This window comes from Labrus mixtus, chromosome 21 (assembly GCF_963584025.1).
Source record: "Labrus mixtus chromosome 21, fLabMix1.1, whole genome shotgun sequence".
NCBI classification, from domain to species: domain Eukaryota; kingdom Metazoa; phylum Chordata; class Actinopteri; order Labriformes; family Labridae; genus Labrus; species Labrus mixtus.
Window position 1 is genome coordinate 6,784,490 of NC_083632.1, and position 70,980 is coordinate 6,855,469.

The window sequence follows — 70,980 nt, forward strand, 5'->3', positions numbered from 1 at the left end:
TACAGTTAAGTCTCCTCAGTTTAACCTCACAGAAGTTGAATATTAGTAGGTAATACTTTGTTTTTTAGTTTGGTGTGGCTGCCATTGAGTACATGTGTTAATACATATCTGAGATGCGATGGAGACAGAAGTGCAGTTAATGCCAACTTTGTCAAATCAGCATTTTCAACATCATTCTTTTGAAAATTAAATCAGGTCAAAAAATGTTTTATACCCTACCCTTTCTTTCTCATTTTTTTTCTATTACATGATTGTGAGAATAATCTATGAATACTGATATTGAAAATACTGTATTGAGAAACATTTTTACTTTTAAAATTAAATCAAAAGAGTCCTTTTGCCAAGAACCTTTGGAGCAGGTCACTCAACCAATCCCTCTGAGAATCATCTCCATGCTCTCTATTTAGACACTGCTTCAGGCTCTTTTTTATTTATTTATGTTGATGTCAAAGGTAGCTAGTAGGAAAATGAAGAAATCCCACATTTACAGATTCAAAATGAGACGGGAATTAAACTGACACTGGACACTTTAGTACATTTAACATCAGGAAAGAAATCTTTGTCTTTACACCCATGTTGTAATGTTTTTTTTACAGGATGTGTAACGCAGCACGTTTCTAGCAACAGTGTTTCCTGTTTACAAATGTATTCATTCAGGCAATGTCAACACATGACAAATATTTTATCTTTTTGTATTCATTGAACACGTCTGCCTTGAAGTTCAGGTTGACCTTCTTCTCAGCTTTTCATTCGGGATGAATATGTGCAAAATGCAAAAATGTAAAAGATTACTTCCTGATAAAATGCTGCGGCTTCAGACACTGAGAAAAGGAAGCACGGGAGATGTAAAGTAAAATCTGTGCAAAAACACTGCTCCTAATGCAAATACTGACTGTTCATCCCAGCCCTTCTATCCTCTAGTGTGCTAAAAATACTTCATGTAAGTTCAGTCATCTGACACACTGCACATACAGTTTACAGATCAGTGGAGATACATTCAGTTTTTTTTTTTTTTTGCTCTTGCTCTCTGTCGTTTATTTTCTCATTCCTGGTGATATGAAGAACCAAAAAGAACCAAATCAAGTCGCAAATGTGTCATAACACCATAGTTCAATAATGTAAGCATGTGAGTGTGAGTTGTTGTTTGCACTGAGGAACCGGACTCAGTACTGTACTTTGTATTTCTCTTGATGCCATTCTTTGTTCTACTATCTCCTATTTGATCTACAGCTGGCCGTTCGCAAAATGACTAAACCGTTGTGTGAGAGAGTGTGGGTTCAGGATTTATATCATACACCATCTCACTACTGTATGTGTTCACGTCTTGTAAATTTCCAAACGCCATTGTTCTCCCCTTTTGTACGCTGCAATTCACTTTGAGAACTCCTACGACTGCTGCATCGTTGACTATGATTGTAACAACCGTTCTTTTCGTAATGTTGAGTTCAATCTTACACACGCCGTCATTTTTGTGTTAAATGACAGACTGCCGAACTGAAATCTAAGAACGTACTTCACTGATGAAAAAAAGGTTGTCAAGTCCCTCCGTTACTTATTTGTGGTTCAGTCCCTTTGATGAATGTACAAAATGTTTCTAAAAGCAAAAAGTCGGCTCAAATTTCGGCATTATGACAAAAAAAAAAGTAATTTATGTGTATCTATATAGAATTTAAATCTGCTTAAATGAAGTGATGTTTATGAAGTGATGGTTTCATGTTGATTTCTTTTCTTTGTTTGAAATGTTTGTGCTGTTATTTATTTTTATAAATAAATTTTTTTGCTATATTCTGCGCAACTGGTAGCCGTGTGTCCATGTTTTGCCTCTGTGGTCCTTACCTCGCCAATGCATTCGGCTTGGACAACAAACACTTGTGACTTGAAAATAAATGACTTAGCGGATTATTTCATAAATAAATGATGTATACATACGCACACATTATTACTCTCCTTCAAGGCAACAATCCTTCTGCTTGTGCGTTACTGTTATTTCTCTTCTTAAGAAACTGTCATGAGGTTCAGCGCAGTAATGATTGGGTTTGTTCAGCTCCTGATCCGCCATCTTTTCCATCAGTGTCGACTGTCCGGTATTTTCAGAAATCATTAGGTCAGTTTCCTGAATGAAGATCCATCCAGGACAGCAGATAACAGCTGGAACATCCTGATGCATTAGTGCACGTCATATCTGACCAACATGTCAGCAAGCAAACATGATGAACTATTATCCTCATGTTGGACCTGACCTCCGAGCAGAGCTTTATGGCGCCCCACGGTGGTCACAGTTGGCACTTTATTTGAAATGGGTCGAGGGCCTAAATAAGGGAGTGGGGGTGTAAAGAAATTTACATCCATTAAAGTCAACATTTTGTCACACTCTAAGATTCATATTCACTATGTGGTATTAAAGAGTTATATGTATTTTCACTCGTTCAGAATTTCTGAAAAGAAGCAGCAAAGAGGTTTCAGATATTTTGCTTAAGTTAAAGAAGCAATACTGAAATTTGAAAATAAGTTCTCGATGGACGATGTTCAAATGTCCCTGAAGTAGAGAGATCATACAATAAGAACATTTCACATGTACTCTATAGTTATAAAAAATGACAAATGTAACTGGATCTATTGGCTTATTATAAAGCAGCTGTTTTGTACATGTTTGTTTACATTTGAATGTTTTGGTTTACTATACTTACTGATCAGCTCATACATTTTGTGTTTGAGATCCTGACGGTAACAAAAGCTGGCAGAAAAATAAAAAGGCTTTAAACAACCATTTTTCATACAGCTGAAATGTGGGTATCAATATAAAGTAACATGACATGTGAATGACTACAAATAGGTTCAGTACTTGATAGATAAATTCTAGCAGAATGTGTGTGTGTGTGTGTTTGTGTGGGAGGTATTTTCATTATATTGTACTGAGGCTAAACAGGTAACCAAGGAACGTCTTCGGTAAGAAGAGAGATACACCAGAAAAGAAGAAAAGATAGCATGTTCAGAACAGAAAGGTTTGATTTCATGTGGATGAAATATTCTACTGCCTCTTTGTCAGTTTTCTTCAAAGTGTAGATTTGTTTGTTATTATCCGAGAGTCTTCTGATGATTTCGCCTTGCTTCTGTTTTCTTAGCGTTTTCCCTCTCACAGTGCATCAGATATGTCATGAACCTGTGTGGGGTCATGGTGTGTTAGCGGGCCTGAAGGCTCTGCAACACACGTGTGAACATGTGCAGCCATGCGATGTGCACAGAGGTGAAGGGCGGGAGCCACAGAAGAGTGTTACAGCGTCATCCGTGGTGTGTAATCATGCTGGTTGTGCCTCACATTGTGTGAAAGTAAATTCCACCGTTGTGTGTGTTCATGCATGTGTGTCTTTCTTTATGTGTGTCTTTCTTTTGTTAGAGGAGAAGCTGTGATTCTGCCTGTAAATACTGTCATAGAGTGCAAATAGATTTTTTTTTTTTTTAAATAGATAAGCCCTTCTCACAGTAAACAGACCAATGAATACACGTAAAACTAAACTACAAAATATAAAATAAATGAAATACTCTTTAGTAATAGTTTGTCATTCATCACCGGCTGACTGAAAGGCTTGTCATATCAACTACTATTGTACAAATCTCGTGCTTTTAAGCCATCTTCAAACAAAAATGATTGAGGAGTAAAGTTTAGAAGTGCTGAAATAAGTTTACATCAACCAAAAAAATCCAGGGCCTGAAAAAATGAAGCAAACACTGAAGTGCCAAAATCTGCTGTTCTACATGTTGCAAATTGAGACTGGAACTAAAAGTGAGTCAATGCCCATCAATAACCACATCAAAATGCCTTACTTCACAGTAAGGTAAACAAAAAGACAGTTTTTTTGTCTTCATAGGCGTGTGTTCACCAACACTGTGTTTTTTGAGCTGGCGCCGCCTTTTTTACATTCTGATCCAATGCAGTTCAGCGTCCTAAGCCAAAACGTTCTAAGTGTCAGCTCTCTCAGTTGAAAAAAGTTCCACGCTTGTAACACAGTCAGCTGCGCTCGTCAGCATCACTTCCCCCCTCGCTGGTCTGCACTCTTATCTGTTAACAACTTCCCTAAACGACTTTTTTAACGACGTTAACTATCTAATGAGCTGGCTAACAAATTAGCCTCAGGAATGACCCGGATAAACTCGCCCACGCTAACATCCACAAATGTCCAGCTCCGCCCCCTTAATGGAACATGATCACTTATGGCATCTGAAAAAAACAAGATGGCGACAACCATAACGCTGAATTCAGGGCTTCAAAAAGTAATAAAAAAATGGGTGAAGTCAATTTAGCCGTATCCACTACATAACACAAACCATGTCATTTCAACATCTGTAACTGAGTGTGCTGTCAATGTGGACTTACAGTTCCAGCTACTGATGAAGATATAAGACTTGATAGGTGATAGAAACAAGATTCTAACCCTGTTACACCTGAGCACAAACCCTTTTTATTTAGAGGTGCATGTGTGACTGATACTGACAAAAACAATAAGACATGGTTTAAGAAAAAAATACAAGTCTTTCACCGCCTATGTCACAATCTCTTGTTTTGCTTCACTTAACCTTAACAGCTGTGGTTTGCTGCTAATTGAATTACTTTGACACACACACACACGCACACACAGACAGAGGGCTGGACGCTTGGTGGGGTTGTTTCTAGGGCATCAACACTGAGTAATTTGTTGTTTCCTTCCCCGAGCAAAGACTGCGAGGCTGCAGAGCAGCTGACTTTTGTGCACAGAGGCTTATTACTGATAATAAGGTGCTAGAAGCAAGAAGTGATAGCACTATATGAGAGGGGGAAAGAGAGGGAGAAGCAGAGAGAGAGAATGTGTTGCAGTAAGAGGGGTCTATATTGGCCATGTGAATCGGCAGTGAAGCATTCTGGGGCTTCATGTTACTGGCCTTATAAGGGACCAGGGCCCCCGTGTCTCAGCTCACCTCAGCTATTCTTAGGCTGTGTGTCCCTCACCCTCAGCAACTCTGCAGGCAAGAAACTCTTCTCCTTTAACATTAACATCAAAGTTGACTTTTTAAAGTTTCTAATTCTCTAAACGTTTCGATTTCTGGGTAAGAACTTTTTTTTTTGTGGCTGTCCTCCTGCAGCAGCTGTGTCATTTCACTGAGTGTGTTCATCTATATGTGTGTGTGTATTTGTGTGTGTGTGTGTGTGTGTGTGTGTGTCACAGAGGTTCAACAGCACCTGACCCACCCACCCACCACCACCACCCACAACCACACGGTGTTTGTCCTGAACGCTGGGTGCAGACGGGGAGAGACGGTAAAGAGAACTCAGGGCTTACGGAGAAGAAGCAAGCACCGCGGCGCCGTCAGGGACAAAAAGGATAGCAGGAGGAGGACGAGGAGAACAAGGGCACACCGAGCAGGAGGAGAAGCCACAGCCAGCAGGAGTTGTCTAAAGGAGGAGTGTTGACATCTAACCGAAGATGAGTGCGTACACAGTGACTCTGAATGGCCCCGCTCCATGGGGCTTCAGACTACAGGGAGGAAAGGACTTCAACATGCCACTAACCATCTCTAGGGTAAGGACAGAGTCGCCCTGTAAAAGAGTGAGATTTGTTGTGACAAAGCAACTCATAAATAAAGCCAAAAGAAACAAGCAATGTGACATTGAAACTGATTATCCACTGTGACAAACAAAGCAGAGTAACATTGTGATGTATTATGACAAAATAACTCAGGATTCAAAACTCAAACTCCAGATGGTCCACGCAGACTGCAGTGCACTGATGAACTGTGACTTGATCTGCTCACAAATGAAAGAATTACATAATAATGTAAACACATTCCTGAGCAAATAATGGTGGTATGCAGGTAAAAATATGTGAAACTATCACAGCAGAAAAAAGTCGAAGGTCGAAGCGCTACGTTTTTTTTTTTTTAGATGTAAGGATTACACTTACTTATTTTCGGACATTTAAATGTCTGTAAGTGAAGCAGGTTTATTAAATAAGGATTATGCACTATACAAAATAACGTGGTGAAATTTACAGTTAACTATTTTCTAACCCCAAATTGAAACTACTTCTCAGTCTCTTCACCTAGATATCCCCTGGTTGGACACAAACATGGTGCATGTTCAGAATGATTCAAATGTACATTCAGATTGATTCTGTTTGTGCAAAAGTGTACGTGTTTCAGTGTCAGAGCAAAGGTTGTAGCCGTTATGTAATGTTGCTGTACTGTATGTGATGATGACAGGGGGGCTCAGATGATATCGCCGGAGAATAGAGCGACAGTGGAAAGACTGGAATAGTTTTACTGGAGTGGAGGCGCTGCTGTGTTAGTCAACTTTTAAAGCTTTTTTAAAAAGCCTGTTAAAAAAAAAAAACCTAACCTTTTGATTGCATCGAAGTGTAAAAGCATCTGGCTTCAGCTTGTCAGAATGTCGATGTATCATCAGCATAGTGGAGTAACATGTTAGTTTGTAGCAGTAAGATATTTGATTAAGGATGACTGATTCTGTCAATTAGACTCATTGTGTCAGTCACATATTTTGCATTTCAGATGTAATTTCAAAATTACCCTTCATGTCAACGCTGAAGACGATTTTCCAACCTTTGACAATGTGATTTAGTAAAGAAACTACATCACAACAAGGGCAGCAAATGAACAATTTTACAATCTTTAAAATCTCAACAATCGGTAGAGATAATCATTTGTCTAAAATAAGCCAAGTTTCAGGAGAAATGGAGTTTACAGAAAACCAAAACTTCAGCAGGAGAGATATGGGGTCACTCTCTCTCTTTGGCAGGACTGTTGGTGTATTTACAGCGTTTCCTTTAAATAGCACTCGAGGAGAGTTGGATGGAGATGGATGGAGAGGGCTTGGGCAGGGGAAGAGGGCAGGAAAGAAGCAAGGAGAGAGAGAGGAAGCTAATGGCGCTAGTGTCACCTTTAGTAAGCTTTCATTCCCCCGCTGATAGCTTTAATTTCATCTGTTGGAGCGTGATGTTGTAAAGGGATTCATTTGTTGGATTCAGAGGAAGACAGGTAGAACAACGCGAAACATGAATTCTGTCTCCCTACCTTCAGCTCCTCATTCGTCAGTCCAGATTGATGCTCAGTTGGTGATCAGCCTGTGTGTTTTATTGACCCACAGCTTCACACACGAGTTGCGAGACAGACAATAGACAATAGGGGGGCAGCTTTGATCCACGTCTCCTGTGACTGTGGATTTGTGTTCATCCTCTGGTCGCATCATAAAACACTTCGGCTTGACGTGACACCTCAGGTTGCCGTTACAGTTTGACGTAGCACCGCCAGGGTTTGGATTTCGACCTGCTCTTGCTAAGAACTAAGAACGGAAAGAGGAATGAGGATAAACATTTTCTTAAATCTTGTTAGCCAAGCTGAAGAACTGACCATTAAATATATGACACACCAAAGTTTTTTTAAACTCCCGTTTGGTCATTATGTATGAAATTAGTAGGGTTTGATTTAAAACTATGAAATAAGCCTGAAATAGTTGCCTCAAGATGTGTCATTCGAGACACTTAAGTTTATTTACATACATAATAAAAACAGCTCTTCTGTGATCAGCTGACTTGTTGAAGACAAACACTCAGAAATCCAACCAGTGTTGCTCTTTCATTAACATTCAATTATGAAGGCCTCAGCATTCATATCCACTTCCTGTTTGATGCTTATAAAAACATGCATGACCGAGTGGTCGGCGGTGTTGTGTGTCTACATGTGTGTTTGATTACACTAAGGAAGCCGTGCAGAAAACATGCCTGACTCTGCCTAATATCGTCCTGCATACTGAAGGCTCCTGGTACTCTGGTGGGCGTGATAAATGAAATACAAAGGGGTGGAAAACACAAAAGAGCAGGCGGAAAAGGAGAAAGGTGACAGGAGGGGACAGAAGCAGAAGGGGTGGAACGATGATGTGGACAAAAGTTGTGGATTTAAGAGGTTAATGCAAGAAGTAGGAGAGAATTGAGGAAGTCTTGTGTAACTGTCAGTAGCAGGTGTGTGGGAGGGGTATAGTGTGTGTGTCAGTGTGTGTCTGTTTGTGTGTGTGTGTGTGTGTGTGTGTGTGTGTGTGTGTGTGTGTGTGTTTGGGAGGGGCTGAACAGAGTCAATCACAGCGAAGCCAGGCCGGCATCAACAGCATTGCTTATTTTTAACTCTTTAACGAGTCGACTGTAAGCTTAGACCACAGATACTGTATGTCCCTGCAGGCCTCTGAGCTCATTTAAACCTCCTCTCTGTGGAGTTTAAGTCAGGCTTTGTGGCAGACTGAGCCACAGAGAATGAGGATTTATCTCAAGGTCAATAAATAGAATAGAATAGAATAGAATAGAATAGAATAGAATTACTTTGTTGATCCCAAACTGGGAAATTGTGGTAAATAGCTGACTATTGAACATGTGCTTCTTTGCAAATCAAACACAAAAAAAAAAATGTGAACGGAAAAAAAGGTTAATATTACCTGCAAAAGAAAAGCTAATTTTTATTGGTTTCAACCATTATAAAAAAAATGTTATTCAACTACTACTGGACTCATTCATTACAAAAACATAACTTTAAATTTCACACTTACTGTATCTAATAGAAGCAGACCAAGCCACCATGACGTCACACAAGGTTTCACGTCACTCTCCATTGAAGCCTGCATTTGGCATTGTGGCCATCGTCACCTGTTGTTTGTTTTCTTAAACCATAAGTGACAGTGTTTGAAATCCAGGGTGTCACGTCCCTTTCCTGATTGTCAGGTCACCCTTGTAGCATCAAATCAGGAATATCCTGTTTATTATCGGTTTGACTAGATAATCAATCATTTACTAAACATTAGGATGTATTGTATTAGCCTTGAAACTAGTAATAGAGACCTAAATCTAATTTCTCATCTGGTTTCTTATTGTCATTGCAGTGCCCCCTTGTGGCTGTTAGAAAGAATGCAGATTTAAGGCGCCTTAACTTAACTTTGGTAACCAGAGCCTAGTCCTGATTTTATATACAATCTATGGATACAACACTTCTGTCCTTAAAACAACAAAATCCTTCTACTTTTGTCTGTTTTTTCTATTTTAGCTGTATTTAAAGCTTATGAGGTTAAAATGCACTTCCACTCTATTGATAAAATAAAAACAGAAGTTTCTACTTTCTACTGGATCTCTTTATTTTGCTTTGTCAGCTTCTCTACTTTTAGGGCTTATTTACTGACCTGCTATGCACAACGCATTCATTCACATGTAATGTTATTCAGACCAGGGGAAAAATTAAAAGCTCTTTGTTTATTTTTTTCAACATCCACCCTGGGTGATAATTTATACGTCCAAAATATCCCTCCGATAAGTAACATGTAACTGCATATGTTTTGGACTTGCTGGTGTGTTTCCCTGTGGAATCTGTGTCAGTGGTCCCAGTATGACCTGCTCTTTTGACCCCTCCATAGATAACTCCGGGCAGCAAGGCAGTGGGAGGCAGCCTGGCCCAGGGAGACATCATCTCAGCCATCGATGGGGTCAGCACCGAGGGGATGACGCACCTGGAAGCCCAGAACAAGATCAAGTCTGCAGTCCACAAACTGTCACTCACCATGCAGAAGTAAACAACCAGCGGCACTCACATCAAAACACTCAAAAAAGTTAGATGAGGGAAATGCCAAAATACATTTTGGGAGTTTGGGAATAAGGTTATTTGTTGTTTTCTCTATAGATCAAGACGTCCTGCACTAGTTCAAACAACAACTGCAAGAATGGACTCACCCATGCAAATGATCCCCCACCAGAAGGTATGAACACACCCATACCAATAAAGGGCAAATCAATAGATGGAAAGAAAAAAACTACACGTGCAAACACAATAAGTAAATGTGCATACATACACATGTTTGTGTGATTGTTTGCATGTCTGTGTTTTGTAGTCTTGTCCTGTCTTAATGAGGTTTTCAACATTTACTGGGCTTGAAAGATACCAACAGACAGTGTTCTGCTGCCCCTTAGTGTCATATATTCACACTGCAGGGGGTGCTGTGCAGACGCCAGAAATCTGCAAACTACAAACTACAAACTAATTAAGACAAAACAGACTGAAAAGAAAAATCATTTTGAAATGCTGCTTCTCATTCCCTCAAACCATCGGCTGCATCTCCACCAAGCTGTCTGAGATATTAAACTAGTACAGGACAAGGCAGATCAAGTAAGGATCATTTTTTTGCAGCTAGTATCTGTCTTTAAACAACCTTCAGTTATGACACACATAGAGAAGGTTTTACCCCCCCCCCCCCCCCCCCCCCCCCCCACACACACACACACTTAGTAAACTTATAAAACAATCAATAACAATGATTTGCTCCCTGAAGGAATGAATCAAAATGCACACAAACCCCTCCCAATTTAACCTCACCATGATGAGAAAATATACTCAGAATGTTCCATCTCTATCAGAGCGTTCATTCCTCCCACACTGGCACTATATCGGGACGGTACACACAAACATACCTGGCTGGCCTCCAGGTAACAGAATAGCAGGAGATCAGAGTGCAGGGTCTTCTCAGGATTTTCATTACAGGCAGTTCTGAGACACTTAGCGAAAGGTCGAGCACTCAGTGCCCCATTCTGAACCCTCAGATGACATCTGAAAGTTTTCAAAATCAAACTTAAATATGATTCATGTGGACAGAAGATATTGTGAATGGGGCAGGTTCAAAAAAAGATGAAACCAGGGAAATGATGATGTAAAAAAACCTTATCAAACAATCTTTTTTTTTTTTTTTTTTTTTTTTGCTGCTTCAGCTCCCGGATTTCCCTCTTTGATGCTTTTTTCTTCAGGCAAATACAGCTCCTTCTTTTCCCTAATGCCGTGACGAATGCAAATCCTAAAGCAGAGTTTTAATCCTTTAATGCCCGGAAACTTGCTTGTTAAGCTTTTTTGGTGGTTTTAAATTTCTGGTGAGGTTTCAAGGAGGTCACAATTTGTTGCGCCTAAAACATGTGTTCCTAAAAACACATTGTGGGTTACCTTAGTTCTTCATCATTAAAAAGAAATATTTTAAATTCATTTCAGTTAGTTTTTTTTTCTTTTGAAGGTATATTTTTGGGACATTTCTTCCTTTATTGGATAGGACAGCTGAAGAGAGACAGGAAATGTTGGGAGGAGAGAGAGGGGGGGATGACATGCAGCAAAGGGCAAAGATCAGCTTCAGACCTATTTCCGCTGCAATGAGGACTTAGGCTAACCGGGGCCCCATTTAAGCACCAGTTCATCGATCGCATTGCATTTTGTGTCTTTTATATTTACAATTTCCTTAGTACAACATTGTGACAATCAGGTTTTGCCGATTTTTTTAAGATTTATTTTTGTGCCTTTGGGGACAAAAGGGGCAGGGCAGTGGATAGAGTCTGAAATCAGGGAAAGAGCGAGAGTGGGGTATAACATGCGGGAAAGGAGCCACATGTTGGATTCATTGCCCGCTTTGAGGCCTACAGCATCCGTACATTTGGCGTGCAAACTAACCACCTAGTTTTCACCAAGTCATTTTTAGAATACAGGTTTAAACATTTAGGCTTAGGTTGTATTTCTTGACTACATTGACAAGAGTTCGATTGTGGCCACATTGAGGGAAATCTCCTCAGCGAGTTGGCATGAGCTTGGGTGAAGCCTCAGCCATGGAATACTTTCAGAAGTTAATTAAGGTCACAATCTGCTTGGCCTCTGACATATCACATCCAGGTATCAGCCTCCACTAATGTGTTTCCCCTCTGGAGCCGAGCGGCTTTACAGCGACAGCTAACGGTAAGTCAGGAGGCGGCAAATGTGCGCCAGGCCGACGGCAGAGCGATGACGGCAGTATCATGCCAGCGGCCTCACCTCACCCAGTTCATGTAGACTCTGATTCCACTGGCTCTAACACAAGCCAACACACACACACACACACACACACACACACACACACACACACACACAGGAGAGAGCAGCTGTTGAACGTGGTCATGGAATGTTCCGCTCTGGTTACACGCCATCATACCGAATCCCCAAGATACCAAACCTGAGATAGCTCCCCCTCTCTGTGGGTATCACGTGTGAGGTCTCTTCCCAGCACGTTAGCATACTGTACCCTGAACGCATCACGTACTGTATGGACAAACCCACCGTCTGATTTATGTGTTGCAAATTCTCAAGCCGGTATCCCTCACCAGAACAAACTCAGACTGATACTGAAAAGGTAAATAGGTAAAAGGTAAATAGCAGTCTGACAGACCAAGGCAGTTTGAGTAAATGTTTCTACTATTTAATTTCAGGGTTATTTACAAAATGATACAACTGTAAAGTCTCAGAAATGGGCTTCAATCCAAAGCCAAATGATTGTTTCTGCAAACTCTTGTGGCGTTAAATCGAAAGCGTTTATGCTCTGGTATTTTTTTGTACAAAACATACACTATCATTTCTGTGAAACAATCACTAGAAAAAGTCACACATCAGCTATTTGGCATGTTTTCACCCAGTATCCGCTTCTCCTTTTGTGTCTAATAGAATCCTGCAGGTTTTATGTGGGGTTGACTGCAGTTTTAGAAGTTTTAGCCTTCGATCTATTTTAGGCTAGGTTTTTGTGTCAACACACCAAAAAAATACAAATTCATTGTCGTTTCTTAAAATCATTCAACTCCAATATTCATGGTCATAAAATAAGAAAAAAAGGAGCATCATTTAATAATAGATCTGCTACTCAAAAACACGTCAAAAGAATCAGTCCATACATTTTAATATTTTGACTTTTGTTTAGCGTTAGACTGTTTTTCTGGGTTTTTACTGCTTTTTTTTTCATAACCCGTCTCTGTTTGATTTGGACATGAGGGGATGCTTCCTGTTAATTCGGTGTACAGAACAAACGTTGTTAAGGGTGTAAAACATTCAAGGAATCCAAACAAAATACAAACCAAGCACCTAGAAATAAGCAATTGGCAGAGATTCAACTTGGGAAAAGAAAAAATCAACTTTTAGAGGCAGTCCTGTAAAAACAGATCGGGGTGTGAACGACTGATCAACACTCCTTATTGGTCCATGATCTTTGCTGGCAACAATAAATGGGCCAAAAATATTGAATACTAAAAAAAGCCTTTTTCTTTAATGAGCAGAGATGTCTAGTGTTTAGCTTTGTATTTCCCCCCCAAAGGCTCAGTTTATTGTTGGAGTGTCTGCTAACAGCACAGCTCTGAAAATGTTTCATGTCTGTTGAGCTCATAAAACTTGTGTTGAAGGTGTTGTTTTAAAAACCTTACATTTAAGCATTACGTATAGTTCTGTGGGATCTCAGTGAAACTCAACTACGCCGTCTCGTCTGTGACGCCTGGAGTCCTGACTCAAGTTGATCAGGTGTTGTGTTTGTGTCGCTGTGTGTATTCGTGGCTGTACTGTGCTAAATGTGTCCTGGTCCTGTGTCATGTGATTGAGACACTGCTGCTCTTGTCAGTCACTCCTAATGGTGCAGGGGAAGCTGGGAAATATCCCGGTGATGAGAATGGCTGCTATTCTGACCTGTACATGGGATTACAGTAAATCAGAGGATCTGGATAGTTTCCTACAAACACACGATGCCACTGTAACCACTCAAATATCTGTGTGGTGATTCATTATCATTCTCTTCTCCTCTTTGTGTCTCCGGTGTGTTTCAGGTCATTGCCAACACAGCTGCAAAGTCAGTACTGTCATGTTTTCCAGAGCTTCATGCATGAAGTGTGTTTCTGTAGAGACAGTGGTAGATAGTTTTGTCACTAGTGATTTTGGTGTGGAGTGAAGCTGTGTTCATTATGGATTTGTGTGCTGTGTGTTATTCATGTCTCAGTTAAAGACGTGTTTTTAACAAATCCCAGGAGCCCAGAAGTGGTATGTCAAAAAGAACAGCTACTAACATCCATTACCTCAGCACAGCTTAGAGATATCCCGACTTTTCAAGAGTTTACTATGTGACATGTTCTACTTTTTCTCCATTTGATTACATTTATTTTGCACCAATATAATAAAAAATGTACTGAACATACTTTGTGAAGACTTGTGAAGCCATGCTACTTAAGAATAAGAAGAATTATCAGGAATAGTTTGACTTTAACATATACAGGGTAACCTTCTCAGTTCCACTCTTCAACAAAATTAAAGTTATTTTTTTAATTCAGCATTTCATACTGAACTCGTATTACAATATCTCTTCTTGCTTTCCTCCGCTGCTAGTCCTCTTAAGCTTTCATTTACACTAAGTGACATTATAAAGATTAAATCATATCACTGTTTTATAATAATGCATGGGAAGTGACACTTTGTGTGTTTTTACATCCATGTATGTATCAGAGAGAAAAACACACCAGCATCATGTGTGAATATGTTTTGTTTAATTTTTTTAATTCTTTCAGTCCTGCAGGTGACAAGCTGTCCTAACTGATTTTCTTGAACATTAGCATGTTTGGTTTGCTCTGGCCTGGTGTGAAATGTTTACTCATCTAGCTTGTTATTTAGCTCTTAGTCATAATGGACAGTGCAGTGTTTCCTACTTTTATAGTAAATGAAAGCAGTTAGTAAACATAGGGTTAGTTTACTATATTTTCTTTTTCCTTAATTCTTTTGTTTCGTTTTGCACTAAAAAAAATAGTTTAAATTTAAACAATTTATTCATGTTGCCTTTTCTTGTGATTCTATTCCTTAATAATATATTTTGAGTTAATGAGATTTTTTTTTCACTCTGTGACTCAAACTGTACCTTATATGAAAATGCTTTAAATCAGAACATGGTTAGAACTGGCACACTACTTCATTAGGGTCAGAGTTGTATTTTCCTCCTTTCAATGTGGTGCCTTCCCTTAATTTCTTTCCTCTCTAATTTCCTCCCTCCTCACCCTGACTCTCGACCTCTCATCCTCACCCCTGCACCTGTCCCCCTCCCCCCGTGTCCCCACCTCTTCTTCGACCCGCTGACCTCTGACCCTGACAGTGTGGAGTACACTCCCAGCTTCAACCCCATAGCTCTGAAAGACTCTGCAATGTGCACCCACAAGCCCATTGAGGTGAAGGGTCCGGGAGGAAAGGCCACCATTGTTCACGCCCAGTACAACACACCAATCAGCATGTACTCACAGGACGCCATCATGGACGCCATTGCAGGGCAGTCGCAGGCCAAGGGACACGACGGGTGAGCAGACTCCTCCCCGCTGCAGTCTTTAATAAACTCCCTTCTCTCACACATTTGTCATCACATCACACCAAACAAACTGGCATTAGTATTAAGACATTAAAGGGTTGGTTCACCCAAATAAAAACAAAATGCACATCAGTTACTGCCAGCAGTATCATTAAGTTAAACATCAGACATTAAGTGTGTCATCTGAAAAGATGACACAACAGTCAAGTTGCTGGTTTACAAAAAATATTCTTCTGTGACAAATAACTCTTTGTCAACAGTTTGCTTTAAAGCTGAAAATTACAACAACTGTTATTCTTTAGGTGTTAAAGGCAAGTTTATGAATACAGCACATTTCAGCAGCAAGGCAATTCAAAGAGCTTCACTTACAGGAAGTATATGCAACTTTCAGAGTAGATGTTCAGTAAATGTTGAGCTCCAGTCTCTCAAAATCATTCATGTATAAAAGCTCTCCCTTCAGCACACCGCTCCCCCCTCCTCCTCCCCCAACACCTCCCTCAGTGTTCCAATCGATTGAAGCTGTTTCTATGACTGATCTCCATTCAGAGATGCAGCCCCAAGTTGATTTCTTTCTTATGTCTCTGAAGTATTTTATTCCAATATTTACATGTTTTGGTAAAGTCTGTTCCTTGAATTGTTCTCTTGCTATGAGAAGGGATGCTGTCATAATGCCGCCATTATGACAGCATCCCTTAGTGGGCTGGTCACTCTCTTCTCCCACATGGTGGCGGGGCTAACGGTTGGACAGTAAGGGGTTCAGTAACAAACCCTTCCTCTGACGAAGGCCACTAATTAAAAAGCAGCTTTGGACCATAAAAGTCTACGTTTAGCCTTAAACTGCTGCGACTCTGATGTCTCCTCTACCGTATGCCCGGGCTTTTCCATGTTGTCTGTGTTCGTTCCCCGTACTCCTCTGTGCCTTTCACCCACTCTCCTCTCCTCATTCCATCCACAAACAAACAACCAACCTGTGCTGTCCTCCACCCATCCCTCCCCATCCTTCCCTCCTGGTTGTGACCTCAGTGAGGAAGCCGGCTCCCCCTTGGCGTAAGTACAGCGGCGCTCCCTTTCCATCCCGCCTCTCCTCATTCATGTGTCTCCTCTGTCTCCTGATTTTATGACAGCTTGTGCATCGCTCCATGTGTCTTGTTCATTAATATCCCATTGAACGTATTTTGGAATCTAAAAATGTATTTCTCCATGTTACATTGTGTGTTTTTGAGGTTTTATGTGTCAAACTAAGGTTTTGATGGACAAACCCACTAACCAGGAGGCCATGATGGACTCAGTGATGTGTTTATAAGTACTTACTTTGGCCAAAGTGTGAGAGTGTTGAGGTCTTATCATCTTTTCTGATGCATCATGGGCATTAAGTACATTATGGTCATCTTCTATATTTGTGGCCAGTGCACACTACACTCACACAGCTCTAATATAACTGTCTGCCCTGCAGTGGATCTCTGCCTGTTAAGGACCCTGTGGTAGACTGCGCGTCTCCGGTTTACCAGGCAGTGATCAGGCCAGGAGAGGCAAGTGTGGATATGTCTGAATGGGCTCGTCGTGCTGCAAACCTGCAGTCCAAGAGCTTCAGGATGCTGGCCCACATCACTGGCACTGAATACAGTCAGTACAAAAGATTAATCATTCACGTATTCATTCCCCTTTCTATTCTTTCCTACCCCTTGATCTTTGTGATACTCATCTCTGCTGATCTTCAGTTCTTGTTCAGACTCACTGATCATCCGCACCAAATCCTCTTGTTCTTTTCTCTCCATGCAGTGCAAGACCCAGATGAGGAAGCCCTGCAGAAGTCGAGGTAAAGTGTGAACAAAGACAGAGCAGTTATCAGTCTCGTTGAGCTTAGTCTCTTGAAGAAATACTTGACATTTTGACAAATATACTAATACTCTTTCATGCCGAAAGTTAGATGAGAAGATTGACATGACTCTCAACTTAGTCTCTGCACTTTATATAAAGCTAAAGCAAGGTGAAATGATGCTCAGCATTGCAAAAGGAAGCAGGAGTGAACAGCTAGCCTGCCTTCAGCCAGGGCAGGTATAAGGGGTCAAAAATAGTCTGCTAAGCTAACAAGCTTTATGGAAGCTTTTACTTGAACATAAATGAGTGGTATCAATCCTCTCATTTATCTCACTGTTGAATAGTTCCTCTAGAATTGCATTAAGAGTAATTACCTAATGAAAGCCTTGTCTTTACTTCCACATCTTTAGGGAGAGGTTTGAGTCGGAGGTGAAAGGACCCCGCTTTGCCAAGCTGAAGAATTGGCACCAGGGGCTGTCTTCACAGATCCTCAATGTCCAGGAGTAAAGAGGAGCAGGAGAGAAAGTGAAAGAGGGGACATGTTAAGGAGGAAATGGACAAAAGCACAGGAGTTAAGGGGAGGGGATACATTATAATGGAAAAAGGAGCAGGAGGAGGAAACTCCACGGGAATGTGAGATAGTGTTGTAGTGTAGATTAGTAGAATGTGAGATATTAAATGTTAGTGTGAGAATGCTATGTGTTCATTAGCTCAGTATTACCTGTCAAATGTATGTCTGCTGCTAAGACCTGATAATGCATTTGGGTTTTTCCTTTTCTTTCTTTTCTGTTTGTTGGGTTCTGTCTCTCATAAATTAAAGGGAATTTGTATAAAAAAATAATTCTTCAAGGTGAGATGCAGAAGTGAATAATGTTTCCTTCATGGCTTACATGCAGTAGAATACACAAACCTCATTTAAGAACGATGAGGAATTTAATATCACATGCATGCTAGTGAGAAGGCACACGAGGACAAACACAGAGATTTAACTACATGCACAAATACATTATGTTAAATATGCACTCAAAAAATGTACTGATATCAATGTGAATAAATGTTTTCTTTAAACCAGACGGCTCAGTGAAATTAACGTGTCACTCTGGATTTTGTGAATAAAAAAAACCTTGTGTGAATGGTGTCACATTTGATATTGACAGACATTTTTTAGTGGAATCATTCCGAAAGAGAACGCTAATTGCTTTACGCAGAATATTTTTGGTTTGTTCTTAGCTGGCAGCAACATGCTAACTAGCTACATCAAACAATGTAGAGCAACAGCAGCATTTCTGTAGTAGATCCCTGAAACACTAACCATAATGACCTTTTATACATTTCTTATGCTATACATAGCAGGTTAAAGAACCTGCTGGATTTTTATGTAAACTTTCATTTGTAGTTTCCTCTCAGATTTAAGCTGCTTTGTACAAAAGCGTCTGCTTCATGAAATTGTAGTACAGAAATAAGCTAGTTGCTAACTTTGTCCGGGAGCTGTGTAGGTAACAAAGTGGTCATGTAGAGTTTGTTTGCTAAAATAGCCTCCCACTCTGGCTCTAATGAGAAATAAAATCAAAACAGCAAAGTTGCAGGAAAAAATACAAGTATGATAATAATAAAAAATAAGATTTGTGAAGGTTGAAATAAAAAAATATTTTTTAAGAATCGATCAGGATTTGACTGAAAATGTGTTTGCTTATGTCTTGCCTTATAAGTTAAAAGCAGAAACATTCAGGCACAATGAGGACTTGTTTTAACTGCTTTCAAATAAAGATGTTCAGGATGCTGTGTCATTCAAATGATTAAGTATACAGAAAGCTTAATGAGTTGCATCTTGACTTGCAATTTGATTTAGAAAGCTTGTGACAAACCTGAGATTTTTCTGCAAATGATACATTTCAAGATAAGATTTTTTCAATTACAGTCAGTTGTATGTAAAAGATGTCCGTACTGCTGTGTCATGTTGTCACACACTTCTAATGACCACCAGAGGGTAGCAGATATCTGCTAAGCCTGACAGATCAGCTCTGCATTATTCCAATGAAATCCCTTTACTATCCTTTCTTTTATAGGAATATGGACCAATAACTGTAGATTTTAAGCAGCTTTTCTGTCCCCATTCATTTATTTCTGCCTGCCTCCATTTTGGTTAAAAGGTAGAATGAAAATGTAGCTGGTTTCATATCAAAACTACCCACAGATTTACTGTGCTGCTGAGTCGGCATGTCTGGAAGAATTGGGACGATGATGAGGAAACAGAGGGAGGGGAAGTTGTGACTCACCCAGGTGGAGATGACAAAGCATTTTGTCTCCTCTCAAAACAATAAAAATAGCTGCAGGGACTCTCTTTGTCTCTCTGAATCCAGTTAGATTCTGTAAAGCAACACTTTGAATACATATATAGAAAATAGTAAAGGACAAACTGTTGAACATGGATGAATCATATCTTCGGGGCTAACTGTGTATTGTGATCAGAGATTATGTGGCAAAAATCTCACAAGGCATATGGTGTCAGAAAAAAATCCTCTTTGCTCATGCTCTGATGCTCTACTGATTATGTAACATCTAGCACAAGCTCAGCATCCAGAAAGGTGTGTCCAAAGCAGCCTGTCAATCAAAATATGCAGGGCGCGAGCCAGAGGCTGAGTCGAGCATGAGTGAGAATCATCTGGAGAAAGATGGATGAGGGATGGAGGCGTGGTCGAGGCGCGGGATTGCAGCATAACTTGAAAATGCTGCAGCATCCGGTCGTCACTCCTCCTCCTCCTCCTCCTCCTCCTCCCCTTCTCTCCATCTCGTGCATACCGGCTGTTTCCTCCCCCCCTCTTGCTCTCAGTCTGCGTGCTGTAGCCCTGCTGTGCGGTCCTCTCAGTCCTCTGTTGTAGCACCAAAGGGAGGAGGAGCCACCGTCTCACACACACACTTTCACCCACGCATACTCACACGGACACGCACAGTCATCTCACATCATCTCTTCCGCACGCTCACTGTAAGCACCAGCAAAGCCAGTCAGCCAGGTCCGTTTGGAGCAGGGGAGCAGATTCGTCGCCCAAAATGGATGTACTGATGAAGGGGTTCTCCATGGCCAAGGAGGGGGTGGTGGCCGCTGCAGAGAAGACCAAAGCTGGCATGGAGGAGGCAGCAGCCAAGACCAAGGAAGGGGTGATGTATGTAGGTACGTAACATCTTATTTATGGAGCTGCACTGAGTAGCAGAAAATAAGGTTAGTTTGGATGGAGCTGGGTTTTTTTTTTTTTTTTTTTTTTGCATCATCTGTTTTTGAGGTGGGGTCCCATGGGTGTCCACGTCTGGGACCCTTGTGAGAAGTGACAGAAGCAGAGGAAGAGGAGGGGGAGGAAGGGTATTGCTGCAGGACTGGTGCAGGGCAGAGGGTGGGGGGTCTGAAAGATTGAAGGAGTAGACAGAAGAAGGAAAAGTTAAATTTCATCTGTCATTGGTAATAAAAAAGGAGAAGGGAGGAGGAGGAGAGGGGATTTCTGCAGGATCTTGTGATGGCGCAGCCCCATGATTTTAGCACCTGGCCTATTTTTTCACATCGTGTAGCAGTTTGCAGAGTGACGTCTTGGGATCGACTCAATGTAGCCAAATTGTCCTCAACCTCAGTAAATCTGCCTTTTTAAAAATAAAGAAGCTGACCTATATTTACAGGACCACCATTTAATTCTTCTCACAGATATTTCAAAAAAGAATGCATCAATACAAATATAAGAAAATCAGAACAGACCTTTTGAAAATAGCCAGAAAATAGGAATTTGTACATTTTAAAAATGCATTAGAGGCTTTTTGAACATGCTGTTCTTTTGTGTACTCTTATGTTAGCTGGAGCAGCTAATGCGTCACATCTCAAGGTTACCCCGAGTAGCAGGCTTTTAGGGCCGCTAGAAAGGGAAGGGGGGGGGGGGGGGGGTTGAAAGAAGGAGGGTGGGTGAGGAGTTAGCGAAGTGGAAGTCTTGTCGTTGCCTTCCAGCAGTCCAGCTTAAAAATCTCTATCTTGTAGGAGATATTTAGCATTTAAAAAATCAAGGGGTCAATATCAGGAGACTGGGGGACCAAAAGGGGAGGAAGGTGAAGAAGACGGAGCAAGGATCATTTGAGCATTGCAGCAATTTGCTATCATCAAACCCCCCTCCTATTCACCCTCAGCCTGTCGTTGTGTTCAGGCAAGTACGTGGATGTGCGTTTGCAGGATCTTGCCCGCCAGTGTGTGCTGCTTTGATGACTAACCATCTTCCTCCCCTACAGTTATGAAAATACCACCCCCACCACCCATCCCAGAAAGGAGGAAGGATGGATGGATGCATGGGGGGGGGGCGGGGGGGACAGAGAAAGAAGAGACAAGGGGGGAGGTTATGTCAGTAAAGGCTTTGAGCTTCTGGTCCTGTGGATGAACAGATGGAGGGACAGAAAGAGAGGGAGAGAGAGTTGACGTGATGGAGGGGTGATGGAGGGGTGATGGAGATGGAGGGTTAAGACTCAGGTAAAGAGGAGAGGGGAGGGGGTACAAGTAGCCTGATACACAGAGAGAAAAGGGAAAGAGAGAAAAAAGAAAAATGAATGAGTACAGCACAGGAGGAGGTAGAGAATGGGAAGGAGAGGGGGATGTGATCACTGAAGTGAGGAAGGTCGATAAAACACTGTATCTGCCTGCAGCAGAGTGCAGACGTCAGGATGTAAATGTGGGTATATGGTGGTCTGAAGGCCCACTCTCACCAACAGGTCAAGCCTGGAAAGACAGCATGATGTGATCTGGGATTAAAATATAACAAACACAACACAGTCACTGGACAAAAGCAGCAACAAAATAGCTCCAAATAACACATTTTAAGATTAATTTTAACAGTTTAATTAACAGAATTTAGTTGTATATTTCCATCACTGGGTTTTTTACAGGGGGTTAGAATTGGTTGATTAGGATTGGAAAATGTAACTGCACAATTTTTGTGTATGAATTTTGAGCCTGAAAACTCCCCTTAAACCAGTTAATCTAAAAGATGATGATAACATTACATTTTTTCCTAAAAAGGATGTGTGCTTGGCAGTTCTCTTTTGGTCCCTCTCATCCTGTTATAACTTACAAAGCTTTAGTTTATTATCATTCTTTGTGTATAAGACAGATCTTTGCTTTTTACCACTCCTACACAGATGTAGATAGTGTGTCCGTGTCCACACACAATAAGGTTTTAGTACATTATTTAAATGTTTCATGTAACTGCAAACACATCAAATAACCTCATAGATATGATTTTCTCATTAAATAAGTGCTAAAGCACAACTCCTCCTCTAGAATAAGGGACCAAAGCCTATTTGCATGTTTAATTATTATTATTTTATAATAGTAAAAGGCATTCAAAAACTATAATCCACACAACCTTGATTTATTGAGGCAAACTTTGGATCTGGACTGTCATTTATGGACAGGATTATTTTAAAAGATTGCTTCTTTTTTTTCTTCTAAATGCTTGGCATCATCGTGTGCAACACCTGGAATTGCATCTGCACAAATCGTTTTTTAAATTAACATCTAAAAGCAAAGCTGAGAGATCAATCAGAAAAATAAACTTTCATAGGAACGGTTTAATCTGTGTGATGTCGACAGAGGCAGATAAGCACCGGCTCCCGTACAGATATTGTAAGTGACACCCAGGGGCTCCCTCTGCTGACTGGGAGAGAGAAGCTGTGTCATTGCATTGTGTGTGTGTGTGTGTGCGTGTGTGTGTGTGTGTGTGTGTGTGTGTGTGTGTGTGTGTGTGTTGGGCTGTACTGCAGTACTGCTCAGTACTCAGGCACGTGGCTCATGTAGCACAGGGAGCGTGCAGAAAGATGGAGGAGAACAGGAGACAGAGCAGGGATGGTTGGATGCACGAGGGCAGCATCTGTGTCAATGAGCAAAAAGAGAACAGTTAATGTGCAAGAACTCGTGTGATTCTGCGGCTTTTTTTCTTCCTTTCCTCCCTTAGTTTATACCTTCCCACCATTATTCCAATTCATCTTTTTAGGACAGATATTTCTCTATTTCTATCCCCTCAATCTGCCAGATTATATAACCACAATTTAATCTGCTTGGGATCATACTGAAATGAGCACAGTGTTTCTAAGGCAAAGGGGGAAATAGCAAGGTGCTGCTGTTCATAGCATGTTTCTAATTAAAAGTATGTTCATAAACCATGAATATCAACTCAGCTGAGGTTTCAAGAGATCATACATACAGACAATTAGTTTGCAAGAGTGAAAGATAAAGATCAGCATAAATGAAGCAACCCAATGACACAAAAAAGGGCAAATTCAGCAGGGAAACACATCACGTCTTTAAATGTATTTTTAGAAGAGCAATGAATGAATATCTAGCCTGACATGCTCAGAAGGCATATTAAGTCTTAGTGATGGGTTCAACAGCTGCTAAGAAATATTATCAAAACTAAGAATATATATATATTTTATCACTTGAACTGATTTTGTTTAATGGAATAAATTATTTTATTTTTCATTATTGAATTTGATTGTGATCTCTGTTTGATTTTCAGGCAATAAGACAAAGGAGGGAGTAAACACAGGTAAGAAAAGCTTTTTGCTTGCCCATGCTTCACTCATGTAAACATTTTTGCCAACACTTTGACGCAGGAAAATTATTTTTTGTAAATATTTCCCACCAGTAGTCTGTATTTTCAGAAAGAAAGGTGATCTCACACGTGTTTTGTTTCTGAATATTGACACATCTTTTTGCCAGGAAAAATGTTCATCTACAGTACATCAAGTATATGGTGGCTACTCTTTTATTATGTTTTTTTTTCTGAAAAAAAAAAATCCACTACAACAGTGGTTCTCCCAAGCCGCAAACTCTGGTGTTGAGAAATGAAGCCAAAGCGGAAGTGCAAAATCTTGCAGTTCGTCTAGTGTCCGATTGAGGCTGGCTGCAGAAGCACCAGAAGTCACATACACACCCATTCAAAAAAGCCTGATTTAAAGGAAGAAGGTTTAAAAAAAAAAATGAAATTGGTATGATAAGCTCATGTCTTTATCACCACACACTGTACAGAGGGTGAATAACTTAGTTTTTGATAACTAATCCATTTATATTTGATGAGGTTAAGCATTATTCACAATGAGGCACGTAACTGGCCTGACTGACGGGGGGGGGGGGGGGGGGGGGGCGCATTGTAGCTGTTTCTAAGGAGCCTCAAGACCCACCTCAGCTCCAACTCTTGCCGCCGTGTCAGTTGGTTTACTGAAAGTTAGGATGAGACAGCATTTCTAGCATGCCGACTGCCACCAACGGGCTTCCCAAGCCCCTTTATGTAACCGATGGGTGACTTCACTCAGGGTCTGCCGATTATTATTTACAGTCTATGGGTTCTCCTCACCCACCGATAAAAGTAGGTGGGGCGGCAGTAGCTCAGTCTGTAGGGACTTGGTTTGGGAATCAAAGGGTTGCCAGTTCAAGTCCCAGCACGGACCAAGCCCGGAAATTGGCCTGGTAGCTGGAGATGCGTCAGTCCACCCCCTGAGCACTGCTGTGGTGCCCCTGAGCAAGGCCCCCAACCCTCCCACCAGCCCAGGAGCGCCCACTGTGGGCAGCCCCCTCACTCTGAGACCTCTCCATTAGTGCATGTCCATAGGATCCTGTTTGTGCATGTGTGTGTGTGTTTGTGCAGCATGTAAAAAAGAGTGTAAAAAACGAATTTCCCCTCGCGGGATCAATAAATTATTATATTATTATTATTTCAACACCTCAGGGAGCCACAGAGCAAGCACACTGTGGCTAATTGCAAAAAAAGAGGCACCACACTAATCAAGGAAACGTACTTCCAAGTGACAAAATGTGAGATTTAGCAATGAACATACATTTTCTTAACTGTACATTTAAAAAAACAGAAAAGTTTGCACGAGTTGATTATCAAAAAAAAAAAAAAAAAAAGAAAAAGACATAAAACATTTAGTTGAATCCTTGAGGATATATGAAACAACTGGCTACAGAAACATTTTTGTGACAAGAAAGGTTTAATTGATCAAATTCACACAGAGGGTATTTTCCTCTCTGAGGTCATGTTTAGTGTGGGAAGCTCAAATGCTGTTATGAAGTAAAACTGTTGTGTTCCAGGTTGTAAGTAGTTTAAATGAAGCTTATCTATGATAAATGGTTGTATTGCTTCTCTTTAACTAAAAACAGACAATGAATAGCAAAAATATGGAATTAAAGTTGTCTAAATTTAGTAGTGCTTCTACCTACTGGTCAAGGACTGCTTCTGGAACATTCATTGTAAATAAAATCCGCAAAGAGGACATGACGTCGTACAAACGTGACCGGCCGTGTCAATTAGGACAACATGTACGTGTTTTTTTTGAGTGTGTAAAACTATTTGAGAGTGTTAGTGCCACTAACCGTCCTTCACTCTACGTGTCAGTCGCCAACAGGACCGGCGTGGACCAGGCCAACATCGTCGGAGACACGGCGGTGGGTGCAGCCAACGAAGTTTCACAAGCATCCGGAGAGGGGCTCGAGAATGTCGGCGCGTCGACCGGAATGGTCAACCAGGTCAGTTACCACGGCAACAGCGATGACGGGCTAAGGGCCCTTAGCTTACCACAGGAAGACCAAAAGACAACCTAAAAAGAAATGTTGGCTAAAAAAATGTCCGTAAAACACGATAGTTGGCAGAATCAGTAAAAGTTATTTAAGTTGAGCTGGAAATTTTTCAATAAAAAAAATAATAATAATAATAATAAATGTGGAAGGTCAACCACTAGATCGAGCTCTTTCCCCATATTTGCCACATCAAACAGTTTGTGTAACATTTAAATGAACACACCTTGTGGTCTTCTTTGCCAGCTCTTGTTTATTTGGAACCATTTAATGCAAAAATGAAAAAAAGAAACGCCTCAATGACTTGTCTTTAAATGAAATAGAGTAATTTCCTAGAGCTTAAAGTGATGTCTTTTAGGTTTAACTGTTATTACCAGTTAGTACAGTTGGTAAACAATCTTGATTCACATCACTGTATTTGTAATGTCTGCTGTTGTTACTTATTTGCACTTATATTTAGATAATCAGTTATTCATTCATCCTGGATATTGTAGATTGCATACAGTCCATGATTTAAACTTGGTCTTAAATGAAGCCTGCTATATTTTCTGGTATATTTTCCTCTTTGAATGAACTCCGCTGATAATCATCTGTTGATGTTAGATGGCCTGTCATCTGGGCTAATGTTTGTGTCATGCCCTTCATCTCTCTGTAACAGATTTTCTGTCTTCTGTGTTTATTCTTTACTTTGACTGTGCTTTTCGTATGCTTTGCTTCTGTCTTGTTTTGTCGCTATGTGCCGCTGTTGGTCTTACGTATTGTTGTTTGTGTCTGATCTGTGTTTCCCTGATAGGAGGAGCCTGTATATGAGGTGCCTATTGGAAAGAGCATTGTGGGCTCATAGGTCATGGGTTGTTCTGGGGTTAAAGAGAAAGAGGGCATTACCTGCATGCTGCCTGCACAATGTTGCCAGTAAATTAAACAAACCTGTACAACCTGATCCAATGAACCTGCAATAGTCCTGCAGTACAGTCATGGTTATGGTTGGATTTATTACAGGAATGTTGGATTACATTATATACAGTACAGGTGTAACTAACATACTGGTGACAAAGTGTAAATTAGCTAATTAGCTTAACCAACGTAGTAAGCATCAAGAGAAGGAGGAAAAAATGGAAGCTGTTTTGATTAAATAAAAAAATTGCTAACCTAAAGCTACGTCTTTGTTAGCAATTTTTAAGTATCCTACTATGAATATATATAGCCAACCTTTTCCTCTAACCTCTCTGACGTTTACTGATTTAAGCAATAGTGATACTAAAACTCTACATTTCTAACCATGCAAGCCCCTCTGTAGCTTTAGAGCCACATCTCCAGCACGCCAGATAAGAAATTAGAGTATATTGATGGCATGCATAGATGTAGATTCATGCATCGCTCAGCCTGAACGAGTCCAGAGAACCTTCAGACAGGCAGTTAAAGTTTTTACTATTTCCTTCTCACAAGCTGTGAACTTCTAACTGATCCTGCAGGGAATAGTTTAAGCATGATAATAAGAGTGGAGTCATCCGGACAGCATGTTCTTTGTAGGCTTAACTGCTTTATTATGTCAGAGACGGAGGAAAACGAACGCTAGATGGCCACTGGTGCTTGAGGCCCTCTGCCCTGCTATTACCCCATCCTTTCATCCTCTCAGAAAACTCCACCTCACTTTAATGTCGGATTCATTTTCTCTCTTATTTTGTTCTTCCTGCAGGGAGAATATGGAGGGATGGAGCAGGGTGGGGAGGGAGGAGAGGTAAGGAAACACATTTGAGTGCTGCTGAGGTTAAATCAGAGCCGCAGCACCTCAGTCAAATCAAATTCTTTTGTGAAACTTTTGGTTAAGTGAAACGATTATATCAATGTTTTTTTTTTTAAAGTTGGAAATGATTTTAACACTTAAAGGCCTTAGAAGTCATTCTACTTTAATCAAGTTTTTTTCTTCCTTCTACACAGGGTTATTAGTCATCTCCAGGACCTCCCTTACCGTTCTCTCCGACGGCCCCTCGCTCCCCTCGCCTCGCTGTACCAGACTCCAGATGTCCGACATATTTTTTTGTGACTTTACAGAACCAAAATCAACTCAAACAGACTCTTCCAGATGCCGCACCTGAGCCCCGCCTTCCTACCTGCACCTACTCTGCCTCACCCTTCGTGATGCTCCCTCCCATCACCTATCCTCTCCCCTTTCTGCAGCCTGTAGCTCTGTTTTCTTTCACTGCCTGTCTCACCCTTGCCTCACCCGTGTGTTAGTGTGGTCCTTGTGTTGTTACCGCCCCCACCCCCCACTTGCCTAACAACCTTTAGGGACTCCTCCCACACAAACACACAGTGCACGCACAAACACACACACACACACACGAAAAAGTGATACACCTTCATTCCACACATACATTAAACACACACATACAGTACATACAGTTGAAGCCAGCACAGACACACACACTGGGCAACCACAACAATGACTCACTGTGTGACTGAGGCAGGGTGTGTGAGGGTGTGTGCAATCTTCTCTTTTTATGCCTTTTCTCCATGATAGCTTATATATATATATATATATTTGAGTGTATGTGTGAGTGTATGTGTGTGTGTGTGTGTGTGTGTGTGTGTGTGTGTGTGTGTGTGTGAGTGTGTGTGCGTGTGTTTGCATGTGTAGCTGATGACGTATAAACTAAATCTCCAGAGGCGTTAAAGACAGGTCTCATTCTGTTGTGTGTGTGCAGTAGTTAGTAAGCTACAATAGCCTGCATGCACATGTGTGTGGAATGACTCGTCTCGTGTTGTAACAATAGAGTAGCGGCTGTTTTGTGTAGCTTTGTATAGCTTAGTGTGTGTTTGGCGTCTGCATTTATTAGAAACAGGGTTATAACAGTGTCATTAACCAGGAAGCAATACACTGCGCTCATCTGTCTCAGCCGTTTGAGCAACAATATGGTTTGTGTTTAGTGATGCACGAGAAGACAAGAGCAGTTGTTCCATGTGGTGTTATGCAGTCTTGTACTTTTAAAGAACGCCTCTGTAACAGTCAATATTTTTAGAGTGAGTAAACGGAACAAGTGAGCTTTGCATTATCGGGTTAAACAGTCAATAAATATTGCTTTGGTTAGATTTCATTGACAGGAGCATCCCCCCCTGCAAACAACAAGATTTTGTTTCCTAAATTCTGATTGGCTCATGGAAAGTCTTCCCCCACCTAGCGTAGAGAGCATTAAAAAAATGTCCCGTGCTGACTTGAGGGAAAAAAAATAATGCTTACATGTAAACCTCTGTTACAAATAATAAAACTGTATTTCGAAATCAAATATAGAATTGAAATAATACAAAGAAAATCATGCTGGATCTCTGACGTTATATGCATTAAATACTTCAAATTACTTTTAAAATGAGGAACAGTAAATCCTGTATTTGAATACTGGAATGTCAAAGGTTAATGAGGAATTAAAAAGTTCTCATATGGCATATATTTATGTTTGACAAGATGAAATATGTCGTCCTTTTTTTATTCAAAGCTACTTGCATGGAACTTAAAGGGAAAACTAGGTTTCAAAAGCTTAAATCAAGGATGAGACGCTTGCAGCTGATACAGATACCTCTTGTTATTGTGTTGTTGCTTTTTAGTCTTTGTGTGCATGCCACCGAGAGAAACGAACAGGTTGTTGAGATTACTGTGATGAAAAACCTCAATTCAGTCCGCTTAGAGAGCAGAATGAAGGTTTAGGTTTCAGCATATATCAGCTTTATATGTAGTACTGTGTCCAGCTTGAATTCTGGGATATGTAGTTGTTTTTTTAAGGGTAGTTAAATTCACTTTACTTAGTCTGAAGCCTCGCCGTTCTGAAGCTCCCACCTATCAACTGTGTCAGCCAATCAGAGGACTTCCTTCTCCTGTCGCATCTCTCACTGCTTGTCTGCCCGGCATCAGTGTGTGTGTCTGTAAGCACTTTATGTGTGTGTTATATATATATGTGCGTGGTAACATAGAACCTGTTAAGCCAGCAAAGTGTGTGTGTGTGTGTGTTTGTTTGTGTGTGTGTTTGTGTCTGGATCAGGTTTGTGTGTTTTTACTTTGAGGCCAATGGAAACTGATGACTGCATGTTGCCTTATCAAGCAATCTGACATTCACACACACACACAGACTCTACACGACACTACACTTAAACTTACACACACACACAGCACACTTCTACACCAAATCACAAAATCCCACACAAAGACAAATCGCACACCATGTTTAAGTTGGCATCAAAGCAGATTTGCTGATTTTATAAACAGTACCAGTGAAATAAAAGATTTTGTTGAAATCCAGCACCTGTGTCAAGATTTTTGAACAAGATGTGAAACTGTGTCAGATTTACCTGCTATAGTGTTAAAGTGAACTACAAGCCCTTGATGACTTTTCCTGTTTGGTGTCGTACCGAGAGTAAGACATAAAATATTGAAAAGCCATTTCAAGTCTGTGTGTGCTGTGCAGATAGAGCTGGGTCACGGTTGGCCTAGCATATAGCATAAAGACTAAAAGAAGCAACAAATTTTAAAAAAGAAAATAGCTAGCACAGCTCAATCCAAAGCAAAAGAAGCAAACAAACTTCTATAGTCCCATATTTTGTAATACCAATATGCACATAGGCCTACATATGGAAACGACACAAGTTCTTGTTGCACTTGTATATCCAGCCATGTAGCATTTCTGCTGAACTGCCTGGTGATAACAATGAGACTCCAGATAGTCACTAAGCAACTATTGTAAACATTTATTGTTTTGTACTTTTAAAGTAATTACATATTTATTAGCACAGCACCATCCAGTCTTTATCCAAAGCTAAGCTAAACACCACCTAGCTTGAGTTTAATAAACAGAAAACACCTTCTCATACAATGACTCAGCAAAAAAGCAAATGCGTGTAACATGTCATATTATTCCCTTAGGTATCCATCCAGTACAGCACACGTTATCTGTGTATAAATAATATATGCAGTATTTTCCTTTCTTCATATTTAACACATGGGGTGTGTAATGAAGATAATAAAAATAAACTCAGTTGAGACACTAGTCTGTTGCTTTTCACTGGATTCACACTTTACATAAAGCAAAAACCTTAACATGTAACTTTGGGGCCTTTTCTACAGGGTGACTTAAGACAGTTTGCTGGTTGTGCTTTTTAATCTGTGATAAATTAAAAATATAATCAGAAATATTTATTACAGCTAGTTTTTTTGTATGTTTATTTTGGAGGACTACAGTCTTTGTTCATGGGGAGTGCAGTGTACACTAACCACTAGGCGACTGGCGCCCTTGGCTGGATTTTTAATACAGGACCCCTCAAGTTAACAGGGATCAGACGAAGACACAGCAGCAAACTGTGATTCCAATTCATACTTGCTTTGCCAACAAAAAAATGCTTAAATCCAATTACCATTAAGGTTTTATTTTTGAAGGCGGTCTTTATCCAGATGAAAGTCCACTCTTAGTTACAGATCTTTGCAAATCACTTATTCAAGTGATATCTGTTAAGTATCTCTTAAGTGACTAAGAGGAATTTTACAAGTAAATTCCAACAGCGACTACACTAATTATAGATTCCCAAATATGTGTGTGAATGGAGAAAATAAACATGAAGACAGCAGGGATGTTAGAGGATCTTCTCTCTAATGAAAGCTTCTTTCTATCATGCCTTTCGTTGTTTTTCCATTTCAGTTTCCAGTATTTTCAGAGTTACCTATCGTGTAATGAAGATGAAGGGACACACTTTTGCCTCTTTTTCTGAGTATTTTATTGGTTTTCCAAAAAAAAAGAATAAAATAAAAATAAAAATTTCCTCCATAAACACTTTGAATGTTGAGGAACTGGACGATTAAAACTGAGCAAAATTGCCAACGGGACGGGAGGTCACAGTGACACCAAGCTCCCTCCCTGCTCCCCTTTCTTGGCCAGCGGAGGAGTCGGGGAGAAGCTGCTTTTAATATTCAAGTCAAAGCAACAGGAAAGGTGGGAAGAAAAAGAGGTGACGGGGGTAATCTCTGCAGGTAAATACACAAACTATGACTGAAGATAATCCTTGTGGGGATCCTAAACCTTGGTGACTTAACAACCCTTTAACACCTGAAGTTCAAGTTGAAACTGAGGGGGCATAAAATTACTATTCTCTGTTATTCACATCTAAATCCCTTTAAATTAAAGTTAAATTCAAGAGGCTATTTCTATTAAAGAGCAGACCTCTTGCTCAAATAAGGCATCTGTAGTGCTGTTTACTGAATAACCGCAACATAAGGGTCACACATGCATTCAGCGATCACAATAATGGTGCTTTGAACATGGCTGCCACACGACAATATCATGAACGTTTACATGAGGGATGAACAGGGTCTTTCGTTCTGGCAAGATGTTACTCTCTTTCTGCTTTCATCTCAATATATAACCAGGCAACAAAAACAAGAGGGCAACATTTACTCATGGCAGAGCAAAGATCACAGGATAAGTACAAGGCAAGCCTATGTTTCGCTGTATGTATGTATGTATGTATGTATGTATGTGTGTGTGTGTGTGTGTGTGTGTGTTTAAAAGAGCCAAAGACCAGTGGTAAACAGTGATATGTTCTGAAGGCTGTTTAAAAGGTCGGGGGGCAGGAGGGATCAAAGGCAGGAGGGTGGAGGTGAGGGAGAGGACAAGATTGGCCATTTATGTGAAGGTAAGCCCGGCCTCGTTGTAGACTTTGAAGACCTTCTCGATGGCGTTGACGTAAGCAGCTGTCCGAAGGTCCAGACCCAGATTGTACTTGGCCGCAGTGCGCATAATTTGCTGGAAAAGGTAGAAAAACAAAACACATTTATACATGTTGGCTAACAACAGATCCAACCAATCAGATGGTCACCATAGATCCAACTAAAAATTAACAAGTCGAGCCAGGCCAATGTGGGATTTTTCAATTCATACTGATTTTAAAAGGTGAAACTAAAATCAATAACTGGCTGATGTAGTGAGCTGGAATGAAAACAGACCTTTTTGTGCAAATTGTGCATCATTTCTTACTATCTTGAAAATGCAATGGTACTCAGGAGTTGGCTTTTTAACTCTTATGTGGACCACAGCCTGCTCCATGTGCTGTACACAGTGCTGAGAGAAATGTTAACGATGCTATACAATGAAAACCTTTTCTGAAACAACCAACCATTGCTTTCCACTTTAAATCTTCTTTAAAAATAATACTATATGCAACTGCATATAAATAAAACATATGCCAATACTGACTTCTCTGAGATGGCATATATGAGTTGATAACATCCCCTGACAGCAGATTCTACGACATGGATTTGGTAGGACTTAGTATGAGCATGGATAATAGTTCCCTTTTTTTGAGTTCTTTATATGCATAAAAAAGAGCAAACGGTTTATTTATGGAACAATATATCACCGTTTGCTTTAAATGCATGATTATGACCTTTATTATGTCTCCTGCAATCACTTACCCGAGCAGATCTCTCCATGGTGTAGGCCAACCCAGAGTGAACAATGTCCTTCTCAGAGGCACCCTGAAACAGACGATGAATGGATATCACACAATCAATCCAAACATTAAATATGCAAAGTGCTGCTGAGAAGTTTTATCATTTCTCCAGCAGAAAATATACCATTAAAAACAGTTACAATCATGAGCTTTTACCATGCTTTTGTAAAATGGTTCCTTTCCACTTGTTCCCTACTCCCTCTCTCCCCTCTCTCTCTTCTGACTCTATTCACTGTCCTATTTCTAAAATAAAGCACTGAAAAGCCCCAAGAAATACATCTCTAAAATAGTACTTGGGAGTCTAATGGAATAGCATCGTTGGCCAGCCACCACCTGCTGAGTTTAAAGCAATAAAAACTTAGACACAGAAAGGCGTTATAACACTGTTTATTGCTCTATAGCTTCCCTCCATGTATTTGCTGTTTTGATGTCATGTAACAGACATGAAGGCTTAAAACTTTACATGCTAGGTTATCTCATTCCAGGTATCGCAAACCAGTGTGGACCAATTACTCAAAGTCTCAGTAGAACAGAATTTGTATTTCCATGTTTGTGTGTGAGTGTGTGTGTGTGTCAGCAGATGCTACTCACAGCAACTCTGGCCTGGAAATCAGCAGTAGGAACGACGGGGATGGGTCCTCCCTGCTTGCCAAACTTCCTCTCTAAACTTTCCTGCACGGACACTAGAAGAAAAAAAAAAAAAAACAGGAAAGAGAGATATTAAAGAGACACCAGAGACCTCTTTACTGTACACCAAAATGCCAGCAACGACCAACTCTACTGAAGTGAGATGAATGTTTTCTGGTATTTAATGTGAAAGACTGTTTATATGATTCAACTCCAGAGAAGGGGTGACATCGCTTTATTGTATATCACTGTATATGTGTGTGTGTGTGTGTGTGTTCAATGCATATGTTTCAGTTTCATTTCTCCTGAAAACTTTCTGCCACGTCTGTTGGGGCGTCAACCAACAGGGGCGTCAACCAATAGTGGCATCAACCAATAGTGGCACAACCAACAGTGGCATCAACCAACAGATTATCTTCCCTCACAGACGCTGCCTGACCCTACACAGTTTCGGTAAGAAAACTTCTCTTTAATGTCCTTTAAATTTTTATTTTCCATGAACTTCTAACAGTTCATGTTAAAAGTTGAATCAATATGGCACATAAAGAGGAATTAAAAAACAAGAACTAAAGGGTCAAACTAAAAGTGGAGGTTTTCATGCCCACATCTGATTAAGTTTCTGTTCCAAAGTTTTATCTTGTTCTTCAGGAAGCAGCTGCAAGAACCACAGTATCCACCACCAAGCAGAATAACCAAGAGCATCAAAAAAGAAGAAAAGTACGAGGTAAAACATCACAGCAAGTCTGACTTTACAATGAGTTTATCAGCAGCATGTTCATTTACAACAATATGTTTTATTGTTTTGGCACAGATGGCAGCTCTTCCTTTTGAATACCCTGAGGGCAGTGATGAAAGAGCAAAAAAAGAGTTCAAGGAGCGTGTACTGAGAGATAATCCAGACAGGCTCTACTATGATACAACGCGTGATAATAGAAGAACAAACCTGATCTTCATGACAGCAAATAAAGATAGATGGCTGGACGCAATCAGGAGAAAATACTCTGTTCTAGAGGAAACTGAACAGAAATGTATCAAACTCAAGTACGAAAATGGCGCCATATGTGCGTATGACAGTGGAAAGTTTGTCGTGTACGGACAACTCATCAACTTTGAGAACGATTTTGAAGACATTACTGCGGATGTGTTAGCCGCAGAACTGGCAGGTGTGAATTTAAACGATGGTGGAGGTGCTGATGGGACTGAGGGCGATGTGACCACCACAGGTGCTGATGAGACTGAGGGCGATGTGACCACCACAGGTGCTGATGAGACTGAGGGCGATGTGACCACCACAGGTGCTGATGAGACTGAGGGCGATGTGACCACCACAGGTGCTGATGAGACTGAGGGCGAGGACAAAACAACCCAAGACCAGCCCAGCCCACCTAAGGCTGAGGAATAAAGAGCTAGTAACAATTTGAGGGAGAAAAATTAAAAAAATTGTGTCTAGATACCGGACTATTACAGAATATTTACTCTTTTTTTAGCGGGTAAGCTGGGTTAACTGGGTTTGTTTTCTGATTTGAATTTCTTTTCACATGTGATAGATCGTTTTTTTTATTTTTTTATTCCTGGTTCTGGTAATATCCAATTTTGTGTGTGTGAAGTGATAAACATTAAAAAGGAAATGTATCAATATAACAATAATAATAATAATAATAATAAATTGGTTTTATATAGCGCTTTTCTAGAAACTCAAAGACGCTTGAATTGAAGGTTCTGATTGTCTTTGGACTCCAGAAGTCTGCAGCAGTATGGAGGAGGTTGAAGAGCAGTCTTGTACTCACTGAGCAGGTGGTAGTTTGAGTCTCTCTCATATTTGAAAGTCAGTCTCCCATAGCTGACGTGGTTGAGATTCTTCAGCCACTCGAAATAAGATACAGTCACACCACCAGCGTTCAGGTACATGTCCTGCAGACAGAAACATCAGAAACACAGACATCATCTGAATGTTTTAACCTCTGTGTGTTTAAGATGGGATAACTTCATTTGGCTTTGTTATACTAAATGTTTTGAATGTGTGAAATAAACTATAAATGAATACAGTTGTGAAATGATTATTTTTACAAGTAATGTTAGGACTAAAAAAAATGAGTTTTTACTATTTCTTAGCACTTAAATAAAAAATGAAAACATCCTCAGCTAGTGTTTATTGTTAGATTTAAAGCTCAGTTATTCTTCAGTATCAGGGCTGGACCGGTTTGGTTTCATTCCTTCAAAAATTCACAAGCATGCCATGAAATGTCATCAGATTTGAGCGCAATGTTGCAACATTCTAAATAGTTCTTAAAAAAAAAAAAACACATTTAACTTAGATACAACCAGCAGGTTTGTTATAAAACATAGGCAGAAACATATATGAAATGACCATAGGCTGCCTGATGGGCGTAGTCTCAGTGACGTCACCCACTGGTTTCTGAAGAGACGCTATGAAGGCCAACGATGGTGGTCGCCATGTTGGCAATGCTGACCTCAACTTAACTTTGGATGAATATTATATTATCAAAACAGAGGAGTTAAAAAAAATAAATCATCCCAGTACAGTTTATTTTTTTACAATAAAAAAAATGAGCTAGTAAAAATCAACATATTAATATCGGACCATAATGATGATTTATTTGCTTTTGCAGCCTGCCTCAAGTGGAAACTGAAAGTACTGCACTTCTTTGTTGGCTTCATTTTTCAGCACCTGAGGTTCCCACTTTCCCACTACATTTTGATGTCTATACTTCTGCGTTTGTGTGTATGTGCATTGTGTGTTTGCTTACAGGAATAACCATGACGTTGTTCTCCAGGAACACCTTGTCAGCATCTGGGGTGGTGGGCCCGTTGGCACCCTCAGCGATGATCTGGGTGAGACAAAATACACGTCTCATGTAAGTGTGACCACCCTCTCCCAACTAGTGCATTTAAATGACCACTTAAAGCAAAGCACCATGGGTACATCAAATTGAGTATTTACCTTGGCCTTGATCCTGGGGGCGTTGACACGTGTGAGCTGCTTCTCTCCAGCTGCAGGGATCAGGATGTGGCAGTCTGCTTCCAAAATGTTCCCGTCGTAAGGTTTGGCTCCTGGGAAGCCCACGATGGTGCCGTGGTTCTGCAGAAAGTACACACACAAAATGAGTTGTTCCGTTGAATTGGATAGGATCTCAAAGTAACAAAGAAAAACAAAAAAGGGAAAAAGACTCTGACTGTTATCGAATAAGGAAGCAGTGAGTTAGAGAAATAAAAGATTATTTTCTCACAGTTCACTAGAGCGGTTATGTTCTGAAGTACAAATAAACACAACTGTATTTCTGTACAACCCTGCAGTAATGTGTAGTTAAAAAAAACTTCCATTATTATGAAAATAAAAAAAATTATACTTTGTGATCTCTGCATTTTTATGTACCAGAACTACTGTGTGCAAGTTGATGGTTAAAAAGAAAAATGACCCATTTTCCGTTACCTAAGACTTTCTTATCAAAACTATAATTTTTTAGATATCATATCAAAGTTTACAATTCTGCTAACAAACCTCTTGTACTTTTGGGAAGGGAAAGCAGAGGGGAACGGAGAACAACTTTAAAGGATCATATAAAGGACAGAGAAGTGATGGAAGGGCGACGGTGCACGTACCAGTTTGTAGTCCTCCAGCTGTTTGGGGTCGATACCCTCTGGGTTGTAGATGGATCCATCGATCTCACCGATACCCACACACTTGGCCCCAAACCTGTGCAGATACCTCATGGAGTGGAGACCCACATTACCAAAGCCCTGTGGAAAGTCCCAGAGAGGTGAGAATCAATCAGGTGTAACCCCACTGATATTTCTAACTTCATTCATTTAAACATGTCAGACATTGTGATTCAGCCTCTTGCAACTCCATACTCTGGTGCCCCCATGTGGCTGATTTAGGTTATAACATCTCCAACATTGACTGTATCATGGCCTGAGATAAATCATCAGACAGATGCCGTATGTTTGATTAACGTGTAAATGTCGCTGAGAAATAAAAAAATAAAAAAATAAAAAAACAGGGGTGGAAAAAAACAAGAATAGACAGTAGTGATTCTGTTGGGTCAAATCTTTCTGTTGCTAAAATTCAAATACAAATGCATATAATGAAAATTCACAAGTCATGCAAAACCCCTGCGAAACAGTCCAATCAGTGATTTAGAACGTCCTCGACTATAATCTAATAAAATGAGAGATTAAGGGACAGTATCCCCGTCATGAATGGTCCATCAAGCACTTTCTGATTTGATCTCGATGCCATACTGCCTGTTCTCTCCTCACTGTGTAATAAATCTCTAAGAAAATCTCATCTCGGCACAGTATAATCCACACACACACACACACACACACACACACACACAAAGAGATAAGCTTTTTGAGCATCTACGTCATGATTGAGCTGCTGTGACCACGTCTTCACCTCCTCATTGACGCTTTTCTCTTCCCTCCCTCCCTCGCGTATAAAAAAACTAAACAAACATCATCCTTTTGTACTTTGTGTTTGTACTGCAAGAAAAGAGAAATAATCTGTCGAAGAAGCCATATTTGTGATAGTGTATTAAAAAAAGAGCAAATTGACTTTGTCTTAAATATAATTACATCCAAACATATTTTGTTGTAATCAAGAATACAACATAACATTGTTGTCATTCCAAAGTGGTTATTATAGACTGTATTCCTGGAAAGAAACTGAGGCCAGCACCTGGGGGACTGCAACGTGTACATCTGTAGAGTGTGCGAGTGTGTGTGCGTTTGCGTGACACGGGAAGAGAACCATGTGACGAATGGAAGTGAAACTGCTGAGGAGAATAAACTGCTCTTAGACCTTTTGCCCTCCTACTTCTCAGATTACAGTTTAAATCAGACGTCTCCTGAAATAAACAATGGCTTTGCATGATTCGAATCTCAGATGTTTCTCACTCATGTTTCTTTTTAAAAAAAATCTGTGTCTAAGACTTTAGAAACAAAATGTCAAGCTCAACTTCATCTTCAAAATATACAGATTTTAAATTACTTTTTAAAGCTTAACCAGTAAAACTTTCTTTCTTTCTTTCTTTCCCTCAACAAAGTTTGATTATACAAGATACAAGAATCTGATACAAGAACAGATTTTTAACACTTGAAATCATAAGAATGCAACACCAGATGATTCAGTTCATTATCAGCACCAAACATGCAGCATTTATACTGCAGGGTTTTAGATTCTAGGTGCTCGGGATCTCACAGAAACTTGTGTGATCAAACAAAAAGACCTCAGACTGTCACTGAGGAAATTGCACTTCTAGTTAATACATTGAAAAAAATCTATGGATGAAGTCATGACTAAAAAGACAGAAAAGGCACGATTTAGCTGTGCAAGTTTTGAGGTGAGTTGAAAGAAAAAGTTTTAAAATAAACATCTAGACACTTCCTGGTCAGCTGCTTCTCATTGGCTGGTGAGGAAAGCTTGTAAATATATATATCTTTTTTATTTTTATGTTTACAATTTGAAATCAGGGGGATCCAGTTGGTAATAGCAGTCGGACAAACTACTGATACAACAATATATCTTCACCCTGACTCGTGTGATACAATAAATTAATTGCTGGTGTCAAATATCGATGAATGCATTTTTTTCATAAATAGATTTCCCTGACAAATTAACTCACCGACCGTGACACTACTTCATGAATCATGAATCTTATAGCGTAAGGGTTACATGGAGGGATGATGTTTGGCCACAGAAGAAACTTACAGCAGGATAAAATAATAAGACAGAGAGATAATGTCTGCATGCAGTGGAATTAAGTTCAGAGAAGCGTGATAATATGTTGAACTGACACCAAATGGCAGTGAATAAATACATTAATCCTGCACTTTACCTTGTCAGAGGGACTTTGCGTTCTTTAGAAAAATCATGACGTATCTTTATATTAATGTCTTGCATTATGTCTAGTATCGCAGTATCACAGTATTATTGTTATCTAGACCACACATCACACATCATATCATATTGTGAACTACCTTGTGTTTTCCACCCCTAGTCAGTAATATCAATCTGTTTTTAAAAACTTCTCACTTGGTCATTTGGTCTGATAATCTGTTCCGACCAGGCTAATATTTGAAATACCCCTGAGATTGTATGATATGGGGTGGGGTGGGGGGAGCAGCTTTAGAGGAGCAGAGGAAATGTACAGTTTCTATTGCAAGACTATTAAACCCTCTCTCTTACTGAATCAACATTTCTCATGACCAAAGTCAGGACTCTGTCAGTTCTCTGCTGTCTGCTTGGCATGAGGAGATCAGGGTTAGACTTAAGCAGATGGCTCGGCTCTGATTGAGCTCTAAAAGCCCTCATCGTGATCTCAAATGAAAAGTTAAATCCTGTGAGGATCCGTGAGCAAGTATCGGGACTAAATTCAGGGTCTCATCTTTCCTCTCCAGTACAATGCTCCTACTATGATCAAACCCAGTATGTGTGTGTGTGTGTGTGTACCTGGATGACAAAGGTCTTGTCCTGGAAGCCTGGTGTCAGGCCCAGCATGCTCATGTAGGACGCCTCGTTGATGAAGTTCTCGATGCCGTGGAAAACTCCACGACCGGTGGCTGAGATACGTCCGTGAATTCCTCCCTGGCTGATGGGCTTTCCTGTCACACAGGCGTGGGCATTGATGTCCTGCGCGCGCACACACACACAAACAAAAGGTGATCAGACCACTGTCCAGGGCAAAGCAATGGCTGTTTTCAAAGGGCCAGAAAAAAAAACTGCCAAAGGGCTGGACTTTTTTTTTTCTTCCCTTTATTAAAATTGTGTTAACAATGAATATTTTTAATGATAGAGGTTTTAATAAACATCTTTTCTTCAGTTTGGATGATGTTTAGGAAGAGTGGAGAATCAGACAGGAGAGGCTGAAATATAACCTTTGAATAGTGAATTTATTTTCTAACTGCATCAGCTGTGGTGTTTACAGCTTCACACGCACACAGTAAGAGGTCGCGTAGTGCCACAGTACCAGGCAAAGTGACAGCTGACTGCATCTCAGTAGTCACTACCCATAATCCTCTACCCTTAGATACCCAGAGCAGGAATGTATCGGCAACTCCAGAGCCCCACTAGAGGTATGTGGAGCAGATTGCACAGCTCTACTGTAGGTTAAGGTGAGAGGTGGACGAAGAGGATATAAGTGACATGAAGAGCAGAAGGATTTAGAAATACAATAAATACGGTAGTACACAGCAAATTAAGTTTGAACTTCTTTTAGGAAGAAAATACAAAAAAAGTGCACAATGTCTGCATTCATTAATCACAACCCTGTTATCATTTCTACCTGAATAAATTTACTTTCTGTGGGTTGTTAGCCGCGCAATCGAACTCCGAAGTCATCAAGGAACAAACAAGCTGACTCTACATCAGTCTGCTGAAAGCCTCTCATAACACTTCATGTAACATTAAGGCCAAACTTGAATTAGCAAATTAAATATCTGCTCATGTTTTTGAATGTGTTAATAAAAATTGAAGTAAAACAAACGGATTCCACTCGAGAGATAAGAGAAAATAAGGGATATTGTTACATATCTGTGTGTCTGGGGCTGAAGTATTAGTCATTTAAACTGAACGTTTGAATTGGTATAATTGTATGAATGAATGTAGAAAACAGTGAAACTGTGATGTCACAGTATAGCTACTCAACACATTTCAGACCATATTGGACAACCTTTACCGAGGAGAGCAACTAACAAATCTTATATTTTTGTCAATAACTTTATGAGTTACTTTCTCAGCACTCGATAACTTCCTTTGGTCTGTACTACGTCAGAAATGTCAGTTATTCCAAAAACTCAAGATGATGTCTTTAAATGTCTTGTTTTGTCACCTACCAAAAGATATACAGAATGCTATCGTAGAGGAAAAGAAAAAAAAATTCAGCTTGAAGAAGATGGAATCTGAGAAATGTAAAATCTCTTTAAACATTTAAAATGATTTTTTAGTTTTTTAGGACAATGAAAAGATGTCGTGAGGTGTTGTAGTTATATAAGAAGTAGATGAACAAATGCAACATTTGTGGTTTAGCTAACTGTGATTTCATATCTTCAATCTCATCATAGACCTATGACCTGCACAATAATTCAGCAGCCTGCTCTAGCTTTTGCAGTTTTGTTGAGGTCTAGCTACATAGGATCATGTAAAGATGTTAATTTTGTCTGTTAATAGCAGTGTTTTTTAACCGCATGTAATGTCATAAATTATGTCAATGTACAACCCCGTGATGGGAAAGATGGAAGTCTAGGTTTTCAGCTGATAAATGATGTTGTCTGCAAGAACTATAGTTTTCTATAGATCTTTTAAAACACGACCACGTTAAAAAACACCCACCCAGCTTACAACCGCCCAGGAAAGGTCAGTTTTCAAAGGGTTGGACACACACAGGTACATTTTTCCATCCCTAGTCAAATGTTTGACAGCTTTTGATCAGAGAATGATTAACTTCATACAATAACACACAAAAACACACACACAGGCCTCAGTGTGTGAAGCTGCTTCTTAAAGGGAGGAACGTTTCAGTGGTCTGTCGGGAAGGGAGCGGCCAGAAACCAGCGTTCATGGTTTACATATGACTCATGCTGTTTTTAAACAAGTATCCACACAGACTGGTCCAGGATTTCTGAAAACTCACAGTGTGTGCGATGGTGTTGGCGTACGTGTCAGCAATCCAGGACATTTCTCTCTCTCCTGTGCTCATGTCGGGGGCCGGGACATCGATGCCGGGTCCTGGAGACGAGATCAGAGGAAAGGAAGGGAGAGGGGAAGAAGTGGGAGACATATGGGATGGTTAACTCAGATTTTTTTCAGCTGATCGTGGTTGTCAAAAGGCTAGAGTTTTAACTTGGATGTGATACCTGTAAAAATCAAACAATATCGATACCACAGCAACAAAAAAAACAAGTCCTAGGAACCCAACTTTGGGTTATTTTGAATTACCAAAATGCTCAAACTCCTGCACACTGTCTGGAATGTATGAGTACTGACATCCTCAAAGTTTGAATACAAATCCTGTAAAGGGCAATATATAACCTTTATTTATGAAATACACTCTTAACCACTTCTGCTACCAAGTGCAGAAATACAATACATCAAAAAGAAAAACATTGAAACATTGGCAGGTGGGGAATTTCACCTGCCAATCGCCCTCAGTCATTCAAAAATAAAAGCAAGTAAACCTGACCGGATGGTCTCAGATGGTACCAGGTCTAATAGAGGTTTAGTAGATATACAATATAACTAGGGGCTTGCTCATGTAGAGCCTTGGAAGTGAGCAATTCAATATTTCAATCAGTACGAAAATGAAAGGGAGGTGAACGCAAGGAGTCCAGAATCTGTTATATTATTTTATTTCCTTAAAGCAGTAATAACAAAAGCAGCAGCATTTTGGACCAATTGCAGGTGATAGAGGGCTTAATAATTTGAATGGCAGGTTGCCATGCTTTTGTGCCTTTGAAAACACAGAAGCAGACATGCAGGGAGGCGATGAAGGAGTACTGAGAGCAGTTTGAGCATGTTACAGTCAAACTGACAGAGCAGGGCAGTGATGTGTGCAGCTTTGCCTCCAGTGTGTATAAATCAAATGTGAAGGGTCTTGTATAAACCCCCAACACATTACATAACTACTGCAGTCTACTGTAAAGTGTAGTAGCTGTATTTGAGGTTGAACCAGAATGTATTTTTGGGGTTAAAGTTGCAACTTCTACTGAAAAACTAAGATTGCGTATCATATCTGGGTTCTGCTCCCTGTTTTTATCTCTATCCTTGACTTCTTTTTCACCATGATTAATTGTATTCCTTCTCACTGACACAGGCACACCCAGAGCTAACCCAGCCTGAACAAACAGCACTCGATGACAGGAAATGTTTACCTCTCTGGGGTGGAAACGTTCACCTCTCACCACCACAGCCGTTGACTCAAAAGAAGAGGGTAACAAAGCTTGTGGAGACTCCGACAAGCTTTTAAAAATGACTTCTGTGATTGGTTTAAATTCACACATTTGAAAGCACTCACCAATGAAACCCTTCTTGGCCAGCTCAATCGTGAATCTCCTGGTAATCTTCTCCAGCTCATTATCCTGCCACAGACACACACAGAGTAGAGTTTCAGGAAACGATCTGTTGCTTAGGTACAGCAGAGAAAGATATTCATAAAGGGAGAAGTTTTCTACCAAATAATAGGCAGGAGTGCAACTCCTACAGTGATTCACACAGGGCCTAACTGTATAAAGCAACAGTTTTAGTTTAACACACCAAAATATGCTTCTGGCATTTTAACAAACTCTGAGATTTTGGTTCTGGGGTTTATTTTCCAGTAAACTAAGAGCCTAGAGGCAACAGCCAGTGACTTTCATGTCTGATTATTTCACAGTATTCATCAATAGACAGACTAAATTTCCTCTACATAATCAGATAAAAAAAAAGCAGGGCAGACACCAAAACACAGCTACAGTAAGCTCTAATAATTCTGACTGCCTTTGACCAAATAGTTCCCTTTAATCGAGAGATACAGTATTTGATTTTCTTCTGCAAAAGGTTGAGCTCAGGCTCCCTCTTTTATATTTTGTTTTATTCATAATACTACATTTTATTTAAGAGCACTATTCAGGACACTTAAGGTCACCGTACAGATGCAACAACAATAAAAAATAAAAAAAAACAGCACAATCTCAGGACCTCATGAGAACAGTTTGCAATAAAAGGCAGGAAACGGGCAATAATTCAAATGAAAAAGCAATTCTAACGAACAAAACAAACTAGATGTTAAGATCCAGCAGCTCTGCCTTTGAAATTATAGCACAGTTTATTCATTTTCTGAGTTTGTTTTGACATTAGAAATATAAACTGAGAGACACAGGGAAACTGCTGTCCCTTGACATAACTTTGGAGTTGTTTTCCATACATATCAAAGCCCAGTTTTAGCGGTCTGGGTTTCTCCATGTGCATGAGAGTGTGGTTGAAGAGGATTGACATTAGAAGGCTTACGGTGTAATTCTTGGTGTTGATCTTGACTCCAGCTTTGGCTCCCCCAAATGGCACATCTGGAGGAGAATAAATACAGCTTACAAACTACAAGAAGCTTTGCATGCATGAACCAAATACATGACATTTTCACATACATACAAATTGATTCTTTTTTTAATGTGTAATTAAAGAAAAAGAGGCAAAAAATGGAAAACAATTCTCTAGCAGTGATGCTTAAAACCAAACATCATGTACAATGTTATAAAAGAAAGTCCCCTGGAAGCTTTTAAACATTAAACATCCAGAAGAATGACTGAAAAAAACAGCAGGAGGCTTTGTGGAAGGTTAAGTTACAATACTCACCAACAACAGCGCACTTGTAGGTCATCAGAGAGGCCAGAGCCTTGACCTCATCTACAGACACATCTGTACTGTAACGGATACCTGAGGGAAACGCAAACACAAACACAGAGCAGATTATAATACAGTAACCATACAAACACAATATCACGTTCAAATGGATGTTTGTAAAATGTTCTGCGTTTTTCTACATTAATTAATACTTAATAAAGCATTACGCAATTACAAGAATTTCAGCAAACAGAGTTTTCATTGATCGGAAAAGTTGCAGAAACAAAAACTATTCTCAGTCTCCAGCCTTGACCTGAACCTTGTCTGTTTAAAATAAACACAAGGCACCTGTGCCCTGTTAGGTCTTCTTTTAGCCTTACAGTTTCTTTCTCTTTAACGAGGTTATTTTTGTGGGTAATGTATATATATGTGACAAGATCTGGCAGGTATGTTACGGGAAATGGATTTCTCTGTGAGCTATGAAAAGCATAGCTTGCAGAAGTCAGCAGAAAGATTCCAGATTAACTTCGGTTTAAGTGCAGCAATAGTGGAAAGGGCCGTGTATAGTGTGTGCACTGCACTTGAGTGCATAAGGCCCTCTTCTTCAATGCAACTTTAGTATCGCCTTTCTTCAATAGCTAGTTAGTTAGTCAGCTAGCTAGTTAGCATGCTTAAGCTAATGGAATCTGCCTTAACAAAAGGTTCAGAGCAGGGGTGGAACAAAAATAGATAGGGCCCCAAGTAGCCTTACAGTTCTATCGTGCACCCCATCTATAGAGGCTAAAGTCCTTGAAGCAGGTGGTCAGGGTTCAAGCCCAACTCTGCACTTTGCCACATGTCATTTCCCACTCTCTCATCCCGGGTTTCCTTCTCTATCCACTGTCCTCCTCTACAACAAACGGAAACAGCTTTCCCTGCCAATCTGACTCAGTGTGTTACTACATCATTACTCACCCTGACTTCAATGAGCACATTCACACTCAGTGTTGTTTTTTTCTCTTAGCAGTGTTGCTAACAGGGGGCTACCTTGTTGCCTGATCAGGGGAAAAAAAAAAAATCTCAAGGCTTTTTATTTGTGTATTTCTCTGTAATTAAACACAGGTTTACCAATGCTGTTTATAATCCAAACCATTTTCTGATGGACCAAAAATGAACACTAATATATAATAGTTGACAAAATGAAAATATTATTACAAGTCGCTGGGGGAAGTTTTTAGGGAAGAAGCCGAGGCAGAGCTTACTTATGTGCGTACTGTGTTATTACATCTTTATATGCTAGGTTATGAGTTCATGCGGCTTGTATTTGGCAGTGGTGTTAAGTGTTCAGACTGCAACATGGAGAACTCATTATTCTACTCTGAAACTGTCTCCACTATTTGTATAGCTTGGCCAGTAATCACTTTTTTTTTTTCTACCACCACACGAGAGAGACCACATGAACAGGTCAGAGATCACTGTAGTACAAAAGGACGGGTGGAGACCAGATAAACCAATCCTGGCTCTGCTTTTCTCTCCACTGCTGTCAAACTGAAGTCAATCCTTCCAGTAGTATGAGGTTTACTACCATCTAGACAGTAACACATGTGAGAAAGACTGTGTGCTGCGTTACATGAGATCATAAAGTCAGGCGGCCCAAGACATACTACTCCATCTTACATCTGTGGCACAGTGTGTTTGTGCGTGTGTGTGTGAGACTGTCCAGCAGTTCCAAATATAGCTCGTCCACAGTTAGCTTTCACACAGAAACCCAAGGGCAAAAAGCACAAAGAGGAGAAGGCAGATACTATACGTGGACAAAAGCTCGGAGTGTCTATTTTAATGTGTTTGACTGGGAGCATGAGTAAAAGCCCACCCACTATGACATCATCTGTAAGTGCCACGCCACGACTTGATTCTGTGCCCTCTTTCCATTTGCGTCATTGCAGTCACAGGAGAAGACCAAGCCTCTCAAAACAAAGCTGCTTCTTCTTTCAAGAGTGCTGCTCGAGTTGTGCTCGACCATCTTTAATTCCTTTCATCCAGAGATCAGCTGAGTTACCGCACGCTGATAACGGACAATGTTTTGCTCACTGATCAAATTAAAACAGGAAAAAAAGAAAAGCCTGGCTGCCGACCCTTCCCCCCACCCCCTCTAACCACCCATGTATCCGCCCAACAAACAGTTCTCCATGGCAACCGGAAAAAAAAAAAAAATCACAATTGTAAACACATTCCTCTGAATGGGGAAGCAGATTTTTTGGAAACAAACCGAGCCCACGCTAAAACATTATGCATAACTGCCAAAGTCAGGGTTGTTGAATGTCTACAGACAGGCTTGAAGACCTTCGGCTCCATTTTAACTTATTTTAGGAGAACAAATTCTAGCTGAGATAAAAGCATGACTTCTCTTGATAACTGTTGCTTCTTATTTCCTTCTCTTAGAGCACTTGCAACACTTTCAGTCCTTAAAGAGAAATCCTTTTTGTGCCTCATTAAATATTCCACTGCTTTAAGAAGCTGTACCCATGTTGAGGGTAATAATTATTTAAATATTTTCTTCCAGAGGCAAAAAGGATGTTGTAAAAATATACATTTTTAAGGATACAAGGATTCACAGCTCCTCTAGGTAAGGAGACTTACACAACATGACAGAGGACACAGAATATACACTGTGCATAGATGTCAATGAACGTTGTAGTTGTAAGCGGAGTCTTGGATGTCTTTGTGTTGCCTCGTGATGGACAAATCTTTTTAAATAGTCTGTGAAGTTGTCAAGAAAGTTTTCTATCAGGCAGATTGCACATGTGTTTGTATTGCCTGTACCTCTGCATCTATACAACTTTGGCATGCTGCTGTTATGGGTTCAATGTGACAGTAGTAATAAGAAAAATCACAAAGATTCATTCCACTTCTGCTCACAAAGAACAAGGACGACTAAACCAACCTTGAGACATTTTAACTGTTAAAAATAATGATTTATTTCCCAGAAACTCTCTTCTGGTGTTTGCCGATATTCATTAAACACATGCACACTAACTAACTCAGCTGAGGTGCAGACCCTCAGTTTGTAGTCAGTAGAGAGCACTGTGGTGCAGCTGTTCCTTTTCATGGCGGGGGAAAGCGTGCGTATGAGCGTCCCAGGCACACCACAAAAACAGCCTTTGCACTTTGAAGTTTGATCCGAACACAAGCGAAGGGTCTGTGCACTACATCAATGATTAAACCTACTGAAAAATAAGTGCTCCTACCCCTATACAACCCCTTTTATTCAGGAGTTAGGCATCAAATTAACAAACTTCCTCTATTGGCCACTACAAAATGTGTCCACTTCTTTTTTGCCCTAAAACGAAAAGGTAATTTTGTTTTGCTTTGTAGGACTACTTTTGTGAATATTCGGTAGCTGTACTTTGGATTTGGAAAACTGTAGGGGCAGAGCTCTGTAATGATTTAGCTTGGGATTAAGATGAGGATCTTCTCTCCTCAGGCTTTTATGTGATGGACAGAAGCAATTACTCCTGTTCGATATTGATTTTCCACATAAAGCTTGGCTGAGAGATCTTAATGGCCTGTGGATTCATGCACACTTGCAGGGATCCAATACTGTAAAGATGTTAGGAGTGAAAATATGTGGTTGATATTTTATCTGGGTTTGACAATGTATTCAGAGTGGTAACATGTGAGAGTCTTTAGCAGAAATATACCTCCCCAGAATAAGTCTACATTTTCAACAACAAGCAGATGCAGTTGGAAAGGTTTCATAGTGATAATGCCACGCCAATGTCTGACTGCTCCACACAGCTCAGACGACGTTCACTCTGGCTGAATGGCATGACTCTTTCTACTGAGAATGCCTCCTCTCCACCACCCGGCACCCTCCCCCACCTGTCACACTGCTGACAAATAGGAGTGCCTGAAAATAAAACCACCCCCTCCTCAGCTCTAACAGCTCCCGTCTTCTTCCTATACATCACATCCCCTCTTTTTCAAAAAACTACCCACAGTGCACTGCAGCTGCAGCAGCCCATAATGGCTTCTCTTTGAACCTTGAACTTTGAGCTGAAGAGCATATGCCACTCTGTCATATTATACTCAGTGCATGGCTTGTTCAAACTGTGAATTTGTAGGCCCTATGCAAAGAGTGACTGAGAGCCATGTTGTATTTATCTGCCCATTCATTCGAGTGCATGAATCATCCAGAAGAAAAGTCCATGACTCATGGGTGTTCTATGTGAAACCATGTGTTTTTGTAGCTCATGTGGAGATGGAGCAAGCTTGAAATGCTCAGTGATATAACACCTGATATCTTCAGGGCTGCCACACAAAAAAAGAATCAATGAAACCAGAGCATTTGAAAAGAACGGATGCAGCACGAATCCAGTTTAGAGCCAGATCAATCCAGTGGATTCAGTGAGAAAGGGTATTATGGGCTGGCACAAATAATATATAAATGGATATATGAAGATAAGAGATTGCAGTTTGAAAGCAAGCAAGCAAGCAAGCTAAATAACTACAGTAACATTGTAGCCACAGGTGAGCTGCAGGAAGGTCACTGGAAATCGCCTGTGAGCGGTTGTGACGTACAGGAAACGAAAGGGAAAAAATGAACAGCTTATAAAAAACAATAATGCAGTCAACTGTATGATTATCAACGAGTTAATATATGAGCAGCAGCTGTTGAAAGAAACTACTTTGTGTCTTTCACTAGCTAATGTTACTGCTAACTAAAGCTAAGTAGCTGGCTAACGCTAGCTGTCATCCGGGGGGGGAGGTTTGGCTCTTTTCTTACCCCCTTTGCAGGGCGTCCTGTGCTGGCTGTGCTGGGCGCGGTAGCCCTCGATCACCTCCCACTCTCCGTTATCCCGCCTGATGGGGAAAGACACGCTCAGGACGTGATTGCAGGGCTTGATGATGCGCAGGATTCCCCGCACACGGTTCCTCTTCTGCTCGGGGCTCTCCCTGGTTTTCAGGTCCTCCACCAGCTTGTCTTCAACGATGGAGGCGCCGCGGTCGAAGAAACCCTCGACCATCTTGAAGAAGTTCGGGTCGTCGGGCTTGTCCGCGGCGTCGGCATAGTGGCGGACCCGCATCAGGGACGAGGACGCCGGGAGAGCGGAGTCCACGCACCCGGAGGCCAGGGCAGTACCCGCAGAGCGGCTCAGCAGCTCCCCGAAATACCGATACATGACTGAAACTATGTAACCGTGTAAACCAAGTGATAAACAGGCAACACGAAAACAAGGACGATGGGGGGGTGACGACAGGAAAAAGGGGGGGTAGAATGAAACGACACAGCAACTCCTCACCGTGTCCCGTCCTCTGGCCGAGTGGGGAATGGCATACTGTGTCAGTTTGCTTTAAAAAGGCAGCACCTACGGGGGCTCCTCAGGACCTCGGGACTCACGCGGAAGAGGAAGGACCCACCCACCGAGGCTCGCGCTCCTTCCAAGTTACTGACAGCGCGCGCTCCCGAGTTTGTTCCGTTATTTTTTAAACACAAGAAATTTTTAAATATGAAAGTAAAACTTAACTAGCCTACTTGTTTATTTATATGGTTAAAGAATAATTTCGCATAATTATTATTATTATTATTATTATTATTATTAATAATAATAATAATAATAATAATAATAATAATGATTAATTATTATTATTATTAATAATTATTATTATTAATAATAATAATAATAATAATAATAATAACTTCCGGTGGCGTCAGTTTAAAATCAAAATAGTCAAAGCTGGACCAAAACCAAAATGGTGGTTTGCATTGTTGCAAGGCAAGGCAAGGCAAGTTTATTTCTATAGCACATTTCAACAATAAGGCAATTCAAAGTGCTTCACACAAGACATCAAAGGCATCATGACAGAGGAAAGAAAAGAAACATTAAAATAGCACATTAAAAAAATAAAGAAAATAAAGAAAAAATAATAATTACGAGAATTTTTATATTCTGTCAGACCAGTGGTGTCCAAACTTTTTTTCTTGCGGGCCAAAATTGTCATGTTAGAATCCACAGGTTTTGTTTTTTAAAATATAGTTGAAAAAATAGTAAGGCTTTGTAGATCCGAATCAAAAGGCTCGCTAAAGAAACCCTTTAATAAAAGGAAATCAAATATTTTGATTTCTTCGTTCTACTTTATTTGTTTTTTTCCTCAGAATCAAGCCTGTAACGTGGTTCATTTTTTTGCATTCTGCATTTAGCTCAGGTCATTAAATGGTTAAACAACAGTCCGCTTGTTTGCAAAAACTTTGCATACGTTTTTTTTCATAGTTTACAAAAAAAATGTGGAAAATAGTAAAAGCTGTATATTTTAAAAAAATAACATGTTACTGAACATTTTCTATTTTAGGAATATTGTTCAGCCCTTGTTAACATGAAAAAGAAAAATAAGATAATGTGCCAATCTTAATCAAGGCCTCGGGCCAAAATCTTCTGATTCTTCATTTGAAGTCACGGGCCGCAAAAAATCCCCTCAAGGGCCGCAAATGGCCCTCGGGCCGCACTTTGGACACCCCTGTGTTAGACCCTTACGGTCTATGGTTAGACCCTCAATATGATAAGAAAATGATTAGCCTATTGTTTGATAAGGAATTTGACATGTATTTATAGGCTAAGAATGAATAAAGATGCCCTCAAGTTACAAGGACGTTAGATTTAGCCTAAAGACATGCTAATCTTAATTAATAGTTCATCATTTCTTAGAAATAGCCTATGCTGATTTGCATTCCTGCCCAAGATGAAATATAGAGTTAAAGATTCTAGTGTCCCTATGTAAACCGAAGAATGCAACCAGCCTAGCCTAGCATGATGAAGGGGGGATGGAAACAGCTAGCCTGGCTCTGTACAAATGGCCTTCGGCCGACTGCACAAAAATCAAAACATTAAACCTTCTAGTTTCTTTTATGGATATAAAAAGGTTGTATAGTAGGCCTACTCTGTGGTTACCAGTTGTTTCAAAGCTATGCTAAAATAAAATATCTGGTCTTGGCTATAGTTTCATATTCTCAATAAAGACTTAGAGCAGTATGAATTGAGAAAAAAACACACCTTAACCTCTCCATATTGGGACATTAAGAAAGCATGACTTTTAAGATCCAACAACCACCTATCAGCAATATGAAAATGTTAACAAACTTATTGCATTAAAGATATTTTCAGATCATGAGAGATAGCCTACTTTAAAACTGGTGTAGCCTGTGTTTAGTCAATAAATAATTCAGTTTGTAGGAACATAGCCCAAACCGTTAGATAGATGTGCATCAGTGTAGTCATTCATTAGCTTTTGTACAGCGTTTTGTACTTTGTGGTTTGTTCAAAGGATCTGTGTGTGGTGTGCTGCCATCAGCAGTTTTTGGATCTGTCGAGTGAATGGCAAAGCTATGAGTGAAAAGACAGAGTCAGGTGGGAGATGTTGTAAAAAGGCCCATTGTGCTGGCAGCAGTCATTAACCACCATCATTGGTAGCAACTGTTAATGAGGGGGATCAGCTGTTGATGCACAGCTTGTGTTTTTGAGCGCAAATAGCTTACTTTACTACTGACAGCTTCCATCTAAATATATCCATAACTGCCATAGTAATGCCTTTAAGAGGCTTGCTGTCGGTGCAAGATTTATACAATGAAATTACCGACGTGTTGATGTGGTTGAAATGTTCACTTACTCGATTAGAAAAACATTTGGGAAACTAAACACAAAGTGCTGAAGAGGTATAATAGTATTTGTTTCCAATGAACTGGAATATCTGACCTTAATGAAAGCACTAGATAAAGAAAATAAGGTATCATCAATACTAACATTCGTTCTGAGGTGCATGTGAATGTGACAATCCATCCAGTGGAAAACAACAATCTCCAAACAACTTCACCTTCCTCCACAGCGCTTTACGCCTTCGTATTCACACACTGCATCTGCTACAGTGTCGTGGTCCGCTTTGAACTTGCATTGTGTTTTCATTCTTCCTCTAAGAACCAGGAATGTTCGCAAATGTTGCCCTAATCAACCTTATAGATGTTGACAAGTTTTACCAGAGAAATATTCTTTCTATAGTTGACCTGCAAGTGCCTCTAGACAAAAAGTGAGGGGATCTGTGAACCATGAATATCAGTATACATTTTTATGGTAAACAGTGGTTGATGTATTTCAGTCTGGATCTGTGGCCCATCATATTGAAATCACATTTTCATTTAAAAAGAAAAAAGACAATTTCCTCTCAAAATAATTGGTTCTGACTTTCTGAACACTAATTCTGCAGAGTGTCATGATTTGGTATTATTTAGATTTGTATTTTCAGCGTTTCTTTATGTTCTAGTGTGTTTTCGCCAGTCTTGAGTTCTGTGTGTCCTCAGTGTTTCTTGTATTCCTGCCTCTGTGTGTTTCCCAGTGTGATTGCCCTGATTGTCCTCACCTGTGTCTTGTTAGTCTTACCTGTGTCTGGCTATTTAGTCTCTGTGTGTCTTCCCTTCCGTGTCAGTTGATTGTTGTAAGTTGCTAGTGTTTCTCAGTGCTTGTCAATTTTTGGGATTTTCTCAGTTTGGACATTTTTGATAGATAGTTTTAGTTTTTGCCTTTTTGTTTAAATAAATAATTTTTGGTTTCTGCACTTGGGTCCACCTCCCTTGTTTTACACACCGAACCGTAACACAGAGGGCCCTTGAGGGAAATTTGAAGGTGCATTTCATTGCATAGAGTTGAATATCACAATTTTCATGTTCAAATCAAATCAATAAAACAACTTCTAAGGCCTCACATTATGTATTGTATTTTCTTGATACACATTTATAAATAGAAACTAAAAGTGGTGTTGCATGGACAGGCTGCTTAGTTAGTCTAGATGTTTGTGTGTGTGTTATGGTGCACAAATGTGGGTGCATGAACATTTTACAAGCAATTACAGTATATATGTCACACATGTCCAATTGACACGGTGTAATTTAGGTCAGCAGGTCATTCATGGTGTGCTTGTGTCTGTTTTTGTGTGTGTGAATGGGGGTTTGGTAGGAAGCATATCAGAGACAGCTGGGACAAGGTAGGGGGATAAATGTGTGTGTGTGTGTGTGTGTGTGTGTGTTTTGTGGGAGATGGGGGAGGGGAAAGAGGGTGAGTCAGTCCCACTGAGCTGAGAAGGAAGAGAGGAATTTTGACTCAACATAGAAGCAAGGTATCATGGGTTTATTCAGCAGGTCAGCCAAAGGTTTGCCACTGAGCACCAATCAGTGCATTGCCCTGGTCCAGATAGAAATATTTAAATTTGACTTTTTTGCATGAAATCCTTTCTTGATATTCATTGTCCCCACAGGATGAATCAAAAGGACTAGTGGTCCCATGATTATCGGTCTGTGATCAAAAAAAATGTTTAAAATATTGTTGTATCGAGTGTCATATCTAAACTGTTTTGTTGAAATAGACCAATATTTTCCAGAAAAAAATAATTGTCCACAGAAGATGCATCCTAATAACTTTCGCCATGCCCGACATTTATCTGGATTCTACGACGGACGATTAGGGCCATGTTACATTTTTATTTTTTTTTAAATTTCGAGATTAAAATCGTAAATTTACAAGATTAAAGTCGTAAATTTACGAGATTAAAGTCGTAAATTTACGAGGTTAAAGTCTTAAATTTACGAGGTGAAACTCATAAATTTTACGAGAATAATCTTGTAAATTAACGAGTTCGAGACCAGCCTATACGCGAAAATGAAAGTAGAACTCTTAAAGTATTTAAAGAATACAGTCACAACGACTGTATTCTTCTTTAGTCTATATCAGAAGAGCAGCAGCATCCTGTTCTCAAATCATGTTCTTGTTACTTTAGTAAAGGTTTTACTAATAAGGCAATAGGCTACTTCCTTGTGTAGTCAGTAAACAACAGTTAGTTCAAGAGAACTTTTCACTTCAACTCTGCACATGAGATACTTTAACAAGGCAGACAAGTGCAGATAACAGACACAAATAGTTGTGTTTGGGGCTTTACTTTAGCAAATATGAAACTACACATGCTTTTGGCACATCATCATCTTCACATTGTCCTTGAAAGATCAGGACCCTTAAAAGATGCTGCAAGAAACTGTGGCTTTTCCGAAGAAAGAACCACACTGACTTGGAGAAAGTTGTCTGCAGAGGAAAAGACATTAAGAGTTCTACTTTCATAGCGCAGGCTGGTCTCAAACTCATTACTTTACAAGAAAAATGTTCTTGTTATATTGGTGATCCAAAATATAATGCCAAGATTTCTGACTTGCTCACTGTATTTCATGGACATTAATAGCACTATCTGCTATATTACCTGCCACTGTGCATAAGCTGAAAGCAAAACTCATCTTTATTCGAATATATGGGTGAGCATTCACAACACTCTCATGCAGCAGTTCCCATCTTTGTGCTTATATGGCAGTGCATCAGTGTCCACTGACAACAGCTAAGATAGCTGGGAACTTGCCCAACACTGCATTCATTGCATGTTCAGAGTATTTCACACAAACATGTATGTGTGAACATTGACGCAGAGTCTTTATGAAGGCCCTGACCCGGCATTACACCTGTGGACTCTGTACAGAAGATAAGATTAGATGAGTTCCCCGGGAGCAGGTACACATACACATGCTTAAACAGAGGTACAAACGCATGATTGCTCAATGTGAAAAGAAAGCATCTAATAAATAAACAAGTGCACAGGTTTGATGCAGCGAAATGTTGTGAACATCCTGCATTATCCGTTTGAGGGTGGACAAAAGAATCGATAGTATCTGTGTTGTCCATTTCCACTGGCACGAAGTCAAAGCTCTGTTTCACTATAGCTAATGCAGTATTGGAGGGGCGTATCTCCCCATTGTTCTACCTGTGTACCAAAGGGCACATATAGCTTTTTATTGTCTACATGCTGATATCCTGATCACACGCTCAGATGAAGCGGCTGCACAACTTTATTGTCTGAAAAAACAGAGAGAGAGAGAGAGGGTGAGATGGTATCTTGATCGCATTTTTACAAGCATTAAGTTGCTCTTTATGCTGTTCTTAAACATCATCCCCCCCCCCCCCTTCCCCCCCGACAGCTGACTTCTTCTCTGAAGTTGCTTTGGCTTACTAAACTCTCTCAAGTAAATCTTTTTCAAGTGTGGCCAATCTTTCAAAGTCACAGCCCCAACACTTATTCACTACACCATAAAACTCTAATCAATGAAAGACAATAATTGCAATAAAGCGTCTGCATGAAAACTCCAGCGCTTCATTGACTTCAATCACTATTCCGGTGTTTTCCTGTTTGTGTGCCTTCTGTTTATCTTTAATCATATTACCCCCTCGCACACGCCTCCTCCTCTCCCCTCTGTGTTTTGCTCCTTGCACTGACACACACTGATTTATCACGGTCCTGTTTCAAAGGCTGAGCAGCGTCCAGTCATTGGCTGAACGCCTGACAACACCCACCCAACCAGAGGGGTGTGACTTGGGGGGGGGGGGTAAAGATGGACTAACAACAGCCTGTTCAGACAGGTCACATGTTGCTTTCACTGGAAAGCCATGTTTGAGTTTGGAGGATCAGGGTCCGTTTCCTGTTTTTTTGTGTGTCTCCTCCTTAATTATGAGAACTCATGCTCGTAAATGAAACCCCTGAATCAACCCCCATGAACTCTTCCACCTCTTTCTCTTTCGCCCTCTGAGCCTCAGAGTGGGTCAAACTGGAGCGATAAGGACATGCAGGGACACAGAATGTCAAGATGACTGCCAGGGTCACCTTGAAATCCAACAAGGTCACAACATAACAAGGAATGACGGCTCAAAAAATGTCCTTAAGACTAGTTAATGAAGTACAACTGTGAATACAAAAAAAGGTCCAAAAGTGCATTTTGTGTGTTCTTTAGAAATCTTGGTGAATGATTTCTGAGGCCGAGTTAAGGCTTAAATTTGGATGTGACTCAATAATGAATGAAAATGCAGATGGTCACATGGTCTGATAAGAAGATGTACTTTTTTAGAATATAGGGGAAATTCCATTTTACACTCTGTTGTTTGACATGTTACACTCACACAGGCTGAAATACACACTCATGCACAAACAGGATCCTCTGAACATGCACTAATGGAGAGATGTCAGAGTGAGGGGGCTGACCAAGGAGAGTGCGCTTGAGGGAGGGGGATTCAGTGACCTGCTCAAGGACACCACGGCAGTGATCAGGAACCTCTCCAGCTACCAGACCAATTTCCAGATTTGATCCGCACCAGGTCTCAAACCAGCAACCCTCTAGTTCGCAACCCAAATCCCTGCAGCCTGAGCTATACTGCCGCTCCAATTCACAATTAATCTTTATCTACTTTAAAGAATAATAGACAGAATACAAAGTTAACATTTAGCAAGAACTTTACATTTAAGATCAAAGAAGAAATTCAAATTATTCAATAAAAAAATATAAACTTCTAACTCTATTTTTGGTGGTTTGTATCTAAAAAAATCTATCACTGGATCATCGTGTTCCATACACAAGCGTGGCACTTCATTAGTTAATCATCTTAAACGGACTTTTAATCTACAAACTTCATCGTCCTGACTTGTAAAAATGTCTCCAATCTGTGTCTTCAGCCTACAGCACAATGCCACTCTAACACTACGAACGACCGGCATTCTATCACTACTAAAGGCCCTAGGGGTCATTTTGACTGTTTACGAATTATTTGCATATCATTTCAATAATCAATATCAAATTTAAGACTAAATGGATCTGTAATGTTGTGAAAGGTATAATAAACTTCAGGACACAAACATTAAATTCTAATGAATTTGAAATTTTAATAGTTTATCGAAAACCACGGAAACAGCAGCCGGCGTTTTTTGCCAGCTGAATGATTTCTGTATCATTCTCAGGTTCAATCTCAGAGCCAGTGTCAGATGAAGTTTCGAGAGACCAGGAGACATCACTTTCCGTATCCGAACCTGCGCCTCCATCAGACTCTGCCTCATCAAGGCTCTGGAGCCTCTGTGGCAGCAATCCTCCTCCTTTCTGACATTTCATTCTATTCTGTTCTAAATCAGATCCTAATTTACTCTATTCTGCCTTTTCATTGTTGCTTAATTCAAATGTATGTCTTCTATTCTTTCTATATGGTTTTAGGCGGGTAAGCTTTCTTTCCACCTTGGCAACAATAGTTGCTAGGCAACGGTCCTGTAGTTACATAGGTTTTATTTTAAGTAAGAATTAAAAAACAGTCAAAATGACTGCCTTGGTCGTTCTAGTGTCTAATAACAGATAATAATTTAAACTTCAAGAAGTCGTCCAATCAACATGACTGATTGGTGTTTGTGTTAGTGAGCTCACTTAACACCAAGAGAGAAAAAAGGGAACGGCTAACCAGTAGCGGAGCGAGTGTGGGGGCAGAAGGTGCGGCCGCCCCGGGCCCACTGTTGTCTCAAGGGGCCCACTTTGAGCCAAATTTAACCTGCATTTTGTTATTTAGTTGAATTTTCGAATAAAGTTGGTTTGACTAGGTCTGAGTCTCTATTTTCTTTTGCCGCAATCAAGACACACAATGTATTTTGTAGAGCAGAGAGGGGTCCCCCTCCACTGCCAAGGGGGTTCTCAACTTCGGCAGCAAACAGCACCAGCAGGGTGCTGTGGCCTGTTTGTAATGTCACTGATTCCACCCCAAAGCAACAGTGCTGATGAAAACCTGTAAAACTGTAATATTTACAGTCTATGATGAAAACTTCATTGGTAAGTTGTTTCATCATACACTTAGAGTCTTTTGTTTGTGGCTGCATGTGTTGTAGACCGCCGTGTCTGCTTGGTTATCGTTTTTGTTGTCGTGTGTGGGTTGATTATGTGTGATTTTATTATATAGTCCATTTGGCTGGACGGGCGTCCAACTTCACTGAATGTCAAACTGTTGTTGCCTTCTTTAAGTCTGCTTTACTTGTTTAATAGAAATAATTGGTCAAATACGCGCACAGACATATCAGCACTTGTGCTGCTTAAATATCAGCAGGTCACTCACTGTTTAATGAAAAGTCCCTGTCACTGTAATAGCACCCATTGTAATCCGTAGCGCCATTTCTCTTCGTCTCGCCCTGTCTTGCATCTCCATACAGCTGATACTGAACCATAAATACTATACTATATTACTATAGGCTACAACATATGCTATATAGCCTATAGACAGTTTAAGGGCCCACTATAGGTCCCTGCCTGCTCTGCAATGAGCCATTAGCCTGTGGCTAATTCATAAAGGACTTAATACATTAAAGAAGAATAACAAGAGAGATCTTATCCAGCCTTTACAACACTCATAAAAACATAAAACAAAAGGGGAGGATCAGATCAGATCTAACACCACAGATCAAGCACTGTCATCTGTAAGGAAATCCGCCGCAGCAGCAAAACAAGCCGAAGATAAAGTGCTTCAAAGTGCTCTATAAACATCGGCACTGTTGCAAAATGTAAATATCCTGCAGCGTGGACCGTCGTGCTCTCTTAGAAATGAAGAGAGGTTAAAGATAAATGCTTTTATAAATGTTTTCTGTGGGATTGGGTTTGTTCAAGGCTAGGATTTGAATCTCTTCTTTGAGATTTTCAAATCAGATTTTTATTTACAACAACATTATGATCCAAGGAGTTACCACATGTTGACAGTCATTAAATATTTGAGGTTTTTTTTTAGGATTTGACCTCTTAGATGTGAGGTTTTTACTGAAAGTCAGTATAGTCACCATTTACTTTTTACTTGCATACATATACTATTGTTTTAATTTGATTTATTTCAATAACTTAAAAATTGTTGAACAAATTATGAGCGTAATTTACACTTTAACAAATGAATTGCAAAGTTGGTCCAGGAGTCACCCTCTGCATTTATCAAGACAGCATACGTGATAAACAGTGTTGTTGTACATTAACAAAACAATCCTGAAGCCCATTCAGTTATCTTGATGCCAAACTGAACTTCATATTTAGAAAATTCTGAAGTTTCTGAGAAAAGATGAAAACTTCCTGACCACAGTAGATATCAGAGATTTCCACAGTTCCCAACCCTTCATCATTATAGCCTTCCTGTACAACATGATGTCCTCTCAAAGGGTTCACTCGTGGTGCATAAAGTGGGCTGAGAGGCGGTTGTTGTCCTATCACCATTTTTAGTTTTCCACATATTTCCATCCAAAATTATTGCATTTTTTTCACACTACCAAAGACTGAGAGAACGTATTATGGTTCTAGTATTGCTTTTTCATTTGTGACAAGTTGGGGAAGCTCCTTTTGTGAAATTAAGACAAGCATGTTGAGAAATATGAAGTTATTGCGTTGCATCTCCTTATATCATTTACACCTTGACATCCTGGAGGACAACATCAGAACTTCTCCTCATGTTTCTTTATCTGTTGTCACCTTCAGCAGTGCACATCACGATGTTCTTCATGAAGAACTCAGAATAAAACCTTGATTCAAAATGTTCATGCTTCGTTTGATCCAGGAAGAATGGTTCCAACGTGAGAGAACCGCTCAGGAGAAGTGAGGATAAAGTGCCCGACTCAGAACTCTTTGTAAAAATCCTCGGTAGGTTTACTGATCTCTTAGGGATTCAAACGTTTTCAAGTCAACTAAGATCAGGTACCTTGCCCTCTACTGATAAACCTGAGTTGTTTGTTGAACTAATTTGTTTTTCACTGGGCATCAGAAAGATTTGCAATTTAAAGAGTCATTTTTTTACAGACTGTGGTTTTATATCTGGTAAAGCAAATCGATTACCAATCTGCTAAGAAAACATTTCCCCGTTCTGCTAGTCCAAATGTACACGAAGGTCTTTAAAGGTTGTTTAAACAGTATGAGGCCATGTCCAAAGCTCAAAAGAAATAAGGCCACCTTGTGTTTTGTTTCACACTGTCCACACCTCTCTCACCAACCTGGGCGGACATTCTCTTATATTCTAAACATGCATGTGCAGTTAAGTCTGTGACAAATGAGGCCTACACCTCAGCGGCAAGGAAGTGTGGACAACAGGGACGTGAGGAATACAAAAGACAAATCCTTCCTGCGTCTTATCCAATCTCCCCAATTTCATTTTTCTTTTGTAACAAAAATATGGGTAGGGTCTTGTACCTGCTCTTTTGTTAAGCGCCTCGAGATCACATTTGTTATGAATGATATAAATAATGATTGATTGATTGATTTTGTGAAACTGAACTGTTAATGAACCTTGAATAAATTGAAAAGTGTAAATAAAGGTTCAGTTCAAGCTACTTTTTAAAGACATGATAATTTTCTAAATATTTTAAAGATATTGTGCCATGTGCAGGTACATTTTGATTTATTATCCCAATTTAACAAGACCTTCTTTTTAAAAGAGGTTAAAATGAGGTTGAATGAGAATCAGTCAACTGCGGTTAAACTTGACTCCTGGATGCATCACAAAAAAAACTTCAGAAACCAACACAGACAGAAAGCAACTCAAACAGTAAAATGATTTATTGTAACTGTCAGCAGAATTTGTCCATTTGTCTCCTCACAGCCCCCTCTAGTGGAGGCCCTGATGCCAACGTCAATGTCTGCCCTTTTTAATGAAGTTAGAGGAGTTAAAACATCAAATAAGATTCTTTTGAGGGGGCTATTTATGCATTTATTTTTTTTAGAGACAGTGGATAGAGTCAGAAATATGGGAGAGAGAGAGAGAGAGAGAGAGAGAGAGAGAGAGAGAGAGATGACATATGGGAAAGGAGCCACAGGTTGGACTGGAACCTGGGCCCGCCACAGTCTCCCCACATGGTGCACTAACCACTTAGGCAAAACAAGCTTTTGCAAGAATTTATATATTAATTAAAATTAGGAAATTAGTGTTTTGTTTTCAAAGACAAATTTGACTTATTTTTCTTAACATGTTATGAATAATACTCTTGATCCAAATGTTTTTTTTTACCATGAAAGTGAGAGTTTGGAAACAATTCTCCATGTGGGAGAAAATGAATTATTTATTCAAAATGATGTAATGATTTTTATTATGTAAATGATGTGTGTTTTAAGTGTGTTTAATTGTTTTAAATGTGCTTCCTCGTTTAAATATGTTACCTTGAGTTTTAAACATACGCGTGCAAGTGAAAATCCAAGACACATTTCTGCCTTTGCATCCAGATGTAGACAATATGTTTCTGTTCTACTAAAGATAACTTCATAAATGATCAACACTGCCTGTTTTCGTTTAGGGTTTTTTTTGCATGACTTTCATTTAGATTGTCTTCTAATTTCATTATGATTGTTGACTTGATAAGCCCGTTGAAGTGAAACTAGAAATATTTTTTCCTTTGTGTCAGTGTGAGAGTCAAGAGGCCAAGAGGTAAAAAGTTGAACAAGTTCCCACGAGAACTTTCCTGCAGAGTGTCTCTATTCAGGAAGCTGTGGTTTTGACTTGCGTCTGCTCACATCTCTTCATCAGCAGTATGCATATCTAACTATATTTACTGTGTGTGTGTGTGTGTGTGTGTGTGTGTGTGTGTGTGTGTGTGTGTGTGTGTGTGTGTGTGTGTGTGTGTGTGTGTGTGTGTGTGTGTGTGAGTGTGTGTGTGTGTGTGTGTGTGTGTGTGTGTGCATTGTTGTGGGTATGATTGTATGATTGTGTGTGTGTGTGTGTGTGTGTGTGTGAGTGTGTGTGTGTGAGTGTGTGTGTGTGTGAGTGTGTGTGTGTGTGTGTGTGTGTGTGTGTGTGTGTGTGTGTGTGCATTGTTGTGGGTATGATTGTATGATTGTGTGTGTGTGTGTGTGTGTGTGTGTGTGAGTGTGTGTGTGTGTGTGTGTGTGTGCGTTGTTGTGGGTATGATTGTGTGCGTGTGTGTGTGTGTGTGTGCATGTGTATGTGTTTGTATGATTGTGTGCGTGAGTGTGTGTGTTTGTGTGTGTGTGTTTGTGAGAGTGTGTGTGTGAGTGTGTGTGTGTGTGTGTGAATGTGTGTGTGTGTATGATTGTGTGTGTGTGTGTGTGTGTGTGTGTGTGTGAGTGAGTGTGTGTGCATGTGTGTGTGTGTATGATTGTGTGTGTGTGTTTTGTGTGTGTGTGTATGATTGTGTGTGTGTGTGTGTGTGTGTGTGTGTGTGTGTGTGTGTGTGTGTGTGTGTGTGTGTGTGTGTGTGTTGTGTTTTGTCCATGTCTGGGATTGACAGTCAGATGTAACCCCTCGTGTCAGGTGGCTCAGAAGGAAACCCCACAGGATGTAAAGTCAGGTCTCTGAGAGGTCAGAGAAAAGTCAAACTGCCTTTCTCTCACCACTCCCCGTCAACCGTCTGTCAACCACCGTCTACACCTTCACAGCTTCCACTTTCATTCACAGAGGGAAGTCATGCTACTGCAAACATAATGCGAAACAAATATGACCGTGTGTGAAGTAAGACATTTAAAATACCGCGTTGTGATACTTGCTTGAATTTGTTCATGAAAATTGGTTTTGAAATCTACAATATGTCCCTGAGGTTTGGTCGGAGTAGACATTTTTGACCAGTTAGAAATGAAGAAACGTTGATGAATGACAAACAGACAGACAGTTTTTAGATCTAGAAGATCACATTTTTTAATAAAAGTAAAATCAAAGAAAAGACAGAGGTAGAGAGGATTGATGTTTGTTTCAGACGGTGTTATTTTGGACTCCAGTTTCAGCTCAGATATCTGGAGACAGTCTGGTCCACAGAGAGCTGCAGGGACGGCTCCTCCACACCACTGTGAGACACACAGTAATACAACATTCAGCTATTTACATGTCATTATGTGGATAAAGGTCAAACGTCGACAGAAGGCCTCAAAACTGCTTTCCTGAGGTTAGTTTGTGGGACGTTTTAAAAATCCATCAAGTGATTTACCTTTGTTCAGACGTTTTTTACCAGCCGCTGTTAAACAAAGAAATCCAGCACCTAATCAACAATACATAAAACAATGAGGCCCCGTTTCCGTCAAGCCGCCAGGTTTAGTTCAGCACAGTTTGACAGGGTTTGGTACGGTGAACGCGGATCTTGCTTGCGTTTCCGCAGCCAACCCTTACACATCCCTACATCACAGCAGAGAAACGTATTCAACAAAGAAGAAGAACGCGACACAGTAAACAAAGCTCAAAGATTCTTACGGCGTCTCCGAGATCAAAATCAAAAACAGTCTTGAAAATGCTTTCTCCAAATTCACGGGATAATCAAACACGGTATGTTTTGTGTTTGTCCTTTATTACCGCTGTCACACAGAAAGGGATTCTTTCAACCAATCAACGGACTGCAGCGGGTCTGAATCCAGCCTTTAGGCACCCCAACAACCTGGACTGGTGGCCGGTCAACCTCAGGGCTGACAACCAGTCACACTCACATTCACACCTATACGTTGCAATTTAGAGTCACCAAGTCTTCTGGTATGTTGTCAAATATGTTGAGTTATGTGGTTTTATTTTGCTGCGCGCTGTATTTTTTATTAGGCTGTATATTATGTAAAATACGTTTAAATACACAGTTGTTGAGACTTTTAGGGGGAACTCATCGACCAAACAGCCATTCACAAGTGAAGGCCACCAAACTTTCTAAAGATGGTTTATCATGTCTTAGCGTTTACCTGAGCACGTAGGTAACACAGAGGATGCAGAGCGGGTGGTGGACACCGGGTCTGGACTTGGAGGGTCTGACGCTGGGGATGACGGCGCTGTGAGTCTCCACCCAGACGTAACCTCCGCCTTTCACCAGCATCCTGTACTTCCCGCTGACGGACTGAGTCTTCACACACACTGCAGAGAGAGAGAGAGAGAGAGAGAGAGAAAGAGAGAGGGAGACATGAAGCTGCTTATTGGCAGGTGTGTGATGATGTGTGTGTGTGTGTGTGTGTGTGTGTGTGTGTGTGTGTGTTCATAAATACCTACCGTTCATGTGATTTTTAGTCAGACATTTTGCGTCCAGTGTGTGACACAGTGCATAGATGGAGCGGCCCATCAGCTCATCGGGGGCGTAGCCTAACAGCAACGTTACTCTGTAAAAACACAAAGTCTGAATTTGACTCTGGAATGAAACAGGCTGAGTGCAGAGTAAGCTCTTTTCAAAGACCACCAATTTGACTTATTCAGCAGCAACCACAAACACATCCAAGGTCTGCTGATATAATGAAATCACATGTCTTAAATGAAATAAAAAAGGGGGAAGGAAAAACAGGAGCAAAAAAGAGCAGTTAAATTCTTGAGTACTTTTTTCTGTGATCCTTGTAACACTAAATTAACGTTTGATTTTTTTGTGTCTGATTTAGTAGCCCTAAGCGGACAAGCACGCATACATTTTATATACTCTATTTTCCTGCAATAAGTTCTTTCAGTAGTTTTCTCGAGATCTTGATTAATTTCTCTAGTTGTCTTGCGATTAAAAACTCTTGCTTTTCATGTGATAGTGGATTCACTTCTGTCGTTTTCTTGAAAACTCTCTGGATAGCAAAACTGATTTTCCGCTGACATCGGAAAAATGAATCTCGAGATGACAAAGCTTTTTTACTTGGATCATTTTCTTGTGCTCTAGAAAACAAAACAAGTGGCACAAAGCATTTTCCCAGGTGAGTAAAACATATTTCTATGTTGGGTTTGTGTGCTTTTTGTAAACTCTGAGTTTGCGGACGCATACTCCACAAGTCCAACTTTAATGTTGCATTAGACGCTTTCCTTCCATGTACATCACTAGAAAGAGGGGGATTTGATTTGAAGCATTTATATGAACAACGTGTGGAGGCAGGTCAAACTGACTCTTTATCATTGAACCAGCAGAGCAAAATACAGAGAAGCATAAGCTGAATAAGAAAGATTTTTCTTCATGATTTCATAACTTCTTAAAGTGCAAAATGTTTTAAAAAAAACATCCTCCTAATATGAAATTGAAGCAAACATACAGGGTGGTCTGTATTCTGTAATAAACGACATCTCCCTTGTATGCATGTGTGCGAAGTGTGTGTTTGTGTTTGTGTGAATCACCTCTGGTCACAGAAAGTGAACCTCATGTCCATGCTGTGCTGACTGGTGAAGGTGTGTGTGCTGAGGAGTTTGTGTGAGAGCGGCAGAGGCTGGCAGGTCAGCAGCAGGCAGGAACCAGAAGACAGGTTCAGGCTCACCTTCACTTGGCCCTGACAGTGGAGAACCTGGACAGAGAGAGAGAGAGAGAGAGAGCGAGACAGAGAGAGAGAGAGAGAAAGTGGGGGACATAAAGTTAACAGAATAATGTATTCGTTTTTCTGCATCATGAAGTCCTGAACGTTCAGCAGGAGGGGCGAAGAGAAGTGTGAATTTTAGTTTCAATTCCTCTTGTTTCTTACTAACCTTCCACGTAGCTGACTTCAGGTTGGTGCTTCTTCCTCTGTGCGTCAGAGCGCTTTTTACCCTCATTACAAAGTCCCTCTTCCCACCGAACAAAATCTCCTCTAAAAAAAAAAAAACACAAACAATTTAGAAAGCTGCATGGATAAACCTGTTAATACCTGCACGAAACGACAACCCAGACTTAACTAGACAAGCACAACCAATGGTGCTACAATCTCTCTCTCTCACACACACACACACACACACACACACACACACACCTGTTGTTAGGCGTAGGTTATTTGTGATCTCTTCGTGGTCACAAGGGTGAGTAAACTCGGAAATATTGTGCCCCATCAGCTCAGTCTGTCAGAGAAGATAAAGAACAATTTCACCTCCTGAATCATACATGTACACTATCATTGTGTTTATGTACAAACGTGTGCGTGTGTGTGTGTGTGTGTGTGTGTGTGTGTGTGTTTGTGTGTGTACCTGTGTCAACCCCATGTAATTGCTGACATTGTGGGACAGGAAGACCATGTCTCCATCTGTGGACAGAACCATCAGAAACCCATCCAGGGTCCTCAGGTACATGTTCGTCTCCTCTAAGCTCTTGACATCTTCCTCTGTTTCTTTCTCCTCCTCCTCCTCCTCGTCGCGTCCTCCGTCACACTCCCACCGCTCCTTTTTGCCGCTTAGCCGTCCACGTTTCACTGCGTCACTTCCCTCTGCTTTAACCCCCGGGTTTTCTTGAGCAGAAAAAACAAAGTAGTTGTAGTTGAGTTATTTTTTTTTTTTTTTAAAGCTCCTGAGAAGAAACCTTTGGGTTTTGGGTTTGTGTTGATTTTGGCGCCCTCTGTGGTCAAAGCGGCACCTTTTATCTCTTTGCTGATTGTCCTGTATATGTGTAAGTTGTGTTTTTTTTGTTTTTTTTTAACAAAACGACTCATCTTGCTTTATTCAAACAGTCAAATGCATCACTTAACGAGAATCTTTGCCGTAGGAAATGACAGACGGGCTTTGTTAGTACGTATTTTCATGGATTCATTCATCTTGATAATTTTGTGGACATATCATAAATTGCAGCAGATCTATGTTTGGATAGGAGCCAACCATATGTTGTCAACAACTGTTTGCTAGACAAAGAGTCTACATCGGTTACGTATACAAATCAGTGTCATGTCATCTTTATTGTTTTATAGTGATGCACCCAAATGGAAAGGAATTTGTGGGCTGTACCTTCTAGCAGAATATAAGCCACACTGTGTGATGAAGCTATTTTGCCACTTTGTCCATGATTGTCAATGATTGTGAGAGCTTGGTCAGCGATGGTCCGCACTTTGTCAGCCATGTGTGTTGTGTTTCTGTGTTGTCTGAGCACGGCTGAATAAATCACTGAAGATGATCCGCAGTCTGTTTCCGTTTTCATCATTGTCCATCTACTACAAAAAACAACTCCCACCTAACAGGCTTTTTCTGCAGGATGCTTTCTGCAGGATGCTGTTATTCACACCTACTCCTCCCCCACCCGCAGCATCGGTTTCAGACATTTAAAATAACAACCAAGAAACATTCAATCTTTGCTGAAATGTTCTTGTTTGCTTTTGCAGCTTGAAGAGAGGCTTCAAACTAATTTTAGTCTGTTTCATAACCAGTTAAAAACTTCTGATAGGAGCTTTAAGAAAAAGGAACACAATCTTTTCTGTTTCAAATTTTCTACAGGTTAAAAATAAATAGGAAACAAAGAGCAAAATCTGCGGTTCATTCTTGTTTCCTTTCTATACTATACAAGGTGTGTGTGTGTGTGTGTGTGTGTGTGTGTGTGTGTCTGTTCCAGGTGTCTTTTGTTATCAAAGACTTCCTCTGTCTTACACTCGTCTGAAGCCTTGTGACAGCAGTTCACCACAACAAACTGACCCCCTTTTTTTCACTCTACAAACATGCAGGGAAAGCATACAGAGGACTTTGACGTATGAAAATCGTCATGAAATATTATCGCTGCACTCACTACATTCAAGAGCTCGTTTGAAACATACAGCAACTAGGACGCGCTGTAATGAATCCCCTTCATGGCTGTAATGGTTGAACAGCTCTGTGAAAATGACGAGAACCTGCAGCGATGTGACATCTCTACACAGACGTCCGTCACCTTTGACAGGAAATGATCAGCTATTAATTAAGCAGACAGAGGGCGTTGAGACATCACTGTTGCGAAACCAAACACGACCATGTGAAATTCCTCTTCGATTCGTTTGCTTTTTTTGTTTCCTTCATTTCTATCTCAGACTCACGTTATTACAAATGAAATCTCTTTTTTTAATGTTGTCATCAGATGGATAAAAAAAAAACAACCTCTGAATTCAGACACATGCTCTTTACGTTGTCTGAACCGATACTCTATTTACTTCATTTATCTTGATGGAAAATATCAATGCATTGTGATTTTAAGGACGTCATCATTTTTGAGATATTGTGGATGAAGTCTCAGACGTATCTTACATTTATCATGATAAATAGATTTTGATCCTCAGCAGGTTTTAATGTGTGCAGGATCACATATTCCACAAGATTGATATGAATATATTTGACACACATACATTTGATAAGCCTAGTGGTATTGATCAATGGAATCTGTATCGATATATGAACACAACTAATGCCAGTTTCTGTTTGATTTTGAAACCCATCCTTTGACTGAGGATGATAAATTAAGTTGCACTTTGTATTGCGTCATGAGTGGTCAGCGTGCGTGTGTGTGTGTGTGTGTGTGTGTGTGTGTGTACCTTTGAGCAGTGTGTGTATGCGTATGTAGCTGAGCGTGAGCCGGATGACGGACGGTTTGTCCAGGTGAGCTCTGACGGATGATTGGAGAGGCAGCAGGCGACATAAATCTCCAAACACGTCGGACTCCACCCGGCGTCTCTTCCTGGCTGCCTCGCGGCTTATCGCCCTGCAGAGGTCAGGAGAGACAACAGTGACGACACTCAACACAACCAAAGTCACACTCACTTGATGTCATGCGAGTGGAGGGAAATATTAAAGTGCACCTTCACAAGGACTTGCGCAGGTACTTACTGAATTCGACTCAATCTGGCAAATTGTGCGCATTTGTTTGCTGCTCATTACTCTCACCTCACCTGCAACTCTGCAGATTCATCATTAATGATCTGCCTTCATAAAGACCAGAGGCTGACTAAACATTACTGTTGTGCATCGGGAATACATATTGCATAAATGAAGTGTGCGAAGTGTTTCTGCACGTGGCTCCATAGTCGTGTTTCAGTTTGACCCCTCTGTGACCTTTTGACATGATGTGAAGGGTTATAGAGGATTTCTCAACATGTGGGGAAGCACGCAACGCGGAGATGACGCTGGTGAGTTAGGAAATCTCCCACAAGCATGATGACTTTCTTTTTTTTTATACCGTTTTTTAACTTGTACTTCATTTTGCTGCAAACAAAGCTTCCACTTTGAATTCCAGTGGGATGCTGTGATGTTTAACTTTTTCTTCATTATTGAAGTCTTTGAAGGAGGTATCGACTATCATTCACATAATGTGGAGAATAACATTTCAGCACTGTTCCCCATCATGGATAATTATTACTGTCATATTCTGTTTAATAGTATATTTCATGTCTTGTGCGAAATAACTTTCTTTTTTTTACATTTGAGATATGATTTAGATTTTAATGTACAAAAATACTTTTCCATATTAAGCTTTCATTTCCCTGCAGTGTTCCTTCCACAATGCTCACACCATAATGTGCAGCATCACTTTATAGTCATGTAGAATTGTGTTTTTTATCACGTGATATTGAGGCGCAAAGTTGGATGTATCGGTGTTGTCACTCCTGAGAGCCGCGGTTTGTGTCTGAACTGTCACTCTGCTGCTCATCATACCTCTATTCATCCTTTTTTTAACACAATTTCTTTGGATTTAACCCTTACCCTGCTCACAGCTGCCCTTCCTTAAAGGTGCACGATGGAGTTTTGGTGGTGAAATAATTCTATGCTATACTTTCTGATCTATATACACAAACTTTATTCTAAACTAAGAAATGGGTCCCTTGAAGCTGTTTGGAGCTAAAAAGGCTACCAGGAGAGTTACGGTTTCACTGTAACAGCCCCCCACCATAACTTATCGCGTAGCATTTTATCTTCAAACAGTTTTACAGGCACCACATTTTCCTCTGAGGACAGTTTGTGTATAGAGTTATGAACATATACCACAGAATCTGCACACTTCTCCAACTTTCAAGTTCCTCTAAGCTACAGTACATTATGCACCTTTAAACATTATTTATAAATGTATTGTAAGATTTTTAACTATATAATCCTGCACTGTAACTTTATTTAATAACCTTTTTTATTTTATTTTAGCTTCTTCTCTATGATTTTGTTTGAATGATTTTTTTTTCCTACATGTTTCCTGCCCTTTGTTGTGACGCATCTGATGTCTCGTGTGAAGCACTTTGAATGGCCTTGCTGCTGAAATGTGCACTCTAAATAAACTCGCCTTGCCTTACACACTTATTACTTTATTATACTTTAAATGTTTTGTATTTCTTAGATTTGATGCTCTTTGTTGTACTGTAATGTTGAAACAACTTGGGACTAGAAAGTCCTTCAGGATTAATAAAGTTCTATTTTATCATTTCTTAAAAATCATTTGGCTTCCCCACTGTCGGCCATGATCAAGTATTTACCTCTCTTGGACTTT

The 70,980-nt window shown here is 40.2% G+C and overlaps 4 protein-coding genes across 6 annotated transcripts in view; 2 read left to right on the top strand and 2 right to left on the bottom strand.

The window, feature by feature from the left end:
• Positions 1-4,965: 4,965 nt before the first annotated feature.
• ldb3b (LIM domain binding 3b) lies at positions 4,966-18,070 on the top strand. 2 transcript variants are annotated; one of them, XM_061027930.1, is made up of 10 exons: positions 4,971-5,079; positions 5,199-5,552; positions 9,434-9,585; positions 9,697-9,772; positions 13,653-13,675; positions 14,960-15,157; positions 16,190-16,213; positions 16,620-16,789; positions 16,946-16,982; positions 17,395-18,070. In XM_061027930.1, exons 2-10 carry the CDS (start codon positions 5,457-5,459, stop codon positions 17,489-17,491), a joined length of 873 nt encoding a protein of 290 aa, XP_060883913.1. In that variant the 5' UTR covers positions 4,971-5,079; positions 5,199-5,456; the 3' UTR covers positions 17,492-18,070. The 2 variants fall into 2 exon arrangements, with proteins under 2 accessions (XP_060883914.1, XP_060883913.1); XM_061027931.1 differs by lacking the exon at positions 16,190-16,213 and having other exon boundaries at positions 4,966-5,079.
• Positions 18,071-19,774: 1,704 nt separating this feature from the next.
• Positions 19,775-29,865, top strand: sncgb (synuclein, gamma b (breast cancer-specific protein 1)). 2 transcript variants are annotated; one of them, XM_061028338.1, is made up of 6 exons: positions 19,775-20,153; positions 23,521-23,550; positions 25,399-25,529; positions 26,371-26,388; positions 27,274-27,315; positions 27,516-29,865. In XM_061028338.1, the coding sequence occupies exons 1-6, from the start codon at positions 20,033-20,035 to the stop codon at positions 27,522-27,524; spliced, it is 351 nt and encodes a 116-aa protein (XP_060884321.1). In that variant the 5' UTR covers positions 19,775-20,032; the 3' UTR covers positions 27,525-29,865. The 2 variants fall into 2 exon arrangements, with proteins under 2 accessions (XP_060884321.1, XP_060884322.1); XM_061028339.1 differs by lacking the exon at positions 26,371-26,388 and having other exon boundaries at positions 19,781-20,153.
• Positions 29,866-31,307: 1,442 nt separating this feature from the next.
• glud1b (glutamate dehydrogenase 1b) lies at positions 31,308-50,234 on the bottom strand. Its single transcript, XM_061028337.1, has 13 exons — positions 49,790-50,234; positions 45,037-45,117; positions 44,695-44,750; positions 43,724-43,787; positions 42,344-42,438; positions 40,165-40,344; positions 37,311-37,448; positions 36,652-36,789; positions 36,458-36,538; positions 35,477-35,600; positions 33,654-33,745; positions 33,025-33,087; positions 31,308-32,356 (listed from the first exon to the last, which is right to left on the bottom strand). Exons 1-13 carry the CDS (start codon positions 50,184-50,186, stop codon positions 32,237-32,239), a joined length of 1,629 nt encoding a protein of 542 aa, XP_060884320.1. The 5' UTR covers positions 50,187-50,234; the 3' UTR covers positions 31,308-32,236.
• Positions 50,235-63,518: 13,284 nt separating this feature from the next.
• Positions 63,519-70,980, bottom strand: part of epas1a (endothelial PAS domain protein 1a) — an 8,558-nt gene continuing 1,096 nt past the window's right edge. Inside the window, exons 2-9 of the mRNA XM_061028150.1 lie at positions 69,044-69,210; positions 66,753-67,009; positions 66,542-66,626; positions 66,282-66,382; positions 65,940-66,103; positions 64,854-64,960; positions 64,553-64,721; positions 63,519-63,682 (exon numbers count right to left, since the gene is read on the bottom strand). Of these exons, the coding sequence (XP_060884133.1) occupies positions 63,619-63,682; positions 64,553-64,721; positions 64,854-64,960; positions 65,940-66,103; positions 66,282-66,382; positions 66,542-66,626; positions 66,753-67,009; positions 69,044-69,210 (1,114 nt within the window). The 3' untranslated portion in view covers positions 63,519-63,618. The remainder of the gene's footprint in view (positions 63,683-64,552; positions 64,722-64,853; positions 64,961-65,939; positions 66,104-66,281; positions 66,383-66,541; positions 66,627-66,752; positions 67,010-69,043; positions 69,211-70,980) is intronic.

Excerpts from the sequence above, each read along its gene's own strand:
- ldb3b (XM_061027930.1), top strand. The coding sequence starts at position 5,457 with ATGAGTGCGTACACAGTGACTCTGAATGGCCCCGCTCCATGGGGCTTC. Across the intron at positions 5,553-9,433 it reads TGCCACTAACCATCTCTAGG|ATAACTCCGGGCAGCAAGGC; the intron begins GTAAGGACAGAG and ends ACCCCTCCATAG. Across the intron at positions 15,158-16,189 it reads CAGGCCAAGGGACACGACGG|TGAGGAAGCCGGCTCCCCCT; the intron begins GTGAGCAGACTC and ends TTGTGACCTCAG.
- sncgb (XM_061028338.1), top strand. The coding sequence starts at position 20,033 with ATGGATGTACTGATGAAGGGGTTCTCCATGGCCAAGGAGGGGGTGGTG. Across the intron at positions 20,154-23,520 it reads GGAAGGGGTGATGTATGTAG|GCAATAAGACAAAGGAGGGA; the intron begins GTACGTAACATC and ends TTTGATTTTCAG. Across the intron at positions 23,551-25,398 it reads AAAGGAGGGAGTAAACACAG|TCGCCAACAGGACCGGCGTG; the intron begins GTAAGAAAAGCT and ends TCTACGTGTCAG.
- glud1b (XM_061028337.1), bottom strand. The coding sequence starts at position 50,186 with ATGTATCGGTATTTCGGGGAGCTGCTGAGCCGCTCTGCGGGTACTGCC. Across the intron at positions 40,345-42,343 it reads CCAACACCATCGCACACACT|GACATCAATGCCCACGCCTG; the intron begins GTGAGTTTTCAG and ends GTGCGCGCGCAG. Across the intron at positions 36,790-37,310 it reads AGCTGGAGGACTACAAACTG|AACCACGGCACCATCGTGGG; the intron begins GTACGTGCACCG and ends TACTTTCTGCAG.